General features: G+C 47.7%; 1 protein-coding gene across 1 annotated transcript; it reads right to left on the bottom strand.

Moving 5' to 3' along the window:
- Positions 1-34,042: 34,042 nt before the first annotated feature.
- On the bottom strand, positions 34,043-67,045 carry LOC149370306 (venom allergen 5-like). Its single transcript, XM_089577493.1, has 6 exons — positions 66,749-67,045; positions 47,711-47,801; positions 46,990-47,165; positions 46,362-46,477; positions 39,516-39,609; positions 34,043-34,279 (listed from the first exon to the last, which is right to left on the bottom strand). Exons 1-6 carry the CDS (start codon positions 67,043-67,045, stop codon positions 34,043-34,045), a joined length of 1,011 nt encoding a protein of 336 aa, XP_089433619.1.
- Positions 67,046-72,089: the final 5,044 nt, after the last annotated feature.

Below are 72,089 nucleotides of genomic sequence, written 5' to 3'. Positions count from 1 at the left end.
AGGGCGTTCTCCCTGATCCCGACAAGTCTACCGCAGTGTCAAGTGTTCCATGTCCCAGCGACAAAAAGGCACTTTGGCGATTTCTGGGTCTTTGTTCGTACTACCGATGCTTTGTCCAAGATTTCTCCAAGATAGCTGAACCGTTCACATCACTAGCCAGAGAAGACATACCCTTCCTGTGGGCAGGCGATCAAGAATAAGCCTTCCAAGAACTCCGAAGCCGCCTCCACAGTCCCCCCATACTCGCCCATTTCGATGAAAATGCAGCAACCGACGTCCAACACTGATGCCAGCAACGTTGGCCTTGGAGCTGTGCTTATCCAGTGGCAAGCGCGAGCCGAACACTATCACTATCGGAGGCGAACTATTCAACGACGGAGAAAGAGTGTCTTGGTGTAATCTGGTCCATAAGCACGTTTCGACCATATCTGTATGGACGACCATTCCGTATTGTCAGCGACCATCATTCGCTGTGCTGGCTGGCAAGCCTTAAAGATCCGTCTGGACGCTTGGCTCGATGGAGCATTCGTTATTAAAGGTATGACGTTACCGTCGTTTATAAGTAGGGACTTAAACACCAAGACGCAGATTGCTTGTCACGCGCGACATTGGACTCTGCTGCAGTGGAAAACGCCGATGATTTTCCCTTCATTGGGGTCAGTACTCAAGTCCATATGACTGACCTTCAACGCAAGGACCCGGAGCTGGCGCCGCTCATCGAGTATCTAGAAGACCGCGGTGGTCGGCTACCGCCTGTTTTTCGCCGTGGCTTGCAGTCATACACTTTACTAAGTGGGGTTCTCTACAAGCGCAATTTTGAACGATCACAAGATACATTCCTACTCGTAGTAGCTAAGGATCTACAGCCTGACATCTTGAGCGCTTGTCACGACGAACCGTCTGCCGGCCACTTGGGAGTTAGCAGAACGCTTACCAGCATTTGGCCGAAGAATTATTGGACGAAATTATTACCTTCAGTACGATCTTACGTTAAAACCTTCCGTGACTGTCAACGCCGAAAATTTCCACCATTGAAACCAGCCGGGTTTCTTCAACCTATTTCTCCACCGAAAACTTTGCAACAAGTGGGAATGGATTTCCTTGGTCCTTATCCAAAGCCAACTAATGGAAAGCGTTGGATTGTTGTCGCGATGGGTTACCTGACAAGGTATTCTGGGACCGCGTCGCTCGCAAATCGAACTGCCACCGAGGTCGCAGCATTTTTTGTCCACGACATCGTATTGCGTCACGGTGGCCCGGCTATTATTATTACCGACCGAGGGACGGCTTTTACGGCCAGCCTGACTAAGGCTGTGATGAATTTTACACTACCATAGACGGGCATACCACCCGCAGACTAACGGCCTGGTGGAACGGCTAAAGAGAACTCTGGCGGACATGTTCTCCATTTATGTGGATACAGAGCATAAGACCTGGGATCGAATTCTCCCATATGCCACGTTCGCATACAATACGGCACTTTAAGAGACGACGCGGCACACTCTCTTCGAGCTTGTCTTCGGCTGCCGCGTTGCCACTACCCTGGATACGTTGTTGCCCGTATGCCCCGACTGCGAACGTGAGCTCGATCTGGACGCCGCTAGTTTTGCCCATCGTGCAGAAGAAGCGCGGCAGCTGGAAAGGCAGCGCATGTACCTACAACAGCAACTAGACGCTGACCGCTACAACCAGGGACGGCGCTTCGTTTCCTACGAGTCTGGACACTATGTCTGTATTTGGACACCCGTTCGCCATCGCAGACTGTCTGAAAAATTACTGCGCCGGTACTTCGGACCATACCCTGTCCTCCGCCGCATCAGTGACGTTACTTACAAAGTTGAATCCACAACTCACGACCCCTCAAGCCGCAGAGGACGCAAGCTCACTGACGATGTCCACGTTGTGCGAATGGAACCCTACCACGCCCGCCTTGCTGACTGATCTCGAGACTGATGGTGCCCTGTTTGTGGTTGTGGTACTCCTGTACCAACCTACAACCTAGCACACCATCTGTCGGCTCATAGCTCACCAGTATGCTCCTAGTCGGCCGCATCGAGGCGATGCTGCAAACAATGGGGGCGATCACAGATGCCTTCCTTAGAAGATGACGAATAACGACACGGGCGATTGGGAAAAGACGAAGTGAAACTGCTCCCTCTCGTGCTGACCTGACAGGCTGCTGGTGTTCCTCGGTGCAAGAGTGACTTCTATGTAATGTTACGTTACAATATATATTATGTATGTATGTATGTATGTATGTCTGCATATACATATATATATATATATATATATATATATATATATATATATATATATATATAGAAAAAGGGGTCACAACATTGCAATTATCTTCATTTAATACCGACAGTTTCGAACGGAGGACCGTCCTTCATCAGGATATTCGTGTGTATACCCTGATGAAGGACGGTTCTCCGTTCGAAACTGTCTGTATTAAATGAAGATAATTGCAATGTTGTGACCCCTTCTTCTACAAGTCTTCCTGGCCCATTGAACGTCAAGACCTACTGCAACTATATATATATCTATATATATATATATATATATACCTGAGGTAGAGCACCGGACGCGTAATTTGGAGGTCGTGGGTTCGGATCCCACCGGCGGCATGTGGTTGTTTTTTCTTCTGCTTTTCTAATCAATTAGCTTAAAGCGACAACATATTCAGTAATATTCTTACTTGATCAACACCACAAAAAAAATTAAAAAATCCCCTGTGCTCTTTGGTTTCTGTGGCTGTTGGCTTCTCTCATATTTATAACGAACCCCTCATTCCCCTTCCCTTGTTTGCTTAATTGCTTAGAGAGGGTCTCGGTTCTGGCAGCCTTGACGCCATAGGAAGCATAAGAGGGTTCTCACACAGCTTCCACCCTCGCCGTTCGATGGCGTTCTACGTCACACCAGCGGTAACTCAGGACGTTCCACGTCCGCCGCTTACGAACGCGGGTGGCGCTGATGAACACTCTCAAGGTTAGGTTATTTGTAACCATAAATACCTCCGAAAGCAGAAGGTTTGACAGCCGTCGCCGTAGCTCAGAGGTAGAGCACCGGACGCGTAATTCGGAGGTCGTGGGTTCGGATCCCACCAGCGGCATGTGGTTGTTTTTTCTTCTGCTTTTCTAATCAATTAGCTTAAAGCGACAACATATTCAGTAATATTCTTACATGATCAACACCACAAAAAAAAATTAAAAAATCCCCTGTGCTCTTTGGTTTCTGTGGCTGTTGGCTTCTCTCATATTTATAACGAGCACCTCATTCCCCTTCCCTTGTTTGCTTAATTGCTTAGCGAGGGCCTCGGTTCTGGCAGCCTTGACGCCATAGAAAGCATAAGAGGGTTCTCACACAGCTTCCACCCTCGCCGTTCGATGGCGTTCTACGTCACACCAGCGGTAACTCAGGACGTTCCACGTCCGCCGCTTACGAACGCGGGTGGCGCTGATGAAAACTCTCAAGGTTAGGTTATTTGTAAACATAAATACCCCCGAAAGCAGAAAGATTGACAGCCGTCGCCGTAGCTCAGAGGTAGAGCACCGGACGCGTAATTCGGAGGTCGTGTGTTCGGATCCCACCGGCGGCATGTGGTTGTTTTTTTTTGCTTTTCTAATCAATTAGCTTAAAGCGACAACATATTCAGTAATATTCTTACTTGATCCACACCACAAAAAAAAATTAAAAAATCCCCTGTGCCCTTTGGTTTCTCTGGCTGTTGGCTTCTCTCATATATATATATATATATATATATATATATATATATATATATATATATATATATATATATATATATATATATATATATTGTGACGCCCATTAAAAGGCGATACCTATTCCGCATGGTCGGCGTTGCTGGCTAAGCCGAAGATGAGGGGAGCGAGGCTGGTGGCATCTTGTGCTCGGCAAGCGGACCCAGCTGCTTTCAATCCTCCGCCCCGGTCTTAATAAACCCCTGGGCGTAACATCTTGGTGGAAGGTGCCCTGTATTGTGGTTCCCCGAATACGGATCCTCTGCTGGAACCTCGCCGGAGTCGTGGCCTTTCTAGCCTGCCGCCGGTAGAGATACCGGTGCCTGGAGTTATGTTGCGGAACAAAGTGCATGTGCTAGTGGATGGTGTACCTGTGATGGCATTTGTGGATACCGGTGCTACTGTTTCCGTTATGAGCGCTGCGTTTAAGTGTCTCCTTGGACGCAAAGTTTTCTCTTGGTGAGACAAAAATGTCCAATTTTGTGGTGTGAGTGGCGAACCATTGCCTGCAATTGGAGTGTCTACTGTTAAAGGGGTGGAGACACCAAATTTTGAAGCTATAAAAAGCCTGCTATGGGATTCCTATGTATGCAAGGGCACTCAAGGCCAGGTGTTGGACGCAACAAACGTTTAAAATATATTTTAATTCGGTTCCAAAGATTACCTAAATGCTCACTCTCACAATCTAGACCCATCGCTAGCGCCATCAACCATGACGTCACAAGGGGTGCAGAAAAATTAGTTTTAGTGACGTCATACCAAAATACAGTGACGTACGATGAGCGGGGCACAGCCGCGTGAGCGCAGTCGACGCACCAGCTAGCCGCGTTTGCTGCTAACCGCCACTCGCTCGGTTTGCGGCGCGCCGGTGCGAAAAGCGTCGCAACGTCCGATTGCAGCTCGTTGCCTGCGTCCGGCCTGCTAGATGTCAACGGCGGGCCGCTCGCGGCAACAACGACGGGAAGCGGCAGCGTCATGATGACATAGGGCGCACTCCTTGGAGCCGGACGGTCTGCGCCAGTCTTCGTGCCGAACGCCGGCATCTGAAGAACGCGATAGTATTGTTTGTTCACGTTCATAGCAAACCCTGGGATATATGAATATCAAAAATGCATCGTTTCTGACGATCGTTGGCAAATACCGAGTTCCTGGTAGAAGTGATGACTGCGATGCAAGCAAATTTCATCAGCCGGTTTTGTGCTGCTGCTACCTGATGCGGATCGCCTGCCATCTGCTAGCTCTGTTGCTGAAGACGTCGTGGAAATCGAACATATCTTTTATTATGGGACGAGTTCACAGTAAAGGGGTGCCGAGCGGAGCACGTTTCTGAGCGCTGGCCAGTCCCGAAGCGCCCTCAGCTGCGGAGTCGATATGCGAAAGCAGCTAGGCCTAGCGACGACTAGGGCAGTCTGGGACCAGCGCGCAGGTCGTCGGCCGGCGTTGCCGCAGGCAGTGTCGCTGCCGAAAGATCCACTTTTAGCACAGTCATGCTGTCGTATCTCGAATCTAGAAAGCATCCTTTCTGGTAGCATGGCTGTCTTATATTTTCTTGTGCGGATGTGAAGTACGCCGAGTCTGCCGGCCGGTAGGTCAGCCTGGATACCGTCTGCCGACGTCATAAAAGCGAGCTAAAGAGTGTTCTTGACGTAAATAATAAACCATGGGACAAGAAATGTGAAAAAAGTGTCATTTTTGAGGATCGCTGACCAATACTGAGCTGCTGGTAGAGGTAACAACTGTGATATGAGCAATTTTCTCACAACCGCGCCTAGCAGCTGCCGCTGGCGCGACGTTGGGGTCCGGCTCGCCTGGCGCCCGCTAGCTCCGCTGCCGAAGGCGTCGAGGAGATTGACCATACTATTATTTTATTGTGAGATGATTCTGTTAACACTACAGCTATTTGTGAAAAGTAGGCCTTTTATTATAGCGCGAGCGACTTCCGAAGCGCCGGCCGCTTGCTAAACAGGCTATAGGCCTAGCGACGACCACGGCAGCCAGGCAGCAGCAGAGCTCGTCGCCCGGAGCGCCCGCGAGCGGTGCCGTTGCCGAAAGCTCCCAACATAAGCAGACATGCTTTGTCGCTGCTCGAGTATAGCTGGCAGTTCTGATAACAAGGCGATCTCGTCTTTTATTGTGATATTTGTACACCATCCCAAGCAGCGCTCAGGTACTGCTGCACGGCAGCGAAGTGTGACACCGGTTGTGGGCGCAGCTTCGGTAGAGCGGCGCAGCGATGCTTACTGGCATTTCGCAAAGTGTTTCGCATCCTCACGCGAATCCGCGAAGGCGATATTAGCGTGCGAACAAAAAAAAAAGTCGATGTCCTCACTCATTGGAATCAGATCTGTCAGAATCCGAGCTGCTGGTACTAGACGTGCAGTAGTTTGTTTTCATGCGCTGGTCAGCACATGTGTGGGAAAGCAGACGATGCAGCAGTAGGTGCGTCACAACTTTTGTGGGCCCACGTGACCAAGCGAAGCAGTTGATCTTCCCCCTCTGTGACGTCACTGTACAACTCGGCGTTCCGAAACCGAAACCGAAAATCGTTCACCTAAATATGCTATAATAAATTATTCACTGTGAATATATGAATCTTTGGGTGTGTATCATGCTTCCTGGAGCCATAAGAAACGTTTGAAACTAAGAACGCGCGAACGACAAATTTGGCGTCTCCACCCCTTTAAGGGTTCTTTCAGTGGCGAAGGGTTCAACAAGGAAATGGCGGTGCTCGCCCGATCGACGCACGACGTTATTCTTGGGCTCGACGTTTTGCAGATGTGCGGCGCCAACGTCGATTGTCGCGCCGGTGAGCACAGCGTCGGCAAATGTTTTACCACTGGCCTTGTGGAAGGCTCTTGTAGTGGAGAGAATGTGCCCGTTCTTACCCGAGATACTGTCGTCCCTCCTTCTTCGGCCGTATGCTAGCAGTTTCCTGCCCCGATACCACTGTCGACGTGTTTATGCGACTGGGGAACCGAACCATCTTACCTGCATGAAGAAGAATATTTTGCTCCTCATGTCATGGTTTCCGTCACCAACGGTCGCACTGAACTGTGGGCAGTGAATTGTTCTACAGAATCTGTAGTTCTGCCTGAAGGCCAGAATCTTGCGTCGTTCAGCCACGACTCACAAGTGTCCGTTGCATTCGTCACCGGCGCCTTGCACGCGGAAGCGCCAGAGTTTTGTGACGAGTCCAAGTTACTTAGCATGATTGAACACTCCCTTTCGACGCATGAGAGCCGTGCTCTCTTGGCCATTCTTCTGCGACACTCCACCATGCTTGACTTTTTTCAGCCCGGTGGCCCACCTTCCGTCCCCTCGTCTCGGACCCTTCACAGGGTTGACACTGGCGCCTCACATCCGATCCGGCAAAAGCCTTACCGAGTGTCCCCGTCTCAACGTAAGCTGATCAAAGAGCAAGTGAAAGAGATTTTAACTAAAGGTGCTATACAAGAGTCATCGAGTCCCCTGGCTGCTCCGGTAATACTTGTTCGGAAGAAGGATGCGTCATGGCATTTTTTCGTGGATTACCGTCGTAAAGACGCATACCCCCTACCTCGAATCGACGATGCCATCGACTGCCTTTTTTCAGCCTCCTACTTCTCGTCTATTAATCTTCGGTCGGGGTATTGGCAAATACCTATGCATCCCGCGGACAAAAAAAGCCAGCGTTTATTACGCCTGATGGCCTTTATGAATTTAATGTGATGCCATTAGGCTTTTGCATTTTGCAATGCCATTAGGTAGGACACTGTACTACGCGGTTTGAAATGAGAAATATGCATGTGCTACCTCGACGACGTTGTAATTTTCGGAAAGACGTTCAGTGAGCACAACGAGCGTGTGGCTCTCGTCCTGGACTGTGTGCGTCTTGTGCTTAACTCTAATAAGTGCCACTTTGGTGCGCGTCAAGCGTTAGTGCTTGGACACCTCGTTGATAAAGACGGCGTCAGACCTGATCCAGCCAAGACTGCAGCTGTTGAGTCGTTCAAGCCACCACAGTGTCAAAGAGCTATGGAGTTTCTTGGGCTTACGCTCTTTCTTTCGGCGCTTTATTTTCTTTCACTTATTCATTTACATATACTGCAGGCCAATGTTTTGGCCCAAGCAGGATGGGCATACAAATTTAGAACACAACAAGAAGATCATATACAATGCGAGAAAGAACACATGGGAAACAACACATTTCTTAAAAGGACAACACTATGATAAAACTAATATTGGGTAATAAGTGGCAACAACACTATTATTCATCGCTTAGCGGATGTGGCTTACCCCCTTACAGGCCCACTTCAGAAAGATGTGGCTTTCGAGTGGACACCTGAGTGCGACTCCGCCTTCCGCCAACTAAAATTCCTTTTGACGTCCCACCCTGTACTTCACCACTTCGATCCCTCCGCTATCACAGAGATTCATACTGACGCCGGCGCTGTTGGCCTCGGCGCTGTTCTCGTTCAGCGATGCGAAAACAAAGAGCACGTTGTTGCGTATGCGAGTCGCTCGCTAAGGAAGCCGGAGCGCAAATATACAGTCACCGAGCAAGAATGCTTGGCCGTCGTCTTCACCACGCAGCGTTTCCGTTCCTAATTGTACGGACGACCGTTCCTCATTGTCACCGACCATGATGCCCTCTGCTGGCTCCTTAACCTGCGTAAACCGTGCGACACCTTGCACGGTTGGCTCTCCGGCTACAAGAGTTTGACTACACAGTCGTCTACAAGAGTGGTCGCGGTCACGCTGACGCGGGCTGTCTTTCGAGGCAGCCCCTTCCTGAGTCGGAGTCTAACATCAACGCTTTAGACCACTGCGCCGCGTCAGTGTCACCTGTTGTTCTTGATGTCGCAGAGTTCGAAGCTTAACAGCAGAAAGATTTAACCCTACGGTCTCTCCTTGCGTAGGCTGAAGACCCTTGCAATGTCAGCCACTTTTGTGTGCGAGATGGCCTTCTGAAGAAGAAAAGCTATTCTTCTACGGGCCACCGCTTCCTGCTGGTAGTCCCGAAGAGCCTGTACAAATCTGTCATGCAGGCCATGCACGATGACCCGACATCTGGACACCTGGGTTCAGCACGGACGCTCCACCGTACCCAGGCACGCTTCTATTGGCCGCAAATGCGGGCCACGACTGAGCGGTACGTCGCCAGCTGCACTCAGTGTCAACGATACAAGCGACCTACAAGCCTTGCATCTGGTCAGTTTCACCCTGTGACACCGTCTGCAGCACCGTTTGAGCAAGTGGGCATAGATCTCCTGGGCCCGTTTCCAAAATCCTATCATGGGAACCACTGGACAGTGGTTTGTGTCGATTTCTTTACTCGGTATTGTGAAACGGCAGCTCTGCCCTCCGCTACATCGTATCATGTGTCGTGTTTTCTGCTACGATTCATATTTCTGCGTCATGGACCTCCAAAAGTTATCTTCAGTGACCGTGGTCGGCAGTTCACCGCTGACCTCGACGAGCAGCTTCTCCTTTCTTGCGCATCGCATTTTCGCCATTCCGCTCCTCACCATCCCCAGACGAATGGGCTCATTGAGCGCACGAACCGCACAATTACTAACATGCTGTCAATGTATGTTGATTCAAGGCACAAGAACTAAGATAGCGTTATGCCGTTCATCACGAACGCGTTCAATACCGCGCGCCATGAGACTACTGGCTACAGCCCCTTCTTTTTACTCTATGCTCGCCCCGCACGCTACACCCCCGGGCACCATACTACCATTTTCTCACGAGCTTCCTGAAGATCTCTCCATCGCTGAGATACTCTGTCTCTACGAAGAAGCCCGACGCCTTGCTCGCCTTCGTCTTCCCGCCTCCCAAGATCAGTCCAACGAGCGCTACGATGCCCTGGTGATTTGGTCTTGTTGTGGCGGCCTATCAGAAAGCGAGGACTGTCTCAGAAGCTACTGTGCCATTACGATGGACCCTATGTCATTATTGAGCAATTTAGTGAGCTCAATTACTGCATAGCTCGTCTCACGGCAAGCGGCCGTCGTTCAGCGCGAACTGAAGTCTGTAGTGCCGGAGCTCCCATTTCGCTGGCTGGCCCCCCTGGAAACAAGCGCTGCGCGCTCGCCGACGCTCAAAGCAGGCCCAGACTTTCTCGGACAAGTCGCGACATGCAGCGTGACTCATCCCGCCGGCGCGGCGCCGACACGGACCCTTCCTCCTTTCCTCCTCTCCGTCGGTGCGAACTCCTCCGGCGCTCGCCGGCTCTCAACCATTGGTCTAATTTGAATGGTGGCCAGTGATTGGAGGATTTGAACGGCTGGCTGCCGTAACCGTTTCCAGCGGCTTTAAAAGCGGAGCCGCGCTGAACCCGAGCAGCAGACGGGCAGCAGAAGAGCCATCACGCCGGAGCTACGCTCGCCGCCGGGGCCGCCCTTCTTCTTTGTGCTCGCCCGTGGTGCTCTTGGCCCTTGTATTATGTAAAAGCCCTTGTACATACTGTACATAAAGTTCATTTGACTCACCGTCGCCTCGACCGTTCCTTGGGTGGGATGCCTCAGTCCCAACAGTGGATGGCAGCTGCGGGATCGACCGGCGTCAGCTACCTCGGCGCGGTGAGTGCCTGATGTTTTCCCCTCAATTCGCCAGACTGCTCTAGCACACGTGATTGTAGTTTAGAGTAGGGCTGTGTGTTGCACTGGAGAGAGCTTTGCTGTTTCGAGCCAAGTCGGAGCGCTTTGAAACGAAAGCTGGTGCAGAGGGAGTAAACGAGGCGTTTTGGAAAGAATTACTTGCGCGTGTCATACTAGTAGCGCTATAGTAGTGAACGGCAAGGGAATTCTAAGAAAAGGGCAAACTACAAGAGGCTATTGTGAGCGATGGAGAACTTCAAAGTGAAGGAACTCATCGAAATTTGTGAAGAGTTGGGCATTGATTTGGGCCCCGCAAAACGAAAGCATGCGATTCTTGAGATCATGCGGAAGGAGAATGTAACGGCTGAGGAAGCCAATGAGGCCTGGGAAGAGATCACAGAACGCCGTGAGCGCGAGGAGGCCAAAAGGCGCCGTGAGCACGAAGAGGCTGAAAAACAGAAGCAGCTTGAGCGCGAAGAGGCAGAAAAACGGAGGCAGCTTGAGATAAAACGGCATGCTCGCGCTAAGAAACTGATGGACCTGGAGCTTGAAGCACACGAGATCTTTTATGAGAGAGATAGAACATTGTTCGCTCTGCGTGAGACCAACGGTCATCAGCTGAGAGACAGGCCGCAGCCCTTCGTGATCGCCGAAGATATGGCGAAATATCTTGCGGAGTTCGAGCGCGTCTGCGAGAGAAAGCGCGTTGAGCGGAATGGTTGGGCACAGAAGTTGGTAGCCCTGCTTTCCAGCGAAGCGTATGACGTCGTCAAGCGCCTGTTGGACGACGGCTTGGCGGACTACGATGAGCTGAAAAGCTTCTTACTGGCGAAATATGACGTGTCACCGCTGGACCTTCGCCAAAGGTACCTGCGAGAGAATAGCACCCCATCCTTTAACGATTTTCCGTACCAGTTTAAAGCCGACATTTTAGAGTGGCTCGAAAATGCTGAAGGGTCGGATGATCGTGACATAGAGGTAGAATGCGTCGCTGTAGAGCAGCCCTGCCAGTGCGGCACAGAGGAACGTAGTCCGTACGTGGCAGATGTAACTGCTGCTGTAACAGTGGGAATTGCCCCGCATTCGCCAACTGAGAAAGCCTCTATACCTTCGGATAAGGTTGTCACAGCATCGGACGATGCACTTACAGAGGTCTCGCCCATTGAGATTGCGGCGGAGTTACCGGAAAGCGGACCTCCTAGCGTGTCAGAAGTAGGAGAAGTTGCCGGACAGGGCAGAGAGGATGTCCGTCTGGACCTTAATGAAAACGCTTGCGCCGACGCAAGCGAGGTAGACGAGGATGACACACCGCGTTGTGCATCGCATTCAACAGAAATGCAGAAACCCGAAACTTACGATCAACGGAAGCAGGCGCACGGAGAGTTCGCGGACGCTGAGTTGTGCGTTAGTGTTTCTGGCGAGCGATGCAAAACGAGTCCCGTGATTTCGCACTGCTCTGAGCTTTGCAACATTCCAGAAAGCAGCTGCAGTAGCGAGAACATCACGACCGAGTGCAGAGCCGACCCTCATCCGAAATTGGCTGAAACGCGTCAGGAGCATGACGAGAGCTGCGTGTCAGCAGGAAAGTCAGGAGAAAACACTGGTTCGTCAGCGCCTGAAGAAGCTAAGGCGCTGGACGACAGTGGAGAACAGAACGTTCCAGACGACATCGGGGCTATAGACGTTATTCCACCCCAGAAAGATGAGGAAGAATGTGCGCTCAGAGGCTCTGAGGTGGAAGTGTGCAATTTGGAGGAGGCTAGCAAATGCACTAAAGACAGACGTGAGCCAGGTAGCGCACGTGAATCGGCTGACAATCAAAGTGATATTGTCAGAAAGCAGAAACCAAGGCGACGGAAGCAGAGTGTGCTTCCACGGGCGAAAATGAAAGGAAAGCTCCCGATAGAAAGCTACAACCGGAAGGAAAGGAACCGCCAGTTCAGGAATTTGAGCTCTCACCACGAGGTGATCGACAAACAGGAGAAACACTGCTACCGCCGAAAGGAAAGGAAACGCAAACCCAGAAAGGAGAGCTGTCAAACGAAAGACGGTGAAAGGCAAGCAAAAGAAAGAGTGGTGCCGCCGAGAGATGAAAGGCAGGCATAAGAAAGACGGGCGCTGCCGAAAAGAGAGAAAGGGCAAGCGCGCGGAGACGGGTTGCCACCATCGGAAGCGCCAGCGTCGCCGGCAAAATGACTCTAGTAAAGTCAGTCACGTGGTTAGCCCTGAAACTAGCGTCAGAATCAGAGCTAAAGTGTCCCAGGCGTCGCTATCGCGCAAAGCGAAGCGCGTAAGTGTGCCGAGGCAGATGGATCTGGGCAGTAGAATAGACTGCTAAAAGAAATCGTACAAGTATTCGCGCGGGAAAGAGTATCTTGGGAGGAAACCGAGATACAAGAGAGCGCTGCCCGTGAGGCGAAAAATTAAGGAGCGGGATAAGTGTGAATCTTGCCGCCAGCACAGAGAGAGCGAGACGCGCAAAGGCGCGTGTTCTCAGGACGGCTCTCTCTTTCCACTGCAGTCACGGGAGAAACCGTGCTCCCACAGAAAGCGGCACGCGCGCGCAAGGAAAACGCGTGTACGGCTCAAAGAGCGAAAGATTGTACGAAGCCGCAGTGACAGGGGCAAGAAAATTGGCAAGGAACTGCCTAAGCGCTCGACCAAGCTTAGGTATCGCGATGGAAAGCCGCGAGTGGAAATAACACCATTTAGTAGGCACAAAATCAAAAGGCCGGGTAGATGCGCACTTCGCATCGAGCGAAAATGCAAAAGGGTGCGCGAGAAATTAAAGACTCGTGGAAGGTCTCACTTACCGCCTGAGACAAAGAGAAAGAAAGAACAGTCCCATCGGAAGCGTTGCGCACTCGCTATGGGACGTCGCGACTGGCGCGCGAAGCGCAAAGAAAGGGACAAGTTGCCAGTCTATGAAAGCGAATCGCTCTCGTACTGTAGCTCCCGTAGAAACTGGAAAGACAAGTACAGAGAGAAAGAAAAGCGCGTATACCGCGAAAGAGGCAGAGACATTAGCTACCGCGGTAGTAGAGAGAGAAAGAAAAGCGCGTCTACCGCGAAAGAGGCAGAGACCATAGCTACCACGGTAGTAGAGAGAGAGAGAGAAAAGCGCAGCACAGCGAAAGAGGCAGAGTCACTAGTTTCCGCTGTAGCGGGTGTCGTTTACCGTCCGTTAGAAGCGAGGAAAACGCGAACGTAGACGCACTAAGCCGTGTGTTCTAAGCAAGGCTGGCTTCGCCTCCTCGTGGCCTACATTTTGTCTCTTCGCGAACAGCTGTTTTAAGTTCGCTCGTAGATCGGGGAAAAATTTGTCCTCATTTGTGGCCTCAGCTGTGTGTTCTGGCCGAGTGATCTCAAGAGAGCGAATTTATTTTGCATTCATTTCATTCCGAGTGTTTCATGTGTTTGACACTTTGTCTGAGTTAATTACTTTGGAGTTCTTGTATCCCACATGTGTCTCTTGTAGAAGAGGGAACAAAAAGGGGACAGAAATATAGCCAGCAGAGTTTTTTTGACTTGAAGTCTGGTGTTTTGACGGGTGACGGAGGGCACTAGCTCGTGTTGGGTGTTGCCTGTTGTCGGTCGGTTCTTCGCAACATGCAGAACGATCAACGACCGATGCTGAGAAGCAAGCTCTTCCGAAGGACCGAGCGAAGCTGATCCAGTCACCTGGGCGACAAGGCTGCGGAGCAGTGATCCTGTCCTGGCGAGCGGGACCCGTTCTCGGAAAGGAGCCTGGAGCTACCTGCGGCTGAACACCGGACGAGAACTTGGAGGAGCCTGGCGTACGAGCGCGCCCCGCATCCGAGCCACGCGGAAGTAGCTCGTCTTCGTGGCGCATTGTCTGGCGGCGGTGGTGCTGTAGTGCCGGAGCTCCCATTTCGCTGGCTGGCCCCCCTGGAAACAAGCGCTGCGCGCTCGCCGACGCTCAAAGCAGGCCCAGACTTTCTCGGACAAGTCGCGACATGCAGCGTGACTCATCCCGCCGGCGCGGCGCCGACACGGACCCTTCCTCCTTTCCTCCTCTCCGTCGGTGCGAACTCCTCCGGCGCTCGCCGGCTCTCAACCATTGGTCTAATTTGAATGGTGGCCAGTGATTGGAGGATTTGAACGGCTGGCTGCCGTAACCGTTTACAGCGGCTTTAAAAGCGGAGCCGCGCTGAACCCGAGCAGCAGACGGGCAGCAGAAGAGCCATCACGCCGGAGCTACGCTCGCCGCCGGGGCCGCCCTTCTTCTTTGTGCTCGCCCGTGGTGCTCTTGGCCCTTGTATTATGTAAAAGCCCTTGTACATACTGTACATAAAGTTCATTTGACTCACCGTCGCCTCGACCGTTCCTTGGGTGGGATGCCTCAGTCCCAACAAGTCACTCACGTTGCCCGGCTGAAGGCCTACCATTCGCGCGACGCTTCTGCACTCGCCCAGCAGGCTTCGGCTGCGCAGGGGAAAGTGACGCACATGAAAAGGCGATACCTGCTCTGAATGGTCGGCGTTGCTAAGCCGAAGATGAGGAGAACGAGGTTGGTGGCGTCTCGTGCTCGGCAAGCGGACCGAGCTGCTTTCAATCCTCCATCCCGGTCTTAATAATCCCCTGAGCGTAACAAAATATATATATATATATATATATATATATATATATATATATATATATATATATATATATATATATATATATATATATATATATATGTATATATATATATATATATATATAGTGTCACGGAGTGGTGACTGCAGTCCGGTAAACAGGAAAACAACGAGAATGGCACATAAACGAAACCCTTTATTTGGGCTGACTTGCGCCCGCAAAGCGCTGCATTCCTCGGTGGTGGCGTAGCAACAAGCGTACTCAGCGGTGGTCACAGAGAATGCCCGCCGCTCTAGGCAGTTCTCTGTTTAAAGGTTTAAAGCCGATGGCGAACTTTGGAGGTAAAACTTGGAAAGCTACTAGAACATTCTGGAACAACGTAGAGCCGGTTCCGCCTGGATACGATCAATTGAGATAAATCTAGGCGCGTCTTGCATCACAAACAAAGCGATAAAGCGGCGTGCCGGCATCTTTGAAGAATGAACAAACAAACACTACGAACATTCGCATTATTACTCCCCTCTCAAAGAAGCATCGATTCGATGCTTTAGTACATAATGCGGCACAAACCACTAAAACCGAATCCGTAAAAATAAACACCAAGGGTATAAACACAACGTGCTTTAGCGCGCATAATAGGACTTCAGTCGGATGACATGGATAACTAATGGTCGTACGCGGCGTCGCTGGGATCCAGTCATTTCGCCAGGAACGACTTCATAGTCCAGTTCACCTAGCCGACGACGAACCTTGTATGGGCCGAAATAGCGGCGCAAAAGTTTTTCACTCAATCTGCGGAGGCGAATGGGCGTCCAAACACAGACTCGGTCTCCTGGCTTGTATTCCGCGTTGCGTCTTCGTAGGTTGCAGTGTCTGGCGTCGGTCCACTGCTGGTCTTCGATCCGTAATCTGGCAAGTCCTCGGGCTTCCTCGGCGCGTTGAAGGTAGACGGCGACATTCTCGTTATCTTCTTGGCTAACATTGGGCAGCATGGCGTCTAGCGTGGTCGTGGCCTCCCTGCCATGGACGAACCTAAAAGACGTCGTTTGAGTGGTATCCTGCACTGCGGGGTTGTATGCGAACATGATGTAAGGCAGGATAACTTCCTGGGGCTTGTGTTCAGCATCGACATACATGACGAGCATATCGGCAATGGTTTTGTTCAGGCGCTCGGTCAGTCCGTTGGTCTGCGGATGGTATTCAGTTATCCTCCGGTGGCTGGTTTGGCTGTAACGCAGGATGGCTTGCGTAAGTTCCGCCGTGAATGCTGTTCCTCTGTCCGTGATGAGCACACGGGGGGGGGGGGGGTGTCGGAGACGAATGCACTGCACGATAACTTTGGCGACTTCTGCTGCTGTTCTGTTCGGCAGGGCTTTTGCCTCGGACATTCGCTATAATGATCCACTTATTTTCACATGTTGACTTCGGGAAAGGGCCAAGCAAGTCCATGCCGATCTGCTGAAAGGGCCTTGAGGGGGTTCAATGGGATTCAGAAATCCTGCTGGTCGGATTGGAGGGGTCTTTCGGCGCTGACAATCTCGGCAGGTTTTCACATAGTGTGCGACATCGGCAGATAGTCGTTGCCAGTAATATTTGTCTTGAATGCGGCGGAGGGTGCGAGAAAACCCGAGATGTCCAGCTGTCGGCTCGTCATGTGAAGCCTGAAGAACTTCTCCGCGCAGACTTGCAGGTACAAAAAGGAGGTAGGCTGTTTTGTTCGCTGAAAAGCTCTTCAAGGGGACATCATTCTGTAAACAGGACGAAGATAATCCTCTCTTGAATGAGGCGGATGGTATAGAAACCTTGCCGTCCAAGTAATCGATAAGGCATTTTAGGTCGGGGTCCGAGCGTTGCTGTTATGCAAAAGAGCTGGAGCTGATTTGTCCCAGGAAGACGTGCTCATCGTCGTCCGGTGGCGGTTCATCTACAGGGGCTCGTGATAGGCAGTCGCGTCTGTGTGCTTGTGCCCGCACTTGTAAACGACGGTGATGTCAAACTCCTGGAGGCGCAGGTTTCATCGAGCAATGCGGCCGGAGGGGTCCTCCAAACTGGCGAGTCAGCACAGCACGTGGTGATCGCTGACCACCTCTAATGGTTGTCCGTACAGGTAGGGGCGGAATTTTGACGTAGCCAAGATGATGGCAAGGCACTCCTTCTCGTTTGTCGAATAAGTAGCCTCGGGGCAGAGAACGGCTAGCATATGCGACTACCTTCTCCATTCCGTCAGTTTTCTGAACGAGGACAGGGCCTAGGCCCACAATACTTCCGTCGGTATGAATTTCAGTCTCGGCGTTTTATCGAAGGGCGCATCCTATCTCTCAATGCTACACCTACCATCTCTTTCCATAACTCGCTGGACTGTCCTTAACTTGGGCTGAATCCTACTTGTTAGCCTCCACGTTTCTGCCCCATAAATGAATACCGCTAGGATGCAGCTGCTGTGCAATTTTCTCTTGAGGGATATTGGTAAACTGCCATTCATGATCTGAGAGAACCTGCCATATGCGTCTACGGCATTCTGCTTTTAATTAGTTCCCTCTCATGATCCGGATCAGCGGTCACTACCTGCCTTAAATAGAAATATTATCTTACTACTTCTAGCACCTCACCGCCAAATGGGAACTGCTGTTCTCTTCCTAGACTGTTGAATATTACTTTCGTTTTCTGCATGTTAATTTTAGCCCCACCGTTGTGCTCTGCGCGTCTACTTCAATGATCGTATATATATATATATATATATATATATATATATATATATATATATATAAGATAAAGTCGCCAGAACTTGAAAAACACAAGATTTAATTCACGACGTTTCGGCTGGAGGACCAGCCTGGTCGTCCAGCCGAAACGTCGTGAATTAAATCTTGTTATGTTTTTCAAGTTCTGGTAACTTTATCTTATATTAATCAATCAGGTGCCAAGAAATAATTTTTGATATAAAGTTGGGGAAGTTACATTGAAAAACTTAACAGATTTATTCAACGTTTCGACTAGGGACTGGTCTCTTTCAAGAATGATCATAGAGTGCATGGGCGCGTCTGATGAGAAAAAATTAAAGGGAAAAGAGGAACACAGCCGAGACACGAAACTCAAACGCCAAGATGGGCCAGCAAAGGGGCCGCGTGAAAGAGGAAGGCCGGCCTGGGTGGGCACGCGACTAGTTCGGAAGAAGAAGAAGAAAAAAGAAAGAGAAAAAAAACGTGGGGGTGGTGAACGAAAGAAGGGAAGTGCCTGCCAATTGTGTGCGTCTGTATCGCTTCTAGCCGCGTCTGTGTGGCCCCGCGCGACTTTAGAAGGTAGCACGAGGACGCACAGGTTGCGGCTGCGGTAACTGTCTCCACACGGTGGCCCGTGAGCCCCCAAAACCAGATGAGGTTCGCATATGGGGACCACAAGGGAAGGTTCCTCCTTTGCAGGAGTAAAAAAAAAGAATAAATAAAGACAGAAAATGGAACTGCGATGGCCGAAAGAAACGAAAAAATAAACACACACGCGCAGAGGTGACACGAATACACAGAATACACAGAATAGACACAGAATTGTGTCACTGTTGCAGCAATTTTTAAAAGGGGATATGCGGGGAAATGCATAAAAGCCCAAAAATGAAGCTAAAGACATCACCTGAGTGTTAGAAAGTGTACCAAAAAGACAAATTTCATCCCAGGGAACACTGCTTAGACTTAACACAACAATATTAGAATAAATACAATTGGCACGCGAAATAATAGAGGCGCACAAAAAATACAGTTCAAGAGTGTGAAAAAATGCCCTAAGAAACAAAGTTTACCCAAACGCAGTGATCAGCAACAACAAAACGATAATAATGCAATGAATATGAGAGACGAGCGTCACAGAATTCGTGCTTAACTACAACAAAAATAATGTCAGCACCTCGACTAGAAATGAAAGTGTTAGATACAGAACAAATTTTTACGCAACTGTCATCATAGTGGATTTATGACACAATATTTTCGATGCAAAAGAGGTCACAAGGAAAAGAAAAAAACAAAAAAAAACATTGCAGGAAGATTTAGCCGGAAAAACAGGAGAGTTTGCCAGGGCTTTCATTAATACCAGCAGTAAACGAGTTAAATATAAATATTAGATATCATTCACAGGCTTCCCTGTCGTAATGTGGCTGGAAGCCAGATTGCAGTATGATGGCCTTAAACCTTCCAAATGAATGGCCTTTTGTCGTTACGTGTCTTGAAAGAGGCAGATCTTGCAGTGATCGTATATGTGCTGTGTGGTTATTTATTCTCAATCGGAAAGGAGGTTCAGTTTGCCCAATATACTGACCGCGGCACACACCGCATTCGAGAAGGTAGACTACGTTGCTGGTGTCACAGTTGAAATCTCCACTCATTTTGAATGAGAAAGACGATGCTGTGCTGTGAGCTTCTGTGACCTTATTTATTATTGGACAGAGTTTAAAGCGTGGTTTATTGTAAGGTGTGCACCCTGAGACTTCACCGTTGTCTAGTTTCGAGGAGGTTACGGCATCTTTGATATTTTTTGCCCTCCGATATACGACACGGGGTGGTTCAAGTAGCAAGCGCTTCATTTTGTCGCTCTGAAGTAGAATGTTGTGATGCTTTCTGAGAATAGGATTAACATTCGGTGCTGATGGAGAGTAGGTTAATATCAGATTAGGGGGGTAGTTCGTCTGTATATATATATATATATATATATATATATATATAAGATAAATTCACCAGAACTTGAAAAACATAACAAGATTTAATTCACGACGTGTGCAGTCATTCGGTACAGTGATTCACAAAAAACTTATGTATAAACTTGACATGATCCTCAACAACCCCCGCTTTCTCAATTGGATTTCAAGTTTTCTTTCCAACCGTTCTCAATTTGTGTCCTTCAACCGAACTAATTCTAGGGTAGCAGACGTGCCCTCAAGAGTTCCACAGGGTTCTGTATTGGGCCCATTGCTTTTCTTGATTTTTATAAATGACTTGCCTTGTAACATCACCTGTAACCTACGTTTGTATGCTGATGACTGCGTGTTGTATCACAAAATTTCCTGCCTTGATGATCACTTACACCTTCAGAAATCATTTTCAGAATTTAGCTCTTGGTATGCTACATGGCAAATGACTATTAACATCCGCAAAACCGCTGCTATGACTTTCAGTAATAGAACGACACCTTCCATGTTTACTTACACAATTATCAATACCCCCATCCAGAATGTGAGTCAATACAACTACCTTGGTCTTATTTTCACACCCAATATGTCATCGTCCAAACATATAGATTTCATAACCTCAAAGGCACTTAAAAAGTAAGGATACCTCCGTCGCACAATAAAAGCTGTTCCTAGAGATACGAAACTACTAATATTTAAATCGCTAATCCGTCCACTACTTGAATACGCCTCCCCTGTATGAAACCCGCAAAATCAACGCGAAATTAACCAAATCGAGGCAGTGCAGAAGAAAGCCTTTCGCTTCATATGCCACAGGTTTGGTAGAGATTTGTCGCCTTCCACAGCACTTTCATCACTGGCCTGCAACCACTCTCATCTCGACGAAAGACTGAGTCTTTAAAATTTTTGTATTGCATTATTAACTCTTCCTGCCGGACCTCTGCAAATGATTACCTAATCCCTGCTATACCATCTGAAACTAGAAGTCACCACAGCCTAAACATCACGCCTTATTTTGCCCGCACGGACACTTTTAATACAGTATTTTCCGCGTGTAATCGAATAAATACTTGAATTGTTTACCCGGTTCTACTCGTTCTCTTCCTTTAGAGCTGTTTTTAGCGGCTATTGAATAGTTTTTCTGTTTCTTGTTTTCACTGATACTCTTTCGGATGTTTCGGACGTTTGCCATTCTTGTGCTCCATGTTTTCCTAAATGGTTTTTCACACCCACCCCTGCAATAGCCCAATAGGGCTGCAGTATTTATAAATAAATACAATAAATAAAAATAAAATAACTGATAAGTGTAAAGGTCTTCGCAAAGCGTGAAGGGAAAGGAAGCGCCCTAAAAGCGCGGCATCGTTACGTAGAGCAGGTACAAAGGGAAATACTTGTTGACTTCACACTTCGCGCTGTTGTAGGCGTAGGTCACGGATGGCAATACGGCATCCCAGTTCCGGTGACCCTATGCAACATACATAGACAGAATGTTGATGAGTGTGCGGTTTGTGTTCTCTGTAAGACCGCTCGTCTGAGGGTAGTAAAGCGTGGAGTGGCAATAGATTGAGTAGCACAGTAGAAGTGGCTCTTCGACGACGTCAGAAGTAAACTGCCTGCCACGGTCGCTGATAACAGGGGGCTCACTTTAATGAATAATAATAGAGTGCAGCATAAAAAACTACACTTTACTTGCCTTCGCTGATACAAGCGCTGAGGTTCCACGTTTCGCGCCAAACAATCTACACAGGCAGTAACCCAGCGGCGTCCTTCTGAAGACTGCGGAAAAGGGCCAAGAAGGTCGATGCGAACTTTTTCAAAACGCGTGCATGGTGGTTTGACCAGCTGTACACGGCCTGCAGGACAAGCTGTGCGAGGCTGACGTTGACATTGTTCACAGCTTGCGACGTATTGTTTAGTTGTCTCATATAGGTTTGGCCAATACAAGCGCTGACGAAGTCTGTGCACCGTACAGGAGAAGCCAAGGGGATCCCATGTGATGTCTTCGTGCATGGCGGGTAGCACATCATTGCGGAGGTTTTCTGAGACGACCAGAAGCATGGAGGCACCATCGACTGAGTAGTATTTCTTGTGCCAAAGTCTTGAACGGTGGACAGCGCAGACCGTGTTCCCGTATGGGCTGCAGCAAGAAAACGTCGCAATACGAGGTGGTTTTTTTTCCTCACGCCGAAAGACCTATTTAGGAACGGTGGGGAGAGTGAAGCCAAACACCCACCGAAATCTTCCTCCCGGCTAGATGCAGGTGGCAACTGATGGCGCGACAAGTAGTCAGCATCTCTGTGGTGGCGACCACTTTTATAAGCCACAGCCATGTTGTCTTCCTGTAGGTGACACAGCCTAACGCGCCAGACAGCCATACGGATTGCGCGGGCCTATGAACCAGCATAAAGAATGTTGGTCTGTCACGATCGTAAACGGACACCCATGCAGGTACGGGCGGAACTTCTGGACAGCAAGTGCAACAGCTAAGCACTCTAATTCAGTTACAGTGCAGTTGCTCTCGGCCTTCGTTAATGTACGACAAGCATACGCAACAACGTGTACTGCGCCAGTGTGAATGTGGACAAGCACCGCACCAAGGCCTTCTCTACTAGCACCAGTATGGACCTCTGTGGCAGCGGTAGGATCAAAGCGGCGCAAAAGGGATGCCGAGGTGACAGCAAATTTCAGCGGTTTGAAAGACGAATAATATTTAGGGAACCACGCTAACTTTGAGTCCTCGTGCAGAAGAGACGTAAGGTAGTATGCAAGGTGCGCAAAACTGGAAATATGTCGACTGTTCGAGGAAACTCCGAAGGCCTTAGTGTTCGTGGTTTGTCAAAATCTCGAACTGCGGCAAGCTTCTGCTGATATGGCCGTGTTCCGTCTGTATCAACAAGGAATTCCAGAACGACAATCTGCCGCTCTCCGGAGTTGGTACTTGTTACAATATATGATGAGTCTAGCCTTACTGGAAAGTTAATAAAGAGAGCGAGGTGTTCCATGTGCTCTTGAATGGTCTTTGGGAAGATTACAAAGTCATCCAATTAGCACATGCAGATGTCCCATTTGAATAATCAGAACCCCGCCGCGGTGGCTCAGTGGTTATGGCGCTCGGCTGCTGACCCGAAAGACGCGGGTTCGATCCCGGCTACGGCGGCTGAATTTCGATGGAGGCGAAATTCTAGAGGCCCGTGTACTGTGCGATGTCAGGGCACGTTAAAGAACCCCAGGTGGCCAAAATTTCCGGAGCCCTCCACTACGGTGTCTCTCATAGCCTTAGTCGTTTTGGGACGTTAAACCCCAATAAACCAAACCAATAAACCTGAATCATCAGAGGATGGTATCCTTGAAACGCTCGAATATCGCAGGCGCATTGCACAAGCCGAACCCAATTACAATGAATTCGCAGATGCCGCTGGGAGTCGCGTAGGCGGTTTCCTCTCGATAGAATGGATGCATCGGGATTTGCCAATACCCAGATCAGAGATTAACGGACTGGAAGTATGATGCCGAGTGCAGTCACCAGCTTCTTCATTGTGCGATAATGCGTACACGTCCTCTTTTTTGACCGCATCCAAGCGACGATAACGGAGACAAAATGGCCAGGGGCGCTATGCTGGAAGGCCCGAGTTTGCTGAAACTCGGAATCTTCCCGAGTTCTGGCGACGCCCTCAGATGAGTGAACTAATGGTAGCAAGACAAAATCCCACCCTCGTCACGCCTCCAGCTTCATTGGGTTATCTGGATATATTCCGTGCTTTATCATCGCATCGGCGCCACCTCATGGTCTTCTTGGGCGGTCTACAAAGAACGGGTCACGTGAGCCAACCGCCGGTGCACTTTTCATTTGTCTGTCGCTCCACCAAGTGCATTGCGTGTGCAATTCAACAAACGAGGTTTGTTGAATTTTATAATGCACTTAGTACACCTTTATAAGGATTTTATAGTGTGCAAGATTTGGATTTAAAGCGCTTTAGAGTGATTCATACATTATTAAATTTTCCTTTGTACCGCGAGGAAACGCTACCAACGCTACATCATGTGCAACGCTAGGGCTAGCAACGCTGTGAAGGCTACGGAAGTAGTCCGCAAATAAAATAAATAGAGGTGCATTGCGCTGTTTTGTGGCCGTGTGGTCTAACGCGTCGCTCCGGAGGGTCGACAGGCAATGGCAGTGCGTGGGTTCGAATCCCGCCTAGTTAAGCTTTTTTTTTTCCACATTTTTTTTTCATCCCAAGTTGAATTTCGCGTGACTTGGAGAAAACTCGTTTTGTTCAGAATCGCTTGAATATTATTCCGTGTTCTGAAAGGAACAGGATGCATCTGTTCATTTGATGCATACCGTATACACCATACACCATGCATACACCACCTCGATATGGCCTGTTTTCTCGTGTTAAGTGTTAAATTTTGAACATTGTATTGATTCCCACAGTGACAGCAAATAGTACTGCCTCAAGAGTCAGCTTGGCTCGATTTCCCTGCTCTCCTAGAAGAGCAGAAGCTGCTCAGGCAGGATTTTCATGCAGCCAGGTACAAAGAGTTCCAAGCTGTGGGAGCGTCAAGTAAGAATGCAGAAAAAGTTTTACAACGCTAGGAAAATTTTTTTCAAAAGAGCAAACAATAAATGAGACAGAACAATAAAGAATGCTGACCCCGCAGTGTTTGCGAGAAATGGTTTATTCTGGGAACAGCCAGTGGCATGGATCACAGTGCACACAAATTAAAGGACACATGCAGTGGATGTGCACCAACACACAATCAGTCAAGTGCTCCAAAACTGAAAAAAAAAAATGTGGAGCCATCGAACAACACTATTTGATAAAACGAAAACCTGACCAATGTACTAGCAAAGACGTGACCCGAAACAAATTCACACTCAACTGAGCAAGAGCCAGCTTGAAATCATTCACACCTCCGAAAAATTAAGGACAAAACATACAGTACTGGCTACCTCAACACTGGCACTGCATAACATGTCGAAACGGCCAGGGATTGACGGTAATGCAAGACAGCACCAAACCAGGAATTCCTTTTCAGGACATGAAGATCAGAAACCCATACATACCATTCCCAACCCTCACACACAAAATGAGGCCAATGCCTAGGGGTTTGTGAATGTTCGAACTTTTTGGACAGCATAATTGAATAAATTTCTGTTGAGTTAGTCGAACGAATCAAACAGTATATGTTCAAAATTATTTCAAATGAATCCAATTTACTCTCAAATTTTCATATACTTTCCGAATAATTCACACAACGCTTCATTAAGCTCCACCGTATTTTTCTGCAATTAAACTTCCAAAAACTGCACACATTGACGACGTGTACCAGTATACGTATTCTAATTGGAAAAAGTACTATTTGCACTCCTTTACAAATTCTACTTCTCTACAGACACTATTAACATGACCACCTCAACACCTACACTACAAGTTACTCCCCAATACAATTTGATGCAACGAATTGCAGTGATGCAATGATTTGATGGAAATGTTACAATTTCCTCGGTAGACTGATCGACGCACACACCCACATACACAGATATTTCACATTTCCACACACACACACAAAGGTGATCACAGCAAGCCGATGAGTCCTCTCTCATTCGTCGTTAGCATATGTATTACACATCAATTCGAAGTCAGACAAGTTCCTCGATGCCACTCAAATATTCATCACTGGAATCAGTGCTCGACTCATCAGAGGAGGAGTTGCACGAGTCGGAAATGCTGAAGACAACCGGTTCAATTTCAGCGTCAACAATCATATCACGTTGCCATGCTTCAGCCTCAACTTGCTCCACATGAACACAACAGTTATGCCAGTTTTCCTGGCTTACAGACGCCAGTGCTTCCGGCAGGAGCTTTTCCACTTCAGCCAAAGTGAAACATTTATTGCGACTTACGATCATGAATATTGCATAAGAATGCAATCTGCCAAACGACACAAATGCTACCGTTCAAAAACCCATTAAAATGCATACATGCAATAGCTGGAAAAATCCATGCACCTATTACGTGCGCAAACATGAGGTAAAAAAAAATTATCTACGCTGAGTGTAAAACTGCTCAGTTACTGATAAACGGAAGCGGTTTTTGAGGTTTAATACCCCAAGTAACTCAAGCGAGGAGGCATGCCATGGTGAAGGGCTGCCAATAACTTCAACCATATGGGGTTCCTTAACATCCACTGACACTGCACAGTACACGGACCACTATCACTAATAAATGGGAGAACGTTCCATTAACCGTGACATGCATGAAAGCAAAAATAGAGCATTCTTACAACCATTGTGTTCAATGCATAATGTGCCTTCCTCGTGAAATAGTTGGCCTTCACAATGTCAGGGCTGGACTTCAAAGGGGCCTTTACGCCAATGTAGGTCCCATCGACGCATCCCACGACGTCTGTGATGCCGCCGCGCAGAAGGAAACGCTCCTTAACATACGCACGCTCGGCCGCAGTCGTGGGGAAAGCAACACACCGCTTCTGCACAGCCGCGTCGATAAGCGCGTCGGAGACGTCCCTCACAGAGCGGCTCACAGTGCTTTGGTGACGTCCAATAAAATGGTCTGCGCCGACGCTCCCCTGGAAGCTCCCGGTCGCGAACAACCGGAGGGCGCAGAGGACTTGCTGTTCGAAAGCGAATGAGGCCCGGTACGCACTCTCCGCAGGCGTGGGTCGCCGCCTAACTCTTTACACAGCCATCGTACCGATGTTTTGGAGAGGCGAAAATGTCACTGGAATTCGTCGTCGGCCATGACAGTAAACGGGTCCAGCCGGCCGTACTGACATTTTCCGTCGGAGGAAGCGATGACCCAGGCTGCTGCTGCTGCCGCCATGACAGTCCCGAGATGAATTCGGGGCACTTCACGTTCACGAGTTTAGCTCCGAGTTCACCTGTCAATCAAAACCATTGTTCACGCCCCCGGCGTGCCGTACATAAATTATAGGCGTACGCGCTTTGGGTGGGCCACTCCCAACATCCCTGCCGGCTACAGGTATGCTGCGCGGCTGTGCTGATTGCTGACAGACATCGACGATGTTGACCATCGAAATATAACAGGCAAAACGGACGTCATCGCTGATTAATCTAAGCACCTCTGCGAAGGACACGCAACGTGGCGACAGCCGCCGATTTCTTCGCTCACATACCAAGATTGCACAACACTATAGCCTGTTGCAACCACGTAAGACACAGCACAACGCTGACGGCGTGTCACACCTGCTTGCAAGGCGTCAAACCCGGACCGCGATGACGAAACGGTGCTTGGAGCACGTCCTACTCCAACAACATGGCACCACAGGTGTTTGGCTTGGCCGTGCTTTCATCGGTGATAAAGCTCAGCATCAATGTGTCAAACACATCCGGGATCGGCAAACGGTCGCTGTTCTAGAGCCAGTGCAATAAAGAGTTTGTAATTTCCAGCACGCAAGCACTGCGTACTTCACAACCGTAACACCTTTCTCTGTTATAAGTCCGATTCCATTATTACAAACAGGATCCCTCATCTGCCCGAACGATATTATTGCGATGTCACTGCGGTATACAACGGCGAACGACGTTAGTGACAAAACCAGTCCGCAAAACCTTGAAGCGCACGATGTAAACAAATACTACGCAGATACGCGCGCCACCACCTTCAGAACTTTTAGTCAGCGTCTGATGACATGAGATGAGTTGTGTCGCTGGGTAGCACGCTCTTCGCATCCGCAACGCACTAAAGAGGCGTCACACACAACAGGCATACGTAATGAATAGGGACCGGAAATTTAGGCACTAAAGAACCCAGAAATAGGCAGGCATCTAGGCTGTAAAAAATATTGAAATAGGCGCTGTAATGAAAAAATAGGCGCTTTGAATAATACTCTTTATTCATAAGTAAAAAATTTGTAAATCAAGCACGGAGAGTACGCAGTCATCAACTAAAGGAATGAAGCGCATTCTCAGGTTTTCGAACTTGAAGCTCCTTAGGTTTTCGCTAAGCATATCTTTGTACCTTAAAAGGCTTCTTTTGACATCACATGAGCTTAGTGGCACGAACCTAAAACAAGAAAAATATATCTGCCGTGGTGGTGGTGGTGGTGGTGGAACTTTATTTCCAGCGGATATAGAGGAGCGACCCGAAGTCGCCCCCAGCTTAAACGGCGGCCGCTATTTCTTGGGCAGCGGCGGCGTCTTCAGCCAGCTGGAGGAGCTTGATCTGTGTCCCCCGGTCGGGGCTGAGCAATAGAGCCTCCCAATGATCAGAGTCGGTAATGAAGCGACTCGCGGGTAGGGACTGCGGGCAGTTCCAGATCATATGATTTAGATCGGCTTTGGCATCACAATTTTTGCATTTGTCTGAGTACAGTCCATCCGAATAGAAGCTACACAATTGGGGATTTGGATAGGTTTTAGTTTGAAGTTTACGCCAGGCTTTCGCTTGTTGATGATGTAAAAAATAGCGCACAGGGAACACACGGGACGGAAAGTAAACGACTCAGACAAGCGCTATCCGTCCCGTGTGTTCCCTGTGCGCTATTTTTTACATCATGAACGTTATCCAACTTGCCCAACTTTCCGCTTTGCTGAATGTTGTTTCGCTTGTTGCTTGGAAAGCGTTGGCTCCGTGGTAAGGCGCTCGTCTACCGAACCGGTGTACCCGGGCTCGAACCGGACCGCGGCGGCCGCGTTTCGATGGAGGCGAAACGCAGAAGGCGCCCGAGTGCTCTGGGATGTCAGTGCACGTTAAAGATTCCCAGGTGGTCGAAATCATTCCGGAGACCTCCACTGAGGCACCTCTTTCTCTCTTTCTTCTTTCACTCCCACCTTCCTCCCTTCCCTTACGGCGCTGTTCAGGTGTCCGGCGATATATGCGAGACAGTTACTGCGCCATTTCCTTTCCTCAAAAACCAATTTACCAATTTTAGAGCTGATAAAGGCTTAGGCCTTCAGGTGATGTGGCCGTATAATCTCCGCGTAGAAAGTCTCTTGATTTGGGAAATTGTTTGCAGGTATCTATTTTTTTTTACTAATTGTTGCATCTCCGTAGAAGCAGTAACGCCCTTTCCGTCCAGTTCACGAAGTGCTACTGGTGCTTCTGCTGTTACCTTCAACGATTGATCTATTGATAGTCCAGCTTTTCCAACTTTGTCATCCTTTCCGTCAATATTGAGAAGTTTGCACTAATGTATGTCAGATCTCTTTCCAAACTCGCCTTTTGCTACACTTCGAGATAAACACTTCGTTACACTACGTTCAAGTTACAATTCGAGAAAAATGTTCGGCGAGACCCGCGCCTTTTGTGCGTACATCGGCGCGCGCCTTTCACCATACATAAACAGATGTCTCAAAATTGAAAAACGGCACCGAGGACCGAAGTGCCGGATTTGGGCATTTATAGGCAAAAAGTGTGGTTAAATAGGCAGGATTTCCTAAAAATAACAAAAAAGGTAGGCAAGCGCAAAAGTCTCCCGTTTAGGCATTAGGCATGTTTAGGCAAATGCCTAAATTTCCGGGCCCTAGAATGAATCATTGAATACAGCCAAACAGCAATTTTTTTCTCACACCGCATCACAGCCGCTCGCACGGCCAATTTCTACCGCTGAGATTCGCGAAGAGCGTACTAAAAGCAATGGTTGGCCATAGGGGGGTGCGGCAGCGGCCGTAGCAGCGAAGAACTCCACCTGAGGTCACTGCAGAGAGCAGCAGTTACGCGGGGGGGGGGGTGCAATGCAGTCCAGTTTTTTGTTGTGTATTATGCAAGCCAGAAGATGCATGACTCTTATATTTTGATATACGACACAATAAAATATATTATCGCAATGGCCGAAAAATAAGTCAGATTCAGCGTCTAGTAGTTGCCCAGTCTTTCCAGTCGAAGGCAGCGCTACCGGCGGCGTGTCAGCGCAGGAGCTCTCGTTTTCGGCACGGCCGGCTGCCGCTCTAGTTCGTATGCAAGCCACGCTGCAAGCAATGGTCTCAGTATCCCCACTAGCGGCAGAAAGTGTCAAATCTTTGTTAATTTGCTAAAGCTATACTTTTCAACAACGCTTCATTTGTTTCAGATTTTAAAATAAATTTGGAAATGAACAAAATGTTCGTAATATTATCTGTTGCCTTTTAACGTATTCGAGAGAAGAAAAAGGGTTGATACAAGAGTGCGCCTAGTGCGCACTGTTCGTCTTCGGAAATGGAGAGACAGATAGAGCCTGAAAGAGAAGACACGCCTTTGACGCCCCCGAAAAGGCGTGTCGAACAGCTAGCGGTGAGTGGGCAGATAGATAGGAGAGAAGTCATGATTTCGCGATTGCTGATATGGCGCTGATAACTTCAGGTAGCGCTGCGGCCTGGTATTGCGCAGTGTATTGTGTTTGAAGCGTGAAACGGGCGCGCAGGGTGCGCTTGTATCGCCTTTACGTGCTTTATCTCTACATTTTATAGTCCGCTGCCTGCGCACGTTCCGCGCTATCTACTTTCACTGACTGCCGTCATCGCAAACTCGGATGAAACTCGGGCGAGCGCCAAACTCGGGCCTTCCGGCATAGCGCCCCAGAAATTGTCTTTCACCCTTAGTAGTAGTACGGGCGTGGCCCACGGGCAGCAAGACTCCCGAATGACTCCTCTTTTCTGCATCTCTTGGACATGATGGCGAATGATTTTGCGCTCGGCCGCCTAGTATCGATACGGCTTCCGGCGAATGGGACTGACATTCGCCGTATTAATTATGCTACATGTGAGAGACGGGCAAAGGGGAAGTAGATGCGGTGCATGTAAAGTTGAACACGTGGGAATGAAGCGCGAGAACATCATGAAATGCATGCCACCGGGTAGGGGGGATGTCTTATTGACCATCTGTTGCAACTGAGAAGAATAGTCCGGCTTCTCGGATGAGGTTCGGGGACTCTCAGAAACGGCCGAGACAGTGTCGGGAACAAGGGCGTCAAATCTCGCGAGTTTAAAGCAAGACGGAAAACGCACTGTTTGCGCTGAACGATTCCGGACCGAGAAGTGTGCAACCGTTCGCTGCATCCATGACGGCATGTGGAACCGATACTTTTTTCTTCAATATTTCCTTCAAACTATGATCTGGCAAGGCCTCAGTCCATTCCCGTAAGATTGCACGGAAACGAAAGCTGCTCCCTGACCTGGCAGGACCGCGTCCTGCGTGAGGAAAACGAAGCCGTCGCGACTTTGGAGCGAATTTTCGACGGACGCAGACAGTATGTGTGGTAGCAGATAGAATTTGCCGGCTCTAATGTCTAGTGTAGCTCCACACACGCGCAAAAAGTGAACGCCCTAAGTTACGTCATGCGCAGTACTATCTAACACCATAAATTCTGTCCTGATACTTTCTCCACCCAGTGCTACACAGGCAAACCAAAGATGTGCAGGCACTAAAGTTTCACCACCGTTGTGACGACTCGATCCCAAGCAAACATAACTTTCTGCTCGAGACGATGCCGACGCGAAAGAGTCGTCCCAGACACATTGGCACCAGTGTCCACCACTGGGTGGACACTGGTGCCAACACACACAGCTACTTTGTTCTTCAGCATGAGAATGGGAAGAAGTTTCGGCGAAGTTCACCTTCCGGCGACCATAACTCTACCGGTCGCACCAGCTGGCTTCCCTGTGGCGGCGGGCTGGAACGGCGGCAGAGTGAAGTAGAACGGCCGGGTCACAGTGGGGGCGGAGCGACGCTACGCTCGGGGACCGGAAGTCACCCCGGTCAGTAAGAGGGCTGCTGACCGAGAATACCTTGCAGGTGCGCGTCGAGGTGCTTCATGTGGCGTGGACTCTAGTGGGTCACCGGGTAAGTACTAGCCAGGTTGCTGTCGAGGTTTGGAAAAGAGTGCCGTATCTCTCGCGACGTAACTTTTGCGCCGCTCTTCACATGTGAGAGGTGGTACATAATGAGCTCCTCTACATATGCCCAAAGCAGGGAGCACGGGTGGCGCTCGTGATTGTGAGAGACACATTGCAACTGAGAAGTCAACTTCTCAAGCCCGACCAGCTGAACCACTGAGCCGATATCCTAAGATCCAGGAACGCTCACACTGTTGAAGCTTGTAACGTTTCACAGCCGACCGAACTTGACGAAATTCGGGCGGATTAAGTGCCTCAAATGCAAGACAATGCTGCGTCACCTCCGCAGCAGAGGCAAGGTTTTCTTTGATGATGAGGAAGCTGTAAACATATTTTCTGTGCAAAGAATGCATTGCATGAAACACCGGCTCTCAGTAAAGTGTATGAAATTTTGAGCTACTCGATCTTGCATTTGTTTACTGACCACACCGGCAGCTTAATCTCTTTTGGAAATGAGCTCGCCTCTAAGCACGCACTTCTACTCACGAGCGTCCCCAAGGCTGTAGTGAAAAAGAGCAACAAAATGAAAGACGAAATTGAGATACGCAACACGAACGCTGGCTATCAACAGAACGTACAGTCTTTGTCTAAAGTAGCCAGGCTGCATGGTTTGCTTCTAACTTGCAAAGCGGAGGTCTTACAGCTTCCCTGAAGCTGAAATTGTTGTTAAAGGTTAGGACGGGGGGTCTTCTTACCTTCCAACACGTTTCAATATTTAGAAAAGCCACAAATGCTCCAATATACAAGCTAGACGCAAACCAGGCAGCGTGGTTACTTTTGACAAAGACGGTACTTTATTTAAATACATATACGCAGGTGTCCTGGCAGTAAAAAACGAAATACAAACACACAAAGTAAAACAAAGAGGTAAGTAGACGCTTTTCTTCAAAGAATGACAAATAATCGGGGCTAACCGACTTAGTCAAGATTTTCAATATGAAATGCTTGAGCGATTTGGTGGGTTCCTTGCTCTTGATGGTTGAATATTATAGCTTTATCTCCAAGCAACAAGTATCACCCAGAAACTCGGAGAAAGATGGTAAAGCATGTGGTTGAAAGTTGTGTGAAGCGTACGTACGTAATTGTGCGTAATTTATCATTGTATCACGCGTGCTATCAAGAAAGCGCCGAGTCTAAAACTGGGTTTTTTACCTGGATTTGTTAATTTGCGGGCTTACTCGCAGCAAGTCTCCTGACTTGCAGAACTGCTGTCCAGGCGCAGGAGTATCGAGTAAAACCGCAGGCGTATTACATTGCCACAATCATTTTCTGTGTCACCGCATAGTTCGGGCTAGTCGTAAGGAAGCTGCGTAATTATCAAGCCGATTGTCCGGGCACCTTGTAGCATTTCAACCAGAAGCTTTTTGACGCATCAGCGCTCAAGTAACGTACCGGAAGTAATTAGCGTATAGGACCAGCTGTAACGTTCCGTCTGGTCAAAGTCTGGTCAAAGAAGCTTGCGGCTAAACAATACTTACACGAAGAGGTGTATGCTGCGAGGACGGTGCAGCCTGTATATATGTTTGTCTTTGAAAGGAAGCAGATCAGGCCTTATGAATGCTTCTGCTAGCGTGTTCAATAGTACTAAGCGGAACCTGGGCTCTGATTTTGACTCGTGTGAGGTGTACATAGTTTGCAGTGTCAATGCCCGGTTTGGTGCTTAATCTACTCACATGCCGGATTTCTTCGAAGTCCTTCTGAACTTAGTGATATCCACTTCTTTTTTTGACAGAATATTTATTACAGCATAGTTTGTGCATGTAAAGCGGAAATGGAGGGACTATAAATATGTGCAGGTCATCCCGTCACCCTAGTCTAAACTCCATAGGTGACCAAATCTCTCGAATTGTATCTTGCGCGTGTTTACAAGAATTACAGAAGTTAATTGGGAATATCTTATTCGTTGAATATTTTTTTTACATAAAGTTCTTTCAGTGGCCTCATCATAGTCATGCGGCTGCGATCACAGCACAGACCCAGACAGGTGTACGAATCGCATTGTTCGCCATATTTTCTATCTTTTGACTTATTTATATCCCTCGCCCTTGCGAACGAACGAGACCGCTTATCGCACCCCCACAAATGCTGATATATCACCTTCTCCCTGGAAGCAAAGAAAATATTATCTATTTTGCCGGGGGAAGGCGGGTGAGGCACTCCACTCCACTCACCACTCACTTCGTGGTTGTATCTACAGTTGTATATGATTACTTGAAGCGTTCATATGCTGGGTAATGGGAGAATTTTATTCATTTGTGCCTCCGCCATAACATGTATGCTTCGGGAAGTGAAGCCAAGCGAATATTCTAGTCAGCGTTCAAATTCTGCTACACAGGGATTGAAGAGATCGATCCATTAAAGGAACCGCCGTTTTCTTGCCCCTGGAGCATGGAAAACGAGGGCAGGTTTAGGGTGCTCATTGCATCTTCAAAATGTTATACCATGGCAGATATTTATACAATAAAACGAATAGGTTTATTAACATGTGAGTGGCAGTAAATATTTGCTGATACGCGAGGAAAGCCGCAGTGGTGCTAGGAAACTAATGCGGGCTCTCCCTAGCTCCTCTGATCTTCTGTCACTCGTCCTGAGTCACAGCCATTCGTCGACTCAGTCTCCTCTCAGACAAGGCAGCGGGAGGCGGCGCAGCTTCATCGTCAGATCCCTTCTTAAACATGCAGACCAGGCTGCCGACCATCACAGCGGCGCCACCACCCACGAGGAGCACGGCCGCTATCTTCCACAGCCAGCCGCCGCCAAGCGCACCGCCAGCTTCTGCCGTGTCGCCGATGCCGTCAGACTCGCCCGGTGTGTGCTGAATGACCAAAGAATATTGGTCACTAATTAAACAAGCACAATAGGGGGACAGAGTAGGATGCAATTCATGTCGTATTGGTTGCCCATAATTTAGGACAGAAGAATGAATGGAGTGTCCAGTAACTCTTGCTCTTAAGACAGCACATTAGGAGTTAGTTTGTGCATCTTAGACATTTATTTGGTATATTTTGAATCAAAGGGGCCTATTATAATTATAAAAAGCACGAACGAAGCCAAATAGTTTTTTATCATCTGCCGTTTCATCTGCCCTGCTTTCACGGCTCACCACTCACTTCCATTAAAGCCGTTGGGTTTGCTCGTACTCCGCGGCTAGTTTCTTCTGATGCATAATTCGTGTCAGATTTAGTATACGAGAATGTCTGCACTATCAGCACGATATGAACTTTTAAAAAGGTAACTGAAATACGAAAAGTAAATTGAGATCTCAGACGGAGAAGGCTCCGTTCTAGAGAATATGGAAATTACTTCGAAGGCGTGAAGACCTGCCTTTAGAAGTGTTAATGCAGCTCACTTGTACTTCCTGTCAATGAGATAACATATCCGAGTTTTTCTGATTGCATTTCAGTTCTCTAGTAAAAGGTAGTAAAAGGTAGTAAATAAGCAAATAATTTCATACCTCCCCATTGTTTCCCAACGAAACATGTAGGAGCAGCCCAGTACCCGGCTGTGACCAAAAACCTTTAGAGCATCCTACAAATGTCTAGCTGGGCCCAAAAAACCGTTAAATAAGGTGGATCGAGTCTCGCATGCAAAGCAATAATTTCGTCTGCAGCTCTAGAAGAACGCCGCTGGCATCACTTTTTTCGTTTCCCTAAAATGCCTTTCGTAAGCACCTTGTGGTGATCAACGTCCCGCGGCAGCACGTCAGCAGCGAGACATACCGTAATGAAATAAAACTGTAGTCGAACATTATAGCAATAAAAAATAAGGCTCTTCTATATTTCCTCTTCATCGAGATCGCTCTCTCTCTCCTGGGTATACATTACGCTTTCAAGGACGCCTCTTCGCGGAGTGCGCAGTCAGCAAGCGTCAATAAGCGATAAGTGATAAAAGTTTATTTGCACATCGCCGGCTTTTTTCCGGCGACCTATATAGGGTTCGAAACATTATTTTATTGTCGTCACTTCTCAAGGATAAGGTGTTGAGCTTACGTAAAGCATTTACCATTCTTGGAGTAAATGCGACAGGCATGTCAAGCCAACACTAGCCTGACGAGTAAAGTAAATTAGGGGACGCGAGCTCATACTAAATTTTTGAGCTTCTTTCCTTTGCTTCATTAAGAAGTTCAATCTGACTGAATAAAGCATGCGCTCTATTCTTCAGAACTTTCTCTTTGAGCACGTAACCTGTGGTGATTACAGTACCCACGTTTTTTGTTTGGTTCGTTCCTGGTTAGAATACGCGGTGGGGCACGGCTACTATTGCTCCGGATTGCGTCAGCCATCGGGCGCCTCGACTGAGGATTGCGCCCAATGTATACGGCAATAACATTAAGTAAATGTTTTGGCACCACCGCCATGCAAAGAAACACGAACACGCGCAAGAAAATGTGCTTCAAAAATTTGTCCGCATTTGCATTCTGAATAACAAGACACAAAGTGAAAAGAGCTAAAAAACAGCAGGAAAAAAAGGGAGTATTTTGCAAACTGCGTACAGGAATATTGAACAAATAACCTACATTTTCTGTCAAACTATCGCATTGTTACGTCACAGAGCATCACTGATGCGACCGCGACGAAGGAAGACGATGCGCACAACAGCTATCTCACTGGGTCTGCGCAACGTGGACTGTGACAATATTTAAATTCTTCGTATTAATGCTGCAATTTCGCTTACATATTTGAAGTGAGTCGATTACGTAACCCTTTTAGGAAGAACTGGCGCGTTGCTGGTGATTGACTGTTATTTGCTCTTCGGAAAACGCATCCTAAGAGCCTATTTTCCTCAAGAGGGGGCATTGCTTTCATTCATTCTTGTCGTTTTGCTGAGATGTATGTACGTTCCTCGATTCCCTTCCGCTACCCACCGAGTCACTGCATTCTGCGCTGATCCCGATGCGCTTTTTTATGTTTCTACTTTGGTGCATGCAAATTCTGAGTTTGTTCTAATGGTCATTACGTTCTAATTGACACGTACGACTATTGAACACATGTTTTGCTGCTCCACTCGGATAACCGGATCATTAAAAGGTGATTAGACTGGATTGATATGTCAAATCATGATTTCCAATGTGCCTACAAACACGATCTTTGTCTTAACAACGACTGATATGAAGCTATGGGGCATTCTTCTGAAAATCCACTGTCCTTGTTTTTTAGCCGGATAGTGCTGAAAATAGCTGAAACTGTGCTGAAATAGTGCTCAAACTAATTAACCCACATGCAGATCTAAGAGTACTTTAGTCAAATTGATTGGCTAAATGCCATCTGTGGTGTCAATACCTTGTGGGTCAATAAAACTTCGTTTCTAAGAGCTAATGAATAGACTTCTAGAAGTCGACGTTCGGGCATGTTAGGATGCATTTTCTTCTAAATATAGGCATAGAAGATGGCCTTTGATGATTTGGTGATTAGATTTTTCCATCACAGGCAGCTAACAGGGTAACATCCAAGGGGAGTCTATGCAGGAGGAAATTCCTACCGGCAGTTTTCAATACCAAGGGGAAAGTGAGGGGGGGGGGGGCACTTCGTTTCATCGAATATGGTAGCGCTGAAGAGCAATCCTGCCGATGTCAGCCTATGCGAAAGTCAGCCGCTGCGGTGGCTCAATGGTTACGGTGCACGGCTGCTGACCCAAAAGACGCGGATTTGAATCCGGCCGCGGCTGCGGTTGTTGTTGCGACTGAGAGAAATATGGAAAGGAAAATGCACGGGCCTGCCGACTGGCCCAAGCCGAGCCACCACCGCTGCCACGTGCAGATAGAAGAGTTTTGAAAGATAAAAGGAAAGAGAAAAAGAGAGAGAGAAAAGACGCACGTCTTAACAACCGCTTCCGCCGAAGCGGACGCTGGCAGAAAAAAACAGATAAGCCACCCCTCCTCGGCTGTCGTTTTTCGATGGTTGCATCAAAATGGTAGAGGCCCGTGTACTGTGCGGCGTCAGTGCACGTTAAAGAACACAAGATGGTCGAAATTATCTGGAGCCCTCCATTACAGTGGCCCTCATAGCCTGAGTCGCCTTGGGGCCCTAAACAATACAAACAAAACTCTGTGAAATAGCGCTTGCATCAAACCTTCACGGATAACTTGCCCGTGGTTTTTCATGGAAGCAGCACCGTGTGGGCAAAACCGTCTCTCTTCTCGAGGGTGCAAAGGAATAAACAAGAAACAACAAAGAAATCACTCTGACGTTTATAAAATTCCGACTTAAATGACAACCGCCAGACCGTTGATTTGCGCTTTCATGATGACTCAAAATAAATTTCTTCGACGGAGAACTTTGCACATGCTGTGAATTTTAAAAGCAGGAGATCAGGTAGCGAGGAGGAGCAAATATTTATTTCTCAAGCTTCTTCGCCCCCAACAAATTGGTATTCTCTGTCGCTTTGATTTTAACTCATAAAACGCGCCCTTTTTGCATTTTTTCGTGGTAATCAATTTTACTAACCATGTGCAACAAGAATCGACTATACATTTTTAGACATATCCGCCGGTAGAAGGCATGTACAAAGAGCTGACCTTTCACCGCGCTCTCCCTTCTGGAAGGAATCACAGTGCCTTGTACTCTCAGTTTGCTCGTGTGCAGTGAAAGAAAGGCATGTGATAAATTCAAGGCCGTCTTAATGCGAATATGTTCGTTCCATTTTATTTGATTCGTCTCATCAGCTCTTGTACCTGATTTATTCCAGCGACATCGAGTGCACTAGGCAATCGAACTTCACTTCACTTCACTTTAATACCTTAAATACCCTCGTTAGAAGGTATTACATAAGGGGTGGGGCACACAGAAATGAAAAACATATAACATAGAGTAACATATAAGTTGTAAGTTATACAAATATAAGATTTTCACTCAGCTAGTACACGAGTGATTCCTTCGAGGAACAAAGATTGGCATGTGATAGCAGCAAGTTCTCAAGGAAGGCCATTCCAGTCATTCGCAGTCCGGGGAAAGAATGATTAAAATGTAGTGTAGTAATTTCAAGAATAATCAGAATAATATGAAACTAGAATTTTATTATATTACCCCATCTGTGAATTAGCAATGCACCTCGTCGCCATGTGCACATGCGATAATAATGCCCGCACGTGCAGCGTATGTCTAGCAGAAAACGCTTCGCACTTTATATGTGCCCGTTAAGCATTTTTGCTCGGTCATGTTGCTTTAACATATAGAGCCTCGTATTTACGTGAGCCCTTCCAGTGAGGACAAATCACCTTTCTAGGAATATAGTTTAAGTGCGTCAGAAGAACTGTGCTGCCATGGTCCATGTCCATGAGAGCGTTTTTCTGCATCGTGGAAATCTTTTGTTTCACATCACTTACACTGAAATAGCAAGAAAATACAGAGTGGACAGGAGAATGTACCCCGCCCCAGACAGAAAGCCTGGACACCACCACTCTATCCACATGGAGGAGATAATAGACGAACACGTACGTCAACCTTCGCATACAGAACAAGGTGCAACCATCCAATTTTAAACAAACATATCTATGGTGCGACGGTAAACCCAGACTAGTACACATAACATGGACGTGCGACAAACAAACAATACTCCCAAACCCAGACCCGAACGACATGGTAGGAGATGCTGGCTGGCGATGGCTCTGCCACGCAGGCCTGCCTACCGGACAGTGCAGAGCGGCTGGCAATTTGTGGCCCTCAGGAAAGGGGGCCCACTCATTGAGGATATATATATATAACCAATAATAAGCATTTTCTCTCTCTCTTTCTCTCATGCTCTCTCTATTGCTGGAACCACGAAAGTCTGGGAATTACATCTGGCGGTTATTCTCTCTTGTTAGCTGGCAGGTATTCACGTGGTAGCACTGCCGAGATATATTTATAGAGCAAACTTCTGACAACTTATCTAGATGTGCCGAAAAACCGCTCAGGCAACGTAGCAAACGACACTGCTCCGCGGGCCAATTCTTAAAATCGCTCGCGGCACCGCTCCAAGATGACACCGGTTTTGGGAAAATCACGCTTATCTTGCATACCGTTTAGTACGCTCCTCCCCATAGAAAGAAAAGTTTAAGCATGAAATCAACTTACACACAAACCAGTGGCCTCATCGCAGGATGTGTCTGATGGACATTCACTGCAGGTCTTGCCTACCTTGTACATAGATGTTTGCAGGACGTTCCCGCTAAAAAGAAAGGAAAACAATCGTATATTCCGATTAATTGTTTCGGAACACAAACACTGGAGGAAGTTTTACCACAGTTTTCATGAAAATTGATTCACACGTGAACCAGGTCTACGGATGAGTTATGGGACACGCTAAAGCCGAGAACCACAATTAGTTCAATTTCTGAAAGGAAAACTTCAGTTCGTACACCGTTTCTGCACTGCAGATATGGAGTGTGAAAAGAAGTTCAGTTTCGTGCACGTGCGCATAACTCAGTATTAGTAGCATTAGTTGCCGTAGTAGTAGAAATAGCGGAAATCCACTTTTAATTCAGTTCCTTTCAGTTTATTACTTTTAAGCGCACCTGCAAGGGGACATTGTACAGGGGTGGCTTTTATACAAATAATAACGTGTCGCGATAAGTAATCATTGATGAAAGTTGTCAAATAAAAGCTGGGAAGTGGAATATGGGCAAGCAGTTTCAGTATGCGACGGTTGCGAAGAAAAAGGAAAGGGTTAAGGTAATGGTTGTAGCGCGTAAACGTCGAACTTTAAACGGATGGCTGCCTCGGTGAGATATGTGGGCTTCGGCAGTGACGTATGGGGTTTAATTCGGAGAATAGAACTTCTGACAGAGGGACAGGCTGGCAATGCGGCATCGACCAGAGAACGGTGCCAAGCTGGATTACAATTTTAAAGAAGAAAGTTGATGTCATGTCATGTTGTAAACGCAGGGAATGGATCTAGTAGCGAGATTTAGGACCAATTCTAACGAGTAGATGAGATAAATGGTTTATACGCGTTCAGAACGGATGGCGGTCAGAAACAAATGCTGTTCGAAACTTCTATTGTGCACAGTCCTTAGTAAAGGGCTCCATTAGTCGCCCCGATTCAGCAGGCCCAGTCGATCAGCCATCGCTTTTCATCCGGGAAGGAGCAGGAGAGAGTGGCTTCCCCTGTCGAGGCTTCCGGGTCTAGTATGGGCCCTCGGTGGAGGTCTTAGTGTTGAGTAATATACGATGCGTTGGACGCCACATGAGAGGCCATAAGGGGGATACAGTCGAGCCCATTTATAACGAATATAACAACGAATGCTCGCTTATTACGAACCAGGGTCATGTCACCGTTAAAATGTGTAAGTAGGGCAGTGACGGAACAAACACCTACCTAAACCGAGGGGAATAGGCGATCTCTTTTTATAACCTTCGTCGTTTTTATCATTGGAAGATCAATAAAAGCCGAAGAAAAACAACCACACGTCACCAATGGGATACGAACCGACGACCTGCGAATTTGGCGTCCGGTGCTCTCGAGAGGCTAAACGCAAAAAGTGCCCGAATGATGTGTGATGTCAAAGCACGATAAAGATCACCGGGTGGTCGAAATTATTCCGGTGACCTCTACTACAGCACCTTTCTTCCTTGCTCCTTTATGTCTCTCCTTCATCTCTTTGCTTCCGCAGACCTCCACTTCGGCCTCTCTTTTTTCCTTTCTCCTTTATCTCCCTCCATTATCCTTTTCGTTACGGCGCGGTTCAAGTGTCCACCGAGCATGTGCGACAGTTACTACGTCATTTACTTTCGTCAGCACCAATTTGTGTCTGCCAACAGAGCTACGGCGAAGGCTTTGCAACCTTCTGCTTTCAGGGGTATTTATGTGTAGTGGGAACGAAACTTCAGAGTTCACCAGCGCCACACTATTCCATAGCGGCGGACGTGGTACTTCCTGTATTACCGCAAGTGCCACGTTCCAACGTGGGCGAATGGTGAGGGTGGAAGCTGTAGTAGAACGCCCTCTTCTTAACCCTTTTAAGCACGGGAGGGTTCACGCACAGCTTCCGCCCTTACCGTTCGACCACGTTCGAACGTGGCACTTGCAATAATACAGGGCGTACCACGTCCGCAGCTATGGAAGAGGGCAGCGCATGTGGATTCACTCAAGTTTCGCTTACACTACGCACAAATACCCCAAAAAGCCGGAGATTGGACAGCCGCTGCCGTGGCTTGGTTAGTAGAGCAGCGGACACGAAATTCGGAGGTCGTGAGTTCGGGCTATACCGACGGAATGGGGTTGTTTTTCGTCGTCTTTTATTATTACGCAATGAGAAAAACTACAAAAATTAGAAAAAAAAAACATCCCCTATGCTTTTTGGTTTCGATAACTGTTTGCTTCGGTCATTTGCTTCAAAACGAGCCCCGTTTTCCATTCCCTCGTCTTCCTATTAGGGCAATGCCATTTCGATTCGGATGCAGCGAACACATGGGCTGAAACTCGGTTACAGCGAACAAGGACGTACATTAAACTTGGCCCTCAATCAAAAGCCGCCGCTTCTTGCAGGAGCTGAGAGCGACGATAGAAATAAAAATATAATATTATTGTTGAATAATTGAAGTCAATAACAAGTGAAAAATACGCGACATATGGAAGGCCGAGAAAATTCTTTATTACATGCGGCCGTCTAAAACGCACCTCCTGAATGGTGACGGCTAGGGCCACTGGAAAAGTGCAGTAAGCGTCGCGTTAACGGCATTCTGTGCACAAAGAAGGGCAGTGACTGGTGGTCGCCGTTTGTCATCAGACAGACTCGCAAGGCGCAGTGCTTTGGAAGCTACGTTCTCGTACGCTACATGCGCGACATAAAGGCCTGAACAATGCACACTTTTTTTTAATTCGACAAATGTGCCACTATAAGCATAAGCAGAAGGTTTGAGCGGGCATGGTGATGACAGGCGTCTTGTTCGCTCTTGTTGAGTTCGACCACGACTGGCGAAAAAATAGGAAGGTCGTTATCGTGCTCGCCAACCCTGCGGCGTACCACGCGCTGCCTTCCGTCGTGCTCAAGGTGTTCTCGTGCTTAACGTGTCCCATCGGTGGAGCGAGCGTCACGAGCGCGTAGTGCTACCAACTGACCGGCCAGGTGCCGCGACGCCCTAGTTCGAACTTCTTCACTACCCGCAGTGGTATAATAAGGTGCCTTGAATAACACTGACTGCAGAGTGCATGAAGAATTCCTTGAACCAGGAACGATAGACGACTCTGCCAAGCATCTCGTTATCGCATGCATGTGGATCTCTGGCAACGCGTCCTCGATGCGTAGCTCGCACGACTTGATGTCGCCTGGAATGACTTCGTCGGTACGGATAATAATAGTACGTGAACAACGAGAACTCTGGCACTGCAGGGAGTCTGACGAGGACGATTACTGGGAGGCGGACGTACCACCTGCTACCGTGAACACTTTTACCATGAGTTATATCGCGTTTCTAAACCAGCCTGTCGGTAGCAAGGGTATCGGCGAGAAGCATGTGACCACGCTGGAAAGCTTGGAAATCGCCATAATAAGGTCTTGTTTGAATAAGCAGACGCGCATAAAGGACTTTCACGATCCTACGTCGTACTTAAGTACACTTGCTGCGAACATTGGATAGAACCACGCAATTAAAGCAACCGTGAGGTTAGTTACGATCGAAGCTGACAGTATCAGGGGGGTGAAAGATGTGCTTATGTGCTTCAGCAAAACATACAAGAACGAGTCCGTTTAGAATTCGTGCCTTTTTGGGGCCTCCTATAAGGCCACTTTACTGTGGTCCGGGGGTGACCCGGAGGGGTAATATTTGATAGCGTAATCTGTGCTCCTCTAGAATGTGGGCATAAATGCAGGGTACCTGTTCAGCGTTGTGTTGGACGGTCTTCCATTGGTGCACAATTGGTGCGGCCTCGGGCCTCACCAATCCTGAATGGCGTTAATATAATGGGCCGAGCCGTGCTCAGGGGTCCAGACTATGTATACTTTAATGGTGGTTTTCTCTCATGCTTCGCGTAGAAGCCTGTGGACAAGTGAAGATTAATCCATGCGTAAAGTTTCGACGGCTTCCTGGAAGCCCGTGACATTTATTGAAGCAGCTGTTGCCTCTGTCATTGCCATCGCTGAGACACACTCCTCCGCCGCAGTACTTGCAACAACAGTGCCTGCAGCAATTCGAACAGTGCCTGCAACAATTCTAGGACCTTCCTAGTTTGGTACGTCTATGGCCATGGCCCATCCTGTGGGGCACCTTTCTGCGTCCTTGTATCCGATATTTTCATCCTGCTTGTAGTAGCGTGCAAGGCTTTAACTTCGGCCTTACGTTTGACTGCCATACACTCCACGTAACGATTACAACCGCGCGAACACGCGCTACATGCGTCTTCCGACAGGAGCGAAGCACACATGGTACGGCATGCTCGGAATGCTCGCTCTTGCAGTAGTCCTGCAGCAAGTTTTGGTTGGAGAGATTGCCTCAGAATTTAACGTGTGTTTTAGATTTCGGAAGCTGCTCAATACTCCCTTTGCCAATTTGCTAAGTTGCCTTACTCTCGCTGCACGTTACATTTGTGATGGCGTCATAGACAGATTGCATGTTAACCTTTGTAACCACGTACCTCTATTCCGCGTAATAAAGCACACGATCTGCAACTACATTTTACTCTATAAAAATGTAGGATCTTCTAACAGTAGGCGATGCATCATTAAGGTGATGCCCGCTAAGCATTTTAAAAAGGTCCCATTTAGTGTTAGTGCTGCGTGTTTACTGGCCTCACGTTTTTATATGTATTCTTAGGAAAATTTAACTTGCGTGCTTTAACAACTCTTCTTGCTCAGTATCATCTACTGAAAAAAAAGCTTGTTTCTGCTTTGTTCAGGCAAAATATACCAGTCGCTGTTTGAACATTTCCATCATATTACTTGTGCACAATTTTTATGCCGTCAAGAAAACTTGGGTACGCATGCCAGACACTCGCAATACTGCACTCGCGTAGGGGGAGATAGTGTCAGTGGACTTGGATACGTCACTACCAATAACACTTGCCACAAAGCAAAATTAGAAATATACTGCTGATGTACACACCGTCCCCCAGTGCCGATGACAGGAGGAAGAGTTAGTTGCAGGCTGCCCATTCTTCATACGGCAGAAGCCTGCCGAAAGTTTACGCGTTGCCAATACGCGACTTCTTTCTCCTTTCCAGCTCTGCGTTATCAGCAACTTGTAATAAAAATTTAAAATTCATGCAGCGATGCTTTTTTAATATATCCTTATTTATAAATATATCCAATCATACTACCTATCTCAATTATAGTTTCTACCCCTTTTTCTCGCTTTCTATTTTAGTTTAGAATTCGTGGAGATAAATATTAGCACAATATTTTGACCACAAGTTCGGAAGTAAATCAAATTATTACACAGGAAGTTTAAAACTTCGTGCTGTCGGAAGTAACTTTTTATAAGAATTGAGTACGTTTACCTTTTTCTTCAATTAAAAAAAAAACTTAAAAAGGGTTCCTGGCCCCACGAAATTTATTACCAAGTGAAACATTTTTCTCCATGGATTAAAAAATTTCGGTTCAGTGAAACACATTCCTGCCTTTCTAGATAGCTTCGAAAATATTGAACTTCGCAGATGCTCTCAAATAGCTTGTAACAGCCTCGAAGCCAAAAGTGGGTATCCGGGCAGTGCCACATACAAATAACAGTGTATATATATATGCGGCCATAATATATAAATAACTGGCAGCGCCACGTACAACTGACAAAATATGTTATAAATAACATATATGTCATAAACCAACTGGCCCTCCTAAATCAACTGCTGGCAGCGGCGCACAAAGTTGTCCCTATAAAGCATCTCGTCACTACGTGTGCTCTTGACTCTCGATTCTGGAAGGTAATTTTTGTGCTTATCCGAACGTTACTATATGCAGACAAGCAGTTGACACGGGCTTAAAATCACCTAATTTTAGAAATAATCGTACAAGCTCATTTTTCCTCTGTGCCTCCAGCTTTGGGCGGTGATGGAACTAGATCGGAAAAGAGAAAATTCATGTATTTCCACGGAACAGTATCCCTATAAGCATATTGAGTGAATCGTGAGGCCAAAATAAAAGTTGGTGACTGATAATTCACACCAAGCCGCATACGTTATACGGCTATAAATGACTCGCTCGAAGTTGAAAAAAAAAACCGCCAGAGAACTCCGTTTCTTGGTTTCAGCTGTACAGCTGGCGAGTAAAGTAGTTTAAAAGGCCGCTTTAGTAAAGAATGTTAATTATGTAGTTATTCTGGTACCTCTTCGACACCAATAGAACATCGGCCGGGGCTAGTTACTCTACTCTTATTGTGACAATCTTATCGTAAACAGTATGCAAGAACACAAGCAGAAGGACATTCGCACAAAGCGCATCGGACGGCACAGTGAAAAAAGCGGACACAGAGCTTTCCTACCCGTCAGGTTAGCTGCCACAGCACCCGTTTCGTTTACTTCAGATCTGACCACTCCAGTGAGAGCTTCATTTGCCCCTGTTAGTCTTGGAAAAAGCTCACATTCTGGTTTGCGGACATTTAAGTATAACAGTGCTCCTTGAAACCTGAATTATTTTTGCCTTGGAGGCGTTGAACACTGGCGTAGTCCCTGGGTCTGTAATTCAATAATTTCAACAACGTAAGCTCGAAGGAGCTTTTTGAATATGTGTTTCGGTCTGTGACACCATGACACCAACGCGTCGGTGCTGTGGTTAATGCACTAACACTGTGACTACTCACCTTTACTACTGTTTTACACCTTCTGTGACTGGCTCACCTTTATAACTGCTTTACACCACTGAGAGCTCAATAAAACGATTTCTCGTGTGTAATTTGCAAGAACCTTAGGCGCCGAAAGTTGTGAACAACAGCAGTTGCATTACAGAAATTTGAGCATATTGATTTCTCTGCAACAGATTCTAAACAACGTACCTAGGCGCGTAGTTGCACGCGAACAGCTTCTTGAAAGGGAACTGCGGCTGAGGGTCCGTTGTAAGCTTGTAATGCGTGTAACCGCAACCCACGTAGCGTGTTTCAGCCCACGTTACCTGAAAATCAAGAAAACAAAACTGCGTTTATGACTGCTACAGGTACGAAAGCCGGATAAAATCTAGTCGCATTTTCTTCGCGCAATAAATAAGCGAATGGAAATGCTGGAAACAAAGCGTTCGCGAACGGAATGGTTAGATCAACAGCACCTGGTGCTGTTGACCTAACCATTTTGTCAGGGTACCATTGCCTTCATCTGAGGTACACATAGAATATCTTCCCCAACAAGCTCTACATTTTTAACGAACTGAATATTTCAACACGCAAAAGTAAGTTATAAATAATCCGTGACGCAGTGATATGAATGCATGCGAGTTGCATTCAGAGGAGTTCAGTGGTTCGAGCCAGGCAACAAGGAAAGTCAGACAACTTTCAAAGGCAAAGCATGACCGCCCTCAGCGTCGAAATATAGACAAAAACTACCCCTCACCTCCAAAACTGAGTTATTCTGCTTTTTACGCTGTTAGTAGCAATAATTACCTTGTTCCAATGCAATGTGGAAATCACGTACCTGCGTGAAATGCAAGACATTTGGGCCTCCGGCGAATTGAAATGGGTCGACATTTTTAGGAAGGAAGTCCTTGTACTCGTCGAACCAGTCTTTGACGCGTCCGGCACCGTCCACAGTGCGTGTGTCAGTCGAGTCATAATTGAAAGCAAGGTTCTGACCGACCTTGTCAAACTTGGCTGTATAGGCAAGAGAACGGAATGGAACATTTGGCTCGAATTTCCATAAGAAGTTATCTTGAACTGATAATAAATAACTTTTTAAAGTAGCAAAGCTCGAGCAAATAGAGCGAACGAGACGCCGCTGACGCCTGTAGCATGCCTGATTTGGCAGCTGCTGGTTAGAGATTAAACAGCTGGAAGTTCTGCGCAAGCAGTGCTCTCTGTAATTGCTCGTTTTCTTAAATTTTCAAAATCTCAATTTTGCTATGCTTCACGTTCACAAAATTCAAACATTTTATTATTAACGATGACGCTGTTGATGGCAGTTGCATTGCTACTCTAGGCGTACTTTAGAGAAATGGGATTTTGTTTAATGTGTAGTGAAGATAAATGAAAGGACAATGAAAAGCAGGCACTGTTTTCACGAGCGTATGCATGTACTACGTAGCGTATGGGCGGAGATCACCAAACTGATTGTTCAAAAGTGAACAAAAATACCAAATAAACAAAGCGGTTTGAGATTAGTGCCCAGAGTTAACGATCGGTAGTCTGTGGAAACTTACACGTGATCCGCTCCTGACTATCGTCGTGTTTGCTGTCGTCGCATAGGTCGCTGAACGCCTGGGCGACTTCAGCGAGCTCGTCGTCCCATTTCTATAATATAAATGACACGGCAGATATAAAAAAGATGCTGATGAGCCCCCTCCACTCTGAAGCTGGTGCTACAAAAGTGTTTTTGTTAGTCTTGAAACTTACACAATAAGGCGCAAATTACCAGATTTATGAGACGATATTGCCACGTATCATTGTAGTGTCCGTTCGTTCGCGGAAGGCCGCAGGAAATTGTCGTTATCATTTTTGTTCGTGACGCGAGAAGCAACTGGACTATTCTCAATTGATACGTGGACTGGCGACTACAAAGACCGGCTGGTGTCACAGCAACATCGGAGCGTGGAACCGGCGAAATGTCGGTGCTGCGATTCACACGTTTACTTCTGCTGACGCAGGCCTTCCTGTTAACAAGGCATGACAGTGGCTGCCTGGACGCTTCATTCCTGAAGAAAAGTGGCTTTCATCACTACGGCTGCGAATTTTGCCCCACGGACGGTTCTGACGGATTCGACGCTGCTTGCCACGAACATTGTGCTGCCTTGTCGGTGGGTGTGGAGGACTGGCGACTACAAAGACCGGCTGGCGTCACAGCGACATCGGGGCGTGGAACCGGCGAAATGTCGATGCTGCGATTCACACGTTTACTTCTGCTGACGCAGGTTGGTCTACGTTCTGCAAAACTCAGTTTTTATTTTTTGCCGGTAACGCCCCACATGTTGTTTCGCTGTATGCATGATTCTCACGTAGTTAGACATCATGGTAGACGCCGCTTCGTACTGTTGAGAAACACTGCATTTTTCTTCTTGCTACTGCTGCTCTGTGGTGACGTGGAGCTAAATCCAGGCCCGACCCCCCAATACACGAGTAGTGAACTTGTTGCTGCCGTGAAGTGCCTACCACGAATTCTGGAAATTCAAGAAAATATTCTTAAGGAATTGGAAGCTCTGCGAGAAAACCAGGAAATAATTGAAACCAAAATCGGAACGTTATCTTCAAAAATTGAAGGCCTGCTTGAACAGCCAGCCAACGCTGAAAAGGATGAGTTGAAATCCCAACATAGCCAGCTGACAAGTGCTGTAAATGCGGTGCTAGCAAAACAAGATGACATGGAAAACCGGTCCCATAGAAATAACTTGCTCTTTTTTGGTGCTTTAGATACGGACAAAGAATCATGGAATGATTCGGAGGCTAAGGTCATATCAATCTGCGACGAAAAACTGGGTGTTAAAATTGATCCCGCTGCAATTGAGAGAGCACATAGAATAGGCAGGTATGCTGAAACCAAAAAGAGACCAATCATTGTTAACCCTTTCGGCCCTGGTGTCCTATAAAAAGGACACGAAGCAAAACGGCTATAAGTCATGATTAAAATGCCCAATAGAGCCCAAAAGCCCAATAATCTGAAACAAGAACTGAGCCCACTCCCAAGGCATCCCTATAAGCACAGACATCACTTTCTCCTTCGTCTTCCTCATCGTAGCGCCGAGAGTAAACAAACAAAATGGCAGAATATGGGAACGGCGGCTGCAAATGTAAGTGCTATTTTGCCATTTTTTTACTCCATACCTAAGAGCGTGTTCGCGATTAGAATTTTGCAGGTTGTTTCAAAGAAACTAAAGGCCTTAACAGTTGCAGCACGTTTTCTGTGCGGTTAGTACATTTGTCACTGCACGCCGCAATATGTGTGTCCTATATATAGGACACCAGGCTTCAGTGGTTATAAACCACCGGCTCGTGTTGCATGCAAGTGCGGAACATTTTTTTTGGTAATGTCTAATTTTTGTTTTTGTTTTATTGCAGAGGCAAAAACTGTGACCTTACTCAACGGCAAAGCGGCCTCAATTAAGACATTTGCGTCTCGAGGATCCAGATGTCATGTTTGCTGCACTGAAGAATGGTTACGTGTCGGAGGTTGAAGACGCTGAGGAGGACGTGGATTTGAGCTCTCGGCTGCCTCCAGCGGTGATGAAGTTGACAAAGCAACACCGGAGGACAGGTCGTGGTGGAGGAGAGCTTTCAATAAGCCAGCAGCCACGTATCACCCTCAATAATCTGGTGACGAGAATGAGAATAATATTGATGGTCTACCGACCCCGTATGCGTATTTTTCTCGGTACGTGCCGAAGAGTGTTTTTGCTGTTCTTGCCGAGGAAACAAGGATGTATTCTATTTATCAAGTAGGAAAATCCGTGGAGATGACGAAGAAGAAATCAGAAAGCTGATTTCACAGCATTTATCGATGGGTGTCTTTCGCTAGCCACGGCTAGAATCTGCTTGCACATTGTAGACGTGAACGGAGACCTGTTGTGAACGTTCTGCCTTCGCTACGGCGAACGCTATGCCTTCACTACGGCGAACGCTATGCCTTCACTACGGCGAACGCTATGCCTTCACTACGGCGAACGCTATGCCTTCACTACGGCGAACGCTATGCCTTCACTACGGCGAACGCTATGCCTTCACTACGGCGAACGCTACGCCTTCACTACAGCGAACGCTATGCCTCACTACGGCGAACGCCAAGCGCATGCTCCTCACGCTTTCCCTCGTCCCTTCCTCCCCTTACCCTCGCCCGGTCACGCTACGTAAGCTGGCTGATCGGGATGAATAAACGCTCTTTCTATCCCGAGCGTCCGTTTGTGTTCCATGGGAGCACGGCACGCGCAATGCGCGTGCAAGCTTTGTAACAAGACCACACCAGCAATGATCCTTTCTGGAAGGTCAGGACAGATTTGGACACATTTCGTGAAAGATGCCTGAACCTCTCTTTGGAGGAGCATCTTTCCAGCGATGAGCAAATCATTCCGTTCAAAGGACAGCGAGACATAAAACAATAAATAAAAGGGAAACCAAATACGTGGGAAGTGCAAGTTTTCATGCGGTGCGGCGCCTTGGGGATTTTCTACGACTTCCTCGTTTATCAAGGTTCATCCACTGAACTCATTCCACCTGTTTCAAAACTTTTCACGTGGATTAATCAACATCCAGTATTAGCTGCACCTCAAGGCAACCACCATGTTTGTTCTCAATATTTAAATTCTTGTGAAAGTCTTGAAATCAAGAGTAACGTCAAACTTTGCTTTTTTTTGTTCTTGCAACCACTAAGCCCCGGTGTCCTATATATAGGACACGACGCCATCTTTAAAACCAAGGGAGTCCTAGAGAAATTTTTTGTTTTAGTGTGTTCCTTGGGTGGCAGTGAAGCAAAATAACACTTTAGAAAAATTCCCGAACTAGCAAAAAAAATTCACGGCTGAAAGGGTTAAATTCAACTTGTTTAAGGACAAACAGCGGGTTCTTTCTTTTTGCATCTAAATTTAAGGACACCTGTTACTCAGTGAGTGAAGACTACTCCCCCAGTGTGCGTCAGTCAAGGAGCAGGTTAAGTGCGTATGCCCGAGGTCTGAACGCTAAGTATGCGTTAAAGTACGATAAACTAATAATTGATGGGAAAGCATACATTTTTGACAGCGCTAGTGATTCTGTTCGTGAATTTGTGCAATAGCAATCATGTACCCCTCCGCGTCATAATAAGCACTCTATGAGCCAGCTATCTTTTCTTATCGTGAATTGTCGGAGTGCTAGGAACAAGACTGCTGATTTTGCCAGTTTAGTAGCAGTGACACAGGCTCATGTTGTTATCGGAACTGAGTCTTGGCTTGACCACAATATAACAAGCTCTGAAGTTTTTCCCTCGTGTTATATAGCACATCGAAAGGATCAAGACGGGCATGGCGGTGGAGTGTTCATTCTTGTACGCGACGACATCCAAAGTGTACCAATCAGCTGTGTTCATGATGGTGCAGAATCTGTGTGGTGCAAAATAATTTTGTCTAATGGGGAGAGCCCTGCCGTCGCATCATTCTACAGGCCACCTAGTTCAAACAACCCGGAAATATTTCACAGTGTATCAAGATCACTGTCAAGCTTATGATCAGATATGATTATTCTGGGAGGCGATTTTAACATGTCTGATGTCGTATGGAACAACCGACTTCCTGTCGAACAAAGTAGATCAGCGCTACACTCAGCCTTTTATGAGATGATCCGGAACTATGGGCTCTTGCAATTTGTGGATTTTCCGACTCGCCTATGCACAACTGGTGCAAATGTCTTAGATTTGCTTTTTAGTAATCAAAATGGTACAGTTGAATCTGTTACAGTGGCACCGGGAATAAGCAACCATGAAGCTGTTGCCGCCACTGTTTTTTGCAAGAAACCCGAATTTCAAAAAGGGCGTTCAAGAAAAATATTTCTGTACGACAGAGGGAACTACGATGCTGTAAAGAATGCTTTAGTAAATTACTTACTTCCCTTTGTTTCTCAGTTATAGCGAAACGTGCGACGTGGATGGTTTGTGGATCGCATTTAAGGACAAGCTTCTCTATTTGATTACAGCGTACGTTCCTTCTAAGACTGTATCAGGGAAACTACGCGCTCACAAACCTTGGATTTCAAGAGAATCGCGTAGATCCATTAAAAGAAAGGCCACACTGTATAAGAAATATCGTAAAACTAAGAGCCCCTCCTTATTCACAAAACTGAAGTTATTGACGTGTTCGCTTAAGACAGAACTGAAAAGTGCTAAGCGTCTTTACCTATCGTCTTTATCGGAAAAGATAAGAGTTAATCCAAAACAAGTGTGGAAGCATATTAAAAATACTAAAAAAGGTAACATTGGAATTCCGTCTTTGGTGCACAATAACAGCGTTGTAGCAGACGACTTGAGTAAAGCTGAAATTTTTAACGCGTATTTTCACTCAGTATTTGTCAGTGATCAAGCAGATCTCAATCTAGTCACGCAAAATATCACACACTTGCCGGAAATGGAAGATGTAATGATAACTGAGACGGGTGTGATGGCGCTGCTGTCTAATCTAAATTCCCATTCTGCTCATGGCCCTGACGATATATCAAATCATATTTTGAAGCTATGTGCAATAGAAATAGCTCCATTTTTGGTTACAATATTCAATAAGTCCCTGGATTATAAAAAAACTCCCAAATGGTTGGAAACTTGCGAATGTAACGCCAATACATAAAGATGGGGATCGCGCAAATATATAATTACAGACCGGTGTCCCTCACCTCGGTTTCTTGTAAAACACTGGAGCATATAATATATTCTGGTCTTATGAAGCACCTTAATGATAATGATTTCTTCACTACCGCTCAACATGGTTTCCTTTCGGGCCTATCGTGTACAACTCAGCTCATTGAGTTCATCCATGATGTCGCGGAAGGTATAGATAGGGGTGTTCAAATAGACGCAGTTTTTCTTGATTTCCGCAAGGCTTTTGACGTGGTTTCGCATTCTCTGCTCTTAATAAAGTTATCATATTTAGGTATACCTTCTAGGCTTCTTGGATGGATTCAAGATTATTTGTATGCACGGCAACAACGGGTACTTATAAACGGTGTCACTTCGCAGTCTGTTGAGGTTTTATCGGGTGTGCCGCAAGGCTCGGCACTTGGGCCTTTGTTGTTTCTTGTTTTTGTAAATGATTTGCCGAGTGATCTGTGCTCCCGTGTTAGACTGTACGCCGATGACTGTGTTGTTTACCGTTCTGTCACGTGCGCAAATGATACCATTCTGTTGCAGTCTGACCTTAACAAGGTATGTGCGTGGTGTGACAAATGGAAGATGACTCTCAACACCAGTAAATGTTACCTCATGTTGTTCACAAACAAAAAAAAGAATATATGGGGCAACTATAATCTAAATCAATCTGTTGTACAGACAGAGGACCGAGCAAAGTATCTCGGTATCACATTTACAGCGAAGTTGGATTGGACCGCACACGTCGACGCAATAACTGCCAAAGCTTCCCGCTTTCTCAACCTTTTTAAAAGAAACTTTAAACATACAACTCCACGCCTAAAAGAAACATTGTACGTTACGAATGTCAGGCCAGTTCTCGAATATGGATGCGTATGTTGGGACCCGTTCACAAATATTTTAAAAGACAAGCTAGAACGAGTTCAGAAGCGGGCAGCAAGGTTCGTAACTGGGAATTATAATTTCAAGGTTAGAAGTTCTGAACTTCGGGAAGCTCTTGGTTGGAAGTTATTATCCCACCGAAGAAAAGTTTTTAGAATAAAGTTTTTGTACGACATTTACAATAATAAAACAGGAATTAATAAAAGCCTCTATTTAAGGCAACCTCACTACGTTTCGAGTTGAAGAGACAATACCATGAAAATTAGAGGGTATTAGAGGGTAAGGGCGTCTCTCATAGCCTTAGTCGCTTTGGGACGTTAAACCCCATAAACTAAACTAAACTAAACTAACATAAACTAAACTAAACTAAACATTTAAATATTCATTTTTTCCCAACACAATAAGTGACTGGAACCTGCTGCCTAATGAAGTGTTTGAGAGCGAGAATTTCCAGGCCGCAATTAACCATGCAATAATCTGATTATGCTGTTGTCAGTGTTGGTTCTGCGTGTCGGGTGCAATCAGAATGCTATATCTTTTTGGAAGTTCTTAACATTTTTGTGTAACTTTTCTTCCTGTTTTGTTCTCTTGTGTTGTATTGAATTTTACTGTTAATGTACTTACCCCCCCCCCTACAATAATGCCTCTCAAGGCGCTGTAGGTACCTTGAAAAAATAAAAATCGCAGTCATGAAGAGCTACAACTACGTGTTTCCAGATTACTCTAAATGATCTCGGCCTGTTATCTCGAAGTTTCCTTGCCGGCATTAAATTGAACGATGCCGCGAGCAGCGGGCATTCGTAGTTCGACGAATGACGAGCACGTTTGTTGCTACGCCGCCGGCGAGTGACTCAGTTGTTTTGCGGGCGCAAGTCAGCCCAAATAAAGACAAGTCTTGTTGGTGTCTTCCTGACCGCTGGACTGCCGTCACTACAACGTGACAATATCCTTTAAAAAGCCACTGGTATCTCGATTACTCGCCCAGTTCGAAGTTTTTAATTATACGAAATGACGCTCAAATTTCGGCAACATCACGTGTAATAAAGTTTCACGCGCCTCCCTTCATACTACCCTCCGCCTATTTCCTAAAAATCTTAGGCCCTCTTCGTGAGCCAGCGGTCGTAATTCAACTAAAATATCTATTTTCTTTTCGTGAAACTGTACTGGACTGCAAGCTGTTGATGCTCGAGGCGTGTGCTACTGCGGAGTGCCGATTTCAGGACCATCTCCGAAAATTAAAGCCCGCATTCTCTTCTATGAGACTTTTAATTCATGAAATAATACCGAAACAAGCTCAGTCAATATATCCTTCCATTTCATTTCGTAAAAAAATATTGCTGTGAATCTCCAAGGTGATGCCTTTCAAAATACCGCGTAATTTCACGCTGAGTGTTTCATACAATCTCTTATGCTACTACGCAGCAATCCAAAAGCAATCCACAATTTTTCAAAAAGCTGCCTGGGCGAAGAAGAAAAGTGTCAAGTACAAGTTGAATGGCTGTGCATTAAAGTGCCACTTCTGTACGTCTGCAGAATAAATCACCTTTTACGACAGTTCCGGCAAGGCTGGAGATGACGACCAATAGCATGCACATCGAACCTCGCTATAATGAAGGCGTTTCTAACGGAGCAATGAACGTGACGAAGGGGGAAACGTTTCTTTTCGACGCTCGAGTAGAAAGCTATGCATTTGACATCTGGTACGTACTAAGTAAAACTTCCCCTCAGATTAATATAATGCGCCCTCAGTAATTCTCACTGGGCATTTTGCGCTAAGTACAGCCTTTGTCAAAAGTTTGGAGGTCTAAACTTTTGACAAAGACTGTACGCCGGGACGCAGCGCCGCTCGACGCTTCCGTACCGGTTCTAGCACGCAAATAGTCGCTCTTAGGCTTCTCTGCCGAGCAACGCACAAAACATGCAGAAAACGTAACCCGTCTAAAACAGGGCATGCATGGAGCATTTATCTGCCCATTTTGACAGCTTCAAAGCGTGATATGAAGCTGGCGCTCGCCTCTGCACCGAAATTTGGTGGTGCGACTGCCCGAACACCCTGCTCTTCGCTCGGCCAGCAGCGCTATTCCATTCCTCGAAAGAACTGGCAAGGTCATTGTAGTTTCCTTCTCCTCGCTGCCCACGGCCCACAGAGAGCTCGTTTCGCTTCTGTAATTTCACGTGCACTTTATTTTACGCTTTTGCAGCATGACCGCATTGATTGAAGTGGTTGGGAAGTGGTTGGCAGGGAACCCAAGCAGAACCCGCCGCGGTGGCTTAGTGGAAAGGCGCTCGTCTACCGAGCCGGAGTAACCTGGTTCGAACCCGACCGCGGCGGCCGCGTTTCGATGGAGGCTAAACGCAAGAGGCGCCCGTGTGCTGTGCGATGTCAGTGCACGTTAAAGATCCCCAGGTGGTAGCAATTATTCCGGAGACCTCCACCACGGCACCTCTTTCTCTCTTTCTTCTTTCACTCCTACCTTCCTCCCTTCTTTTGCGGCGCGGTTCAGGTGTCCGCCAATATACGTGAGACAGATACTGCGCCATTTCCTTACCTCAGAAAACCAATTTACCACCCAAGCAGTATCGGCTTTGTACTTCCTGGGAAGGAAGGGAAAACTTTATTTACACTAATGGTTTTTCCTGCGGTTTGGGGGCATCTTCAGAGACGTCTTGGTTCTACCCCCAGGAGCCTTCTCTGTCGAAGTCGTCCGCCTCTAATCAGTGGTCAGTTGCCCTCAGTCCAGGGCTCCGTGGCCACTGCCGCCCGTTGAGCTCGCTGTACCAGACCTTGTTGGTCTTCGCGGCGGTCGCTGGACAGCAGAGTCTCCCACGGCTCCGCACTGGGGTTTTGTATTTTGGGGACCACGTCTATGTTTTGGCAGGCCCATGTGATGTGGTATAGTGTAGGTTTTTCGTCGCACCAGGGAGATTTGTTCGTGTATATCGTAGGGTGCATTTTGTTTAGTATATGTAGGTTTGCGAAAGAGCCTGTTTGTAATTGTCTCCAAGTGACAGCTTCCTCTCTGCTGAGAGATTTGTGCGGTGGGGGATATCGCATTCTTCTGCCTCTATAGTTTTGTAGTATGGCCGAGTATTCCCTGGGTGCTGGCGCGAGTTCCGCGGTCTCGTCGGAAGCTCGGAAAGTAATGTATCCTCGAGCTATCCTGTCGGCCTCTCGGTTCCCTGCCACCCCCGTGTGCCCCGGTACCCACAAAATTTTGTGTCGGATCTTGTCGTTTTGTTCTTCCCGGTTTTTAATTCTGTCACTCGCTGCGAGGAGTATACGGAGCGCGTGACGACCTATCCTGCCATTCATGTAATTTCGGCAGGCTGTTTGAGAGTCCGTAAGTATTGTTAGTGACCGCCCGGTTCTATAGCCCTCCGCCACCGCTAGAGCAACGGCTACTTCCTCGGACTCTGCAGCTGTGCAGCCTCGGAGAGACGCGCTGGTCATTTCGCGTAAAGACGAATCGACCACCGCCGCTACAGCGATATTGGTATCTCCTCCTCTCCAAGACGCGTCTGTATACACGGTCGTGGCTTGAGGAGCGTATGTTTTCTCGATGAATTCGGCCCTCGCTTCTCTTCTGCCTCGATGGAGGTTGGGATCCATGTTTTTTGGTATTGGCGCTACCTTGAGGGTCTTGCGAAGCTCGTCGGGGATCGTTGCCGTCCTCGACATTTCTCGCATCTGCTCGCGGTATCCGAGCCTCTGCAGGAGCGCTCTTCCTGTCGTTGTTTGCAACAGCCTGAGTTTTTGCGACTCAAGCTGCGCCTCTCGTAGCTCCTCAAAGGTGTTGTGTAATCCCAGGGCCATGAGTTTTTCTGTAGACGTGTTGCGTGGTAGTCGGAGCGCTGTCTTATACGCTTTGCGTAGCAGGGCATCCGCTTGTCGTATTTCATTTTTGTTGAGGCACTGGTAGGGTAGGCTGTACGTGATTCGACTAACTACTAGGCTTCTGACTAGTTTTAGTGCGTCTTCTTCACGCATGCCATGTCGCCTGTTGGTGATGCGGGTGATCATGCGTGCGACTTGTAGCGTTGTTGCTTTCAGTAGCAAAATTATATGGAAGACAACGACTGTGTACCACATACCATGTTCGGCTTCAGAGCGAAGCTCTCGACGCAGGACGTTCTCCTCCAAATACAAGATGTCCTGTGAAACGTACCTCGGACGGGAGAAAATGTCATAATGGCCCTGGACATCAAGGGGGCATTCGATAACGTCAGCCACGAAGCGATCCTTACGGGCCTAGACAACCTGGATTGCGGACGCAGAATACACGGCTTCGTCAAAGCCTTCCTGTCCGATAGAACTGCCACCATCGGCATAGGAGACCTTCGATCGGAAAAAATTCGCACTCCAAACAAAGGAACACCCCAAGGGTCAGTTATCTCACCCCTACTCTTCAACATAGCTATGATAGGCCTAGCTCGAAAACTAGAGAACATCGAAGGCATCAGGCATGCAATGTATGCTGACGATATAACAGTCTGGACAAACACGGGCTGTCTCGGAGAGAAGGAAGAAAGGCTACAGCAAGCGGCCTCTTGTGTAGAGCAATACCTCGCAGAAAGAGGACTCTCATGCTCGACCGAGAAATCGGAACTGCTGAGAGTCTGGAGAGGCAAGCAAAACCGGACCGTCCCAACCAACGAGGACCTAAAACTCAACGTCTACATAGAAGGGACGCCCATACCCGAAAAGACAACAATAAGAATTTTGGGCATGTGGGTTCAATCCAACCAGCGCAGTACTCACACTTTTACTTCCTGGGAAAAAAAATTGTCAGTGGCTTAACTCTGCTATGGCAGGATATACGTAGCGTGAGGTGAGGGCGAGGTGTCCACATCTCCGTGGACACCTGAACCAGAGGTAATGCGCATAACTGCCCTCTTGGAACTGTGGACACCTCAACCGTGTTTTTAGCTGAGTGGCGGTAGAGACAGGTGTGCGCTTCATGCGTTTGCATTGACAACGTTGTGCCAGAAACGCGGCGCTGAAGCCATAGGGCGTAGGTGTTCGTTGTGTTCATTGGCGTTGGCGTTAACAACGTTTTACACTCCTATCATTTTAAGAAAACGAAGTGCGCATAATGGTTCCCTGGGTCAGTGGACGCCTGAATCCTGCTTATAGGTACCGGGGGTGATGAGAAAGAGAAGTGGGCTGCAGGCATTGACAAGGTTGTGCCATAAACGCGGCGCTGTAGCCACAGACCATCGGTGTTCATTGAGTTCATTGGCGTTGACAACGTTTTACACTCCGATCATTTTAAGGAAAGGAAGGCGAGCGCGCGCGGCGAGGCACGCCAGCTGCGTGTAGTGACATCAATTGCTTCTGGCGCATGCGCAGCGCGGCTCTCCACGAGCCACGCGAAACTGCTCAACCTCGGCTAGTGTAGCTCACGCTACAAGAAAACAGCGCAAAAGACGAAGGACGCACAAAGAACTGGCACCACAAGCGCTGGCTCACAACTGATCATTTATTCACAAAACACTGAATAAATACATGCTAACAAAACAACAAAACAGAAGAAATCAATAGGCGCGTCTATATATGAAAACTCCCTTTGATGCAGAAGTGATGGATGGAAGGATGGAAACAACTTTATTACACAAAAAAAAAATCTTCCAGGGTGGTCCCCTACTGGTCCAGGAGTTCACGGGCTTGTGCTTCACGCAAAGCCCAGCCATTTCTGGCCGGCGGGCTGAGCGGTCCGTAAAGCAGCCTCACAGAAAGAGTGAGTGGGATTTGGGGTTCTGCCTTTGGGGAACGACATTCCCGAAGGTAGTGGAAAAGTGTGGATCTGGGCACGCCAAAGTTGGTACAATAAGGACGAAAGGTGGGGTGAAAGCATGAGATACGGTGGGGGGAAATAAAACAGCCTGTCTGTAACTGTCGCCATGTGGCGCTGGATGAGGGCGACAAGGTACTGTGGGGTGGTGGCAGTGTCATGCGGGTGAGTTTGTAGAATGTTGTGATTTGATGATATGTAGTGAGGGCCGATGGGGTCTCTTTCGCAGGGTTGGGTGCCTGATCATCAGGGGTCCGGGAGGAGAGTTCTCGGGCCAGCGCATGAAGGCGCTCATTACCGGGGATCGAGGCATGCCCAGGGACCCACGATAGAGTAACCGTTCGGTCGAGAGAGGTGACTGTGGCAAGGATACGATGTGTTGCCGTCGTCGCCACGCCCTTTAGGTACAGCAAGTGCGATGGCGGCTCCTTCCACCTGGTTTCGAATTTTCCTGGTTTCGAATTTTCTGCCGCGTCGACATAAAGGATATCGGAGCGGTTGCTGTATGTTTTCGTGTAATAGCTCGCTCGTGCCTGCCGCCTACCCTGATGGAGACTAGCGCTTGTGATATTTGTGATCCTGAGTGCGCAGAGAAATCATGTAAGGTGTAGGACTTGTTGGGATGGGAATGGGCGGATTGAGACGTAGCTGTCGCAGTAGGCGTTGTCCTGTTTCTGCGCGACTCAGGCGTACTGATTGGTTGGTGCGTTGAGCCTCTATTAATTCGATCACTGTATTGTGGGTACCAGTGGCCAGGAGACGTTTCGTGCTAACCGTCCGCGGAAGACGTAGGGCGGAGGTGACAGCCGTGCATATTAGGATGTCTGCCTGTTGTGTTTGCCGCTGAGTGAGCATGTGGTATGGGAGGTGGTATATAATGCCGCTAATGATTAGTGCATTTGTCATATTGAGGGTCTCGCGTTCAGACAGCCCATGATTGCGTGCTGCCAACCGCCTGATAAGTGCAGCGATCTGTTTGGTCTGTCTTTGCAAGAGCTGAAGGGTGGCGGTTGCATCGAGTGTGTTGCTAATGAGAAGGCCGAGAATCTTTACCTGAGGCACAATGGGTACTGGATTCCCGTACATGCGCAGTTCAATCTGCGGGTCACTGGGGAGGGGCTTCAGCTGCAGGAGTTCCGATTTATTTGGAGAGCAACGGAGACGTGTGTTTGCTAAATCAGTGGTGGTGATGTCTATTGCGGATTGCCTGATATCCTGGGCTGTTTCAAGGGATCCTCCCGTTGTCCAGAGGGTTATATCATCTGGAGCCCTGGGATAGCAGCAAGAGCCTTTGCCAGTGGCGCTAGGGCAACGTTAAGAAGTAAAGACGATATAACCGCCCCTTGTGGGGTTCCCCGGTTAGGCAGGGGCAAAGGCTGGGAGGCAATATCCCCTAGGTGTAGTTCTGCCGTGCGTCCCTGAAGTAAGGCCCGAATATATTCCCATATGCGAGTGCCGCATCCCGTGGTGGCTAATGTCATGAGGATATGATCATGGCTTACTTGTGTCTGAGATTCGTGGTTGTTGGATCTAAGAGAGCGCGTAGGAGAGACCACGTGCGTTTTGTGCTTAATGTACCCTTGAGATTGTTACAAAAGGTTGCCCAGTTTGTGCGGGCTAGCGTGTTCGCGTATTCTTCTGCCTCGCGAGTGAGAGCGGCTATGCACAGTCTCAATTTGCCATTGTGTCGCTGTTGGCACCAGCGCTTGAGAAGTCCCTGTCGGGCCTCCAATAGATGAGCCACATTAGGATGAACCTGCTGTGCCTTAGGGGTATTTTTAATGCTTTTGCTGTTCGCCTGGATGGCGTTCACCAGACGGTCTGTCCAGTCAGTGACAGTACGGGGTTCTGTAGAATCAGCTACCAAGTATGAGCGCAATTTGTCCCCGTCATTGAGAAGCTGCGACGAGGGTTGAAAATCTTGGAATCATAAGCAATAATAGTGGAGACCGGAAAGTGGTCACTTCCAAGGCTGTCTTGGAGCACCGTGTGAGACTTAACGATTATGTTCGGTGTGGTCCATGTGAGACCGGGTGTGGTGTCGCGGGTGACACTTGTGCCAATGCGAGTGGGTACCGTGAGGTTGTGATCAGGCTAAGGTTGTAATCAGCCATTGCTTTAGAAATGAGGTTACCTTTCGGGGTATCCGAGGTGTATCTCCAGTTCGTGTGGCGTGCATTAAAATCGCCCACCACAAGGAGCTTTGACGAGCGAAAGGAGCCCAGGATGCCCGGAATAACTCTGCCTTTATCTTTATGCTGTATATGTTAAGAATCGTGAGGCTATATGTGTGTCCCGGTGAACTGAGCTCTATTGCGGTATATTGAGTGCCCTTGCTGTCGGGCGTGTTTGTCGGTGTGCGGTCTAGCACCGGCATGGATGCGAGTGTCAGGATTGCCGTACGTGGGGTAAGGGCTCCCGTGTGATAACCGCGGATATGAATGCGATTTGTTTCCGTCTCTTGCAGGGCAATGAGATGGGGGGATTTGGGGAGCTTGCGATGTATGCGGCTAGTTGTGTTTGTTTTCAGCGTATGCTGCGATAGTTCCATTGCATTATAATTGTTTCTGTTGGTGTAGTAGATAGACGTCGCCGCCGACCTTTTCGCGTGATATTGTTCTGCGCCATGTTGCTTGTCTGGAGAGAGTGGATGAGGACAGGCAGCGGGCTGAACGGTGCGCTGCTTGTGAGGCAATTCTTGATGAGGTACAAGTTCGAAAAGCTTGTTGATGCCGGCTTCATGTTTTTCCAAGCGTGTGTTAATTGTAGCTTCTAGTCTGTCAGTCATGGTCTGTATCAACTGTGCCTGGGCTAGTATGAGCTGTTGCTGCATCGCTCCGAGTTGTTGAGCAGCTATAGTGTTGATTATGCTAGTAATTTCTGAGCGAAATTCAACGGAACTTATGTACTGGCTTACCGCCTCTTGAGGTGTAATGGGAGTGGGGGGTCAGTGGTTGGATAAGAGGTAGGAGTGGAGGCTGCTTGGACGGACAACTCACCCTTTTCAACAGGGCCGGCTCCTTTCTCGGGTGTAGCTTTCCGGAGTGACTGCGTCTCCTGGGTCTCGTGGATGTGGGCTGCGCAATCACTGGCTTTCGATGTACAGGCCTGTGGCTCAGTGGCGTCAATCTTGGTACCACTGGGCTCCCGAAGAGGTTGAAGTTGTGCGAAATTGCGTTCCAAATTCTTATGTCCGGCGTTCACAGAGTCCACTGTGTGCTTTTCCGTGTGGTTTTTCCGATCTTGTTTGTCTGATGGTTCTGGGCTCTCGGTCTCCAAGGTCTGCTCCAAAGGTGTCTGGGCAGCCGTGGTGGCCACTGGGTTTTGCTTCCTCAGTGGTGCGAGGGGTGGCCATTCTGTGTTTCGGTTCCAAGGTTTCTTTGGATGGACTGTGAGTGCCTTGTTTGGATCCTTTTTCTGATTCCCTTTCGTGGGTAGTGTCGTGCTGCTGCTATATCCTTGCGGTTCTCCCGGCCGGTCGACTTGGGTTTGGTTCAATTTTGGCCGATGCTCATTCCTGGGCCGATGTTCAGTCTTGTGCTCGTGCTCAGTTTTGTTCTTCTGCGCCGTCTTTTGCTTCTGCTTAGTCCGTTGGTTCTGCACATCTAGAGGAGTGCGCTGTGCAGCAATGTCTCCAAAAAGATGGCGTCGGTTTACGGCTTCATCAGCTTTGCTTGTCTTTTCCCCTCTTTTGGTGTAGTCCTTCTGTCTTGCCGGGCAGTTCGTGTCTATGGTGGAGTGGTTGGATGTGTCGCAGACGATGCAGTACTTTTTACAATCGACATGTCCTGGTGGAGGATTGCGTCCATCGGAATTGTAGCACCTTTTCTCCTGCGGGTGTGGGGCAAGTGTCAGCACGGGGTCCTGTTTTCAGGCAGCACCCGCAAACCTGCATCACTGGTCGGAATGGTTAGCACCTGTATTCTATGCCGCTGAGGTAGACAAACCGTGGTACTACTTTGCCTTGAAATGTATATAGGTATGCCCCCTTTTTGCCGAAAGGCCTTGCTTGAATGATGTTTATTTGTTGGGGATATGTTTCCGTGCAGTTCAGTAGTTCCTCTTCTGATGGTATCGGTAAGGCGCCGGTAATGATGCCTTTACATGAGTTGTCTGGTGAGGCTGCATAAGCGTTCATTGTATATTGTTTTCCTCCTAGATTGATTGCCTGGATGTTGCATATCTGTTCAGTGAGGTCCGGATCCGCGGTGCTCAGAATAGCGATGTTTGGCTCCGGCTGGATCCTGACCCTGGCCTCGTGGGTTAATTGGCCGCTGAGCTTGAATTGCAAAACAGCAAGAAGTGACCTACCGGAGTTATGCAGCGTCACCCCTCCACGTAGACGTATTACCACCTTGTAGTCATCGTGCGGCAGCCTCGGCAATTTGATGGGGCGTGCGGGTCGTGATCTTTCCGCAGGTGTGTGTGCTTCTGCCTCCGTTACAGGTTTGAATCGATTTTTGCGTGCGTCCATCATCCTGAACCATGGCGTAGCCTTCGGGTAAGCATCAGTCATGTCCAGTGTCGTCGAGTTGGAATACGATTCGAAGTACGTGTCCTCCTGAGGCGTCCCGTGCGGTAAGCTCCCCTCCGTTGTTTCGGCAGTGAAAATTCCGGGCGTGGCATCCTGGGTTTCCATGTCGACAATTTCGTGGACTCCCTCCGTTAACGTGGACAGCGAGCACGATCCGATGTGGCTGGATGGGAAGGCAGCGGCGTCAGCCATATGATGCGTTGACGTGGAACGCCGCTCTGCCGTGCGCCGCATAGACGGCGGTGACGTGGAACGCCGCTCCGCCGTGCGCCGCCGAGGGGGTTAGGCTTAGTGCAGCGAATCCACCTCGGAGATCTTCGTAAGGTGCTTGTGCAAAATAGAGGGTACTCACGGACAAAGGAGTCGTCGTAAAGGTCCCTTGGATGTTCACGAATGCCGGAGGTAGAAATTTAGGTGCTGTGAAGGGCAATTGGGCAAATAAAGGCGGAAGTTCACAGCGCCCATGTGAAGCGCGTCCGCTACCAAGCGCGCGCTCATGTTCTCAGGTTCGAACTGATGGATCACTTACTCACTTGTGCTCATTTTCACACATATGATAGGCCTCCGACAGTTCCCTCGGAATATGATTAGGATTTTTAGTTTTTGAGGAAAGGAAATGGCACAGTGTGTCTCGCATCTTAGTGGACACTTGAACCACGCAGTAAGGAAAGGGAGATAGGAGGGAGTGAAAGAAGAAAGGAAGGAAGAGGTACCATAGTGGAGGGTTCCAGATTAAGCTCTACCACCTGTGAATCTTTAACTTGCACTGATCCCCAGGTGGTACAAATTATGCCAGGCCATCCACTACAAAAAAAAATTGTGCTTGGGCAAAGAAAACTCTCACACCCACGGCATTTTCGCTGGATTTGAAGAAGGTGCTTTTTTCAGAGACAGCATATGCTCCTGAAAGCGTACATCCAAGCATTGGCCAGTTTGACCAATATATGAACCACCACAGCGCCTTTGGTGTCTGTTCTTTCTATGGCCGTCATCTAACGCGCTTTTTTTAATGTTCTACCAACTCACTCAAATGCCAGTATTAATCAGGCGAAAGCCTATCTTGGCTGATCAGTGGCCTGGACGGAAGTTATCCGAAAGTGTGCAGTGGACGAAAGTTATATAGGCAGAGGCTGTCCGTAAATTGTCCGCACTTGCTTGGTATGCAAATAATAAGAAAATGGGGAGTCCAGGGGGGAAGCAAACCCGGGCCGCCGGCGAGCGAGATGGGGACTTTGCCACTCCGCCACGAGATTTTGGAACATGAAGCTTATAAAGTCGCGTCTAGTGAATGCACAGTTCTTAAAAACCTATCTTCGTGACATTCACTGAGAGCTACATCAGTATTTTAGACCATGTTATTTACAGATGTCGCAATCAAGCAGGTAATAAATTTTCTCCGTTCCCGGTAAATTTCCTCTGCGCATAACATGCAGTAGCAGTGCCATCAAGCGGGACCCACTGAACCCTTCGCCCCCCCCCCCCCTCGCAATGTACGGCTCTGGCCCGGCAGATTGCGCAGACGGCGGATCGCACAAAGCTTTCGCATTTCCGCACGTAACTAGAGAAGTGCACCTCAATTTTTCGGTTGGCCTAGGTGCATTATGCCACCTGGTGGGTATTCTCGGCACGGTTTAGAGGGTTTCGTACCGAATATCGGCGCCGCAGTAAATGCCGGTTATGTTAGCCTCGGTATATAAACAATGGCAGGTAAATTCTTTGGAATGCTGCAGTTGCAGCAAAGGTTGCTTACAGCTTTAACGAATCAACGACTGTAACCTTAAAACCGTGACACCCGTTCCTCTTCGTTAAACTTAGGCTCAGTTATGAACAATTAACACCAAAATCTTTTTGAACAGCCTATGACCTATATCAGTACCTGTCTAAATCCACTAATATTTTTCCTTCTTGCGGTGGGCGTTTAAGTCGGTCTATTTCCCAGAACCACAAATGATAAAATTCCATATCATTATGCACATTTATAAATGCACAGGATGCTGTCTCTTGCTGTTTTGGTTTGCTGGGGCTGTTTTTGCTGGGGCTGTTTTGGAGAGCGCTCCCAGCCTTCATCTCCTTGGCCCTCCGATTGATCGGGTAACCAGTTAAAATCTTTTCTACAACCGGCTTTTTCAGCACACTTTTGCTCAGGACTCCGCCGCTCACTCGGGGTCACGAACGATGCAAGCGACCGAACACATGACATTGAGAGATGCGTAAACGCTTCAATTCACTTGTCGAGCGGCCTGTTTCTGTTTGGTGTATTTCCTCGCCAGGCGCACCTATTTTTAGGCAACCGCCCACGCCCGCACGCAGCGAACCGCAAAAAAAAGGAAGGCTGACCATTGTGTGTTATATCGCAGCCGTCCACTCCTCTCTACTCGAACCATATAAAGTCACCTTCAGAATCCTGGAGGTATATTAGTAGAAGCTGGAGGTACTTTGAAAAATAACTTATTCGGCGCTGCGAAGATGTTTTGATTCGAACCGTATGGAGTTACCTCTGTACTGTTTACTAAAGCTAGGAGGATCCGCTTGATAGGGCTTTCTCGTCAACAGGTCCTATAATGGCACAAATTATCTGCGTATTTACAGCGGTATATTTTCCGGCACAAACACGCAAGGCTTGTTCTTGGTTGTTTAACCGCAACGTCCTCTAACCCTAACATCTACATCTTGCGCTGGCCACCATACACACCAGAAAGGCATCATTGTTCCGCACGCTTACCAAGCGGAACATGTTTGTCGCCGGTTGAAATCCGGAGAGCTTCCCCTGAGCCAACTGGGAGCGGTAGTCGTTGTGGGCCTTAAGCACCTCGACTTTGTCCGAATCACTGAGACCCGAGGCGAGGGGGACGCAGTTGGGATTCGGTGGCTTGCAGGCGGTGTGCGTCACGCCACCAGGCAGCTGTTTGTACTCTGGACGACAGTCGGCGAACGCCGTACCACGGGGGCCAGCCGCGGTAGCTGCAAGCACGACCATAAGAAGAGGCCTGGTCGCGTCGCTCTTCGCCCTGCTTCTCATCTTCGTCTTCCTCTCCTTCTGACGAATCGACAAGCATTCGCAGCGGCTGACGGCGCCCTTCTTTTTTTTTGTAGTTGTGAGCATTAGTTTTCGATGTTTTAGAATGCGGCACATTATTTGGGTCGCAGATGATCAGAGTTATTCTCTCCTCAACCGCGTTTCCACCAGGACACCCATACTCAACAATTATGGACAGAAAAATTTTTAAACGGAAAATCGTTTATGAACAAAATTTTTTCATATAACATAAGATTTCACTATAACAGTCAGTATATCTGGAGATGAATCGGCGGCAGTCTTACATTTTTGCTGTTGTAAAAAGCGTTCCCCATTGTTTTTTTTAAGACACTCTTAGTTGTTCGATGCGATCGATGGAAACACGTTAAAAAAAGATTTTGCTACATATTAGAAGTATGGACCATTCCTTGCAATATTTCCATAAAGGTATCTTACAATTCTTCAATTTTCAAGTTTTTGTCCAGGAATGTCGTACATATTGATGCGAACCAAGGTTCAGGTCTGAAGGTCTCCTTGTCCACAAGAATGCAGGTGGTATGAGAACCACTACGTCGGAAAAAAAGTGTCCGTCGTCCTCTGAAGCCTCCGCTAGCAGCGGAGGGGGCAGGTGGCAAAATGGAGAGGAGGAAATCCATGTCCATGAAAGGTCCGAGAGGGTGGCTACCTTGAAGGGACGATGATCTAAACGGACGGAGGAATCCGCAACGGGACGGTGGTTGCCACGGGAACAACTCGGCTGGTGTCTACATTGGAAGGTGGAGGGTATGAGAAAGTAAGCTGCGAAGAGGAACGGAGATAACAGAGCGGCACGCTTGCGCCTGATGCCTCTCTTGTGTTAAAAGTGGTTTTGCGAACCACCTCCAGCAACGAGTGTCTATAGATACTGGGGATCAGACATGGACTAAAAGACCGACTGCTAGAGAATCAGGTGTAAAGACGTATCAAGAAGTCTAAGTGCGCAGAAAACGTGGATGCAAAGAAATGTGCGTGATGTACGGGGTCATGGAAAGGCGAATGAAAGTCCAACGTCACAAATTTTCCCTGGACAGCTCACTTATCGCCTATTAGTTTTTTTTATTTGCCTAATTATTGTTTATTGTTAATAACTCCTCTAGCATATGTGCGGGTTGAGCTCTCAATATTTTGGTCAAGTGAAAAACTCCAAGTAAAATGCATCCTAACGCATCGCAACCAAATTCATCTTTCATTTGAAATATTTCCGTACGAAAGCTTCCTTACCGCATTCTGAAATTCTTATACTGTACTACACTCTCCAATTCAGGAATAACTGGGCTTTTGACGGTAAGAGCCGCCAGCTGAATCTCATTGACCATACACAGAAGCAGATAGTTGGACGTCAGTTTTCTTCTGTAGAGTATTCTTTAGAGCGTGATATCGGCAATCAATACATTCGCCATCTCTGCACTTGAAACACCCACAGCCACTTACTTGCATAAATATAGGCCTATAATATTTCTGTCAAAGAAAACGCAACTCAGTAATTACAGCATTCTCATAACTTGTCTAGAGATATATGCGGAGAAACCTAAAAAAAGCTCATTTTTAGTCAGTGGGAACGTCTCTAGCAAGCAGATGAGAGGCTTATCTAATCACCCGCTTATTTCCCAGTACTTTTGTTCCAAAACTTACTAGAGCGCCGGTAGAAGAGTAATTGGAGATTAAGTATGCTAAATGTGCTGTTATATCGAAAGTATATTTTATCTAATTTCTGCTCAACTCATATTTTTCAAAGTGCACAGATCATTGCATACTCTAAACCAGACTATAAAAATGCATTGTAAGTGCTTTGGATTTCGTTTCTTCCACTCTATGTTTCCGGTTTCAAGAGTTCTTCCTGTTCGAAGAGTTCCAAGTAGGCAAAGGCCAACTTGAACGAAACGAAAAAATTTGTTTACAGTTGTGAGCGCTCGTCAAAGTTAAATGTGTCACCTGGCTTTCCCCAGGGGCCGAATTTAACTTCTATTTTCAGTTTTTGCAAATCAACTATACTGCAACAGACATACATTGAACTTTTTGGTGCTTTTTGGTTTGCCTTTTTTAGGTGGAGGGGGGGGTGCCGTTAAGCCTAAGTCCTGCAGGTTATCTTACCTCGTGAGAAATGTTCAAGGCCACGTTACGTAAAATGTGTCCTCGAAAAACATTCCCGTTGTTATGAGTGGGGCAGTGGCAATATACACCTCAATACAGCAGTCCTTTGAACATCCTAAGAATGCCTAGTGCTGGATATTGCTTACTTTTTTCAGACATCTCAATTAGTGCACGGAATGCACCGGAGATGTTCTATAGGTGATCAGAAAAGCATAGGTACCTCTAGCATAGGATGGACATTAGATCAAATGGTTGGATATTTGTCGCATCCAGGGGATTTCCATGATAATATAATCCATGATCATACACTAGGACTCCCCGTTCAAGCTTCTACAGGCACCCTGTACAAAACAGTCATTTTACCCCATTAAAGCCGTCCTTAACATGCACCGGGAGAGACGAATCATCCGCCTGTCCAGCTCACCAGCGGGACGGTGGATACTATCCCAGACTCCCTACGCACCCGTCCCTTTCCCGGACTCACCGCAGTCTCCGATTTACCCCTCCCCCCTAACCTCCGCCTCGCACCCATTACAAGCAAAATATCCCCACACACACACGCAGACCGGGCTCCACAGCAGCCTTCTTCCTCTACCCTTGCTTCTCTACAACCGGCACTCACACAACCGGTCCAAACACCTCCCCACCCTCCACTCTCACCTTAGAAATACACGGGATCGCCGATACCACCACACACTTTGCCACCCTACCCCCGTCCCTGCATACGTTCGCTATACAGACTCGCAGGCAGCACTGCGTACCTTCAACGAAAGAGCCCTTCCCTAATCGATCAGCCTTAGATGCCATCCTCACAGCATTGAGGCCATGAACGGTAACCCTTCGGTGGATCCCTGGTCACGTGGGCATTCCCGGCAATGAGCTGGCTCACCAGCTTGCCTGCGATATTTACTATACACCGGGCACAGGGGATCCCATGGACGAGCCCACCGACGGAGCAGGAGCTCAGGGCTTACAAACTCACTGTCGACGAATACTACATGCAGCAAAAGTCGAACTCAGCTGATTTATCACCGCCACACCCGTCCTTATCAAACCATGAAGGTCGCATTCTTCGGCGAATGCTGCTTAATCTCTTACACACACCATCGAAACTTTATCTGTACCGGTACACTTCCACACCTCATTGCCCAAACTGTCCACACTCATATGTAACATAGAACACTGCCTTACACAGTGCCACTCAGCCTTCCAGTCTCCGCCTTTCCTTTCCCCTCACCCTCATCGCGGCTCATCTGGCTTGCCTCCCTGGATCTGAAAGTCCAGCGCGCCCTCGTCACCTTGGCGCAGGAACTATTAAACGCCTAACGTAAAGGCTGTTTTAATAAAAGCGTTACAACCCCCCCCCCCCTCCATGGAACCAATTCACCGCTGTTCACGGCCCTCGGAATAACTTCGGCAGCTGCTGCGACATCCACATAACGCTGTTTGAAATCGAGTCACGCTCCAGTCATCAGCATTAGGCACGGTGGAACCGCGAGCGAAATGACGCTGACGAGCCATTTCATCTGTTCGGTTCAGGTAGGAAAACATTTCGGTAAAGCTATCACAAAAACAATATGTTCCTTCTGGTGCTGCCGTGCCCATGGCCAGTGTGTTCGCTCTCTTGTGGCTTCATTGTCCCACTTAAGCATATACCGGGTGTTTTTCTTAGGTCCAAAATTTTTAAAAAGGTCAATTGCTTTAGATTTCTTTTAGCACTGGGGCTATACTGGAGGCTACGGCGGGCTCCAGGCAAGAGTAAAACTGCTTTAATTAGTTCGCTGATTAACTAAATATGTTAATGAACTTTTATAATTTTTGTTTTAGGGGATATGTTGTATTCGCAGAATTGGAGATCGTCCTCTAAACAGTCGAACCGAGAAAAAACAATTTTAATTAAAAATTTTTCACGCACGTTACCAGGCGCGAAAAAGTCACCCTGGTAGGCATCTTCACACCATAATGCAGCGGCGGGAGCGCCTCTGACGTAGTTCACTCCGCCCTGCGCTTTGCGTCACGCGTCCCGGACTGGCGGCCTGCGCTATCGCTGCTTATCTCGCTTCGCTCCGCGGCCTCACGGAATGCCGCGCTGGAACAAAAACGCATTGACCCAAAGTGCAAGGCGGAGCGAGCTACGTCCCAGGCGCTCACAGACGCTGTGTTACAGTGTGAAGCTGCCTACCAGGATGACTTTTTCTGGCTTCGTTACGCGCGCAAAAAAGTTTTTCATGAAAATCTTTTTTCTTGGCTGGACTGTTTGGAAGACGATCTCCAATTCTGCTAATACAACATATCCCCTAAAATAAAAATTATAAAAGTTAATTAACGTATTCAGTTAATCAGCGAACTAATGAAAGTAGTTTGCCTCTTACCTGGTGTCCGCCGTAGCCCTCAGTATAGCCCCAGGGTTAAAATAAATCTAAAGGAATTTACCTTTGTTTAAAAATTTTGGACCTTCTAAAAAAAACACCCGGTATTATTACTTGCCCGTGATGTTAGAAATGAAAACAAAACTGCTACTGAATCACTCGCAGCCCTAGACGCTAAGCTAGATTCGCTGGCTGCATTGGACAACAGATTGAAAAAAAGTTGAAGATAGAATTAGCCAAGTACAGGAAACTTTGTTTCACTTTGCGCAGAAGATTGACAGCCTCGAAAACGCAAGTCGATGTTCAAGTTTATCATCTATGTCCTGAATGAATCAAAAGATGAAGCCAAGGAGGCCTTGAACGCGAAGTGGCTGACAGTGTTATAGTGGTGTCAGCCCAGAGACCAGCCGCTTATTCTTAATTCGCGACCACTACTCGGGCCTCCGTTTTCTCGTCGCCACTGGTGCCGAGGTGAGCGTCCTCCCATGCCGCTTTACATCATCACCTTCTCTCTGTACTGGCCCATCGCTCCAAGCCGCAAACCTGAA

This window comes from Amblyomma mixtum, chromosome 1 (genome assembly GCF_055824585.1).
Source record: "Amblyomma mixtum isolate Tamu chromosome 1, ASM5582458v1, whole genome shotgun sequence".
NCBI classification, from domain to species: Eukaryota; Metazoa; Arthropoda; class Arachnida; order Ixodida; family Ixodidae; genus Amblyomma; species Amblyomma mixtum.
This window is presented reverse-complemented; position numbering and strand designations above follow the sequence as displayed.

Coding starts and splice junctions, on each gene's coding strand:
- LOC149370306 (XM_089577493.1), bottom strand. CDS start 67,045: ATGAGAAGCAGGGCGAAGAGCGACGCGACCAGGCCTCTTCTTATGGTC. Junction 47,166..47,710: donor TAGTCAGGAGCGGATCACGT/GTAAGTTTCCAC, acceptor TTGCCTATACAG/CCAAGTTTGACAAGGTCGGT. Junction 46,478..46,989: donor ATGTCTTGCATTTCACGCAG/GTACGTGATTTC, acceptor CTTGATTTTCAG/GTAACGTGGGCTGAAACACG.